This window comes from Perognathus longimembris, chromosome 28 (assembly GCF_023159225.1).
Source record: "Perognathus longimembris pacificus isolate PPM17 chromosome 28, ASM2315922v1, whole genome shotgun sequence".
Classification (NCBI taxonomy): Eukaryota; Metazoa; Chordata; class Mammalia; order Rodentia; family Heteromyidae; genus Perognathus; species Perognathus longimembris.
This window is the reverse complement of record NC_063188.1, coordinates 61,856,921-61,919,532: the sequence shown is the minus strand read 5'-3', so window position 1 is coordinate 61,919,532 and position 62,612 is coordinate 61,856,921. Positions and strand designations below refer to the sequence as shown.

At 41.5% G+C, this 62,612-nt stretch overlaps 1 protein-coding gene and 1 pseudogene across 1 annotated transcript; both read left to right on the top strand.

Moving 5' to 3' along the window:
* Positions 1–12,328: 12,328 nt before the first annotated feature.
* Dgat2l6 (diacylglycerol O-acyltransferase 2 like 6) lies at positions 12,329–50,483 on the top strand. Its single transcript, XM_048335375.1, has 7 exons — positions 12,329–12,410; positions 44,173–44,280; positions 44,588–44,658; positions 45,020–45,224; positions 46,938–47,112; positions 49,380–49,591; positions 50,008–50,483. The coding sequence occupies exons 1-7, from the start codon at positions 12,329–12,331 to the stop codon at positions 50,160–50,162; spliced, it is 1,008 nt and encodes a 335-aa protein (XP_048191332.1). The 3' UTR covers positions 50,163–50,483.
* Positions 50,484–59,522: 9,039 nt separating this feature from the next.
* Positions 59,523–59,617, top strand: LOC125344365 (annotated as a pseudogene).
* The last annotated feature ends 2,995 nt before the right edge of the window (positions 59,618–62,612 follow it).

Genomic DNA, 62,612 nt, shown 5'->3' with positions numbered 1-62,612 from the left:
GCTTGTTGAGCTGCTTAGCAACTGCCTACAACCATGCTGGGAACTGGGTGTGGAGGAGGGGACAGTACTGAGGACACTGAAAGTATTGACTTTCTGGGCTAAAGACTGTCTCAGCTCTTGGATTGAAGTCCTATAAAAGCAGCCATGTGTTGAAACAAATGATCTGCATAGAAAACATCCCTTTGTTCTGTAGCTTTGGTACACTTCGGTTTCCTTTTGAGAGGAAGGTGACTCAGCCCTCTTAATCCAGCTTCTGCAGTCTGAAGAGAGGGGTTTGCAAAGAAGCTCAGTTCCCTCTTGTTTACAGGGTGGGAAGTGGAGGGCTGTCAGGTGATGAGGGGGAGGCTGTCTCGTGGGTGGTCACAGCAAGAAGACTACCAATAATATATTTGTATAATGCTTAATAAAGGACCTATCTCACCCGCACACAAGCACTTGAAGCTGGGAGAGCAGATTAAACGCCCCACAGAGTTGGAAATGAACAATATTTTCAGCTCTCTTTCACTGTTACCAGGCAGCCTCTAGCCATGGCCTGTTTCCTGCTCTTGAAACCCCACCCTGAATTCATGTCCAAAATAGCCTAGGCTGGAATTTTCTTCTTGGTCCTGGTAAATTTAAGATAGGGCCTTCCATATACAGGCACTGAGGCTCACACCTATTAACCCAGCACTTAAGGAGGCTGAGGCAGGAGGATTACAAATCTAGGCTAGTCTTGGCTGCATAATGAGACCATCTCTGTCTGGTTTCACTTATGAATTTCAAATGGTTGTCAAGGGGTTTACAATTTAACATTCTCCCTCATTTTCTGAACTGCAAAAGTTTTAAGAGGCTTACAATTTAACATGTCCATTCAAGGGTCCAGTGCATCTTGATCAGTTACCCCTTCCATCATCTATCACATCTGTTCTTTCCCTTAAGACGTATTTAAGGCCCTATCTTTGTTTTTGTTTGTTTGTTTTTGCCAGTCCTGGGGCTTGAACTCAGGGCCAGAGCACTGTACCTGGCAGCCTTTTGCTCAAGGTTAGCTCTCTACTGCTTGAGCTACAGCGCCACTTCCAGCTTTTTCTGTTTATATGGTACTGAGGAATGGAACCCAGGGCTTCATGCATGCTAGGCAAGCACTCTACTGCTAAGCCACATTCCCAGCCCTCTTTGTTAATTTTTAATGGACTATTTAAAAAATATATTTTAATCTTTTTTTTTGATGCTGCTCCTGGGACTTGAACTTGGGGCCTGGGTACTAACCCTGGCCCCTTTTTTGCGCAGGGCTAGTAGCACTTATACCACTTGAGCCACAGCTTCACTTATGTTGGTTTAGGGTGGGGTTTTTTGTGTGTTTGGGTTTTGTTTTTTGATGGTAGCTAATTGGAGATAAGTCTCACAGACTTTCCTGCCCAGGCCGGCTTTGAATCTTAATCCTCAGATCTTAGCCTTTTGAGTAGAATTAAAGGCATAAGCCACCCACACCCAGCTATTTTTCTTATTATTTTTATGTATCTGTACAAAGGACTTACCATTCAACAAATCAGTTTATAAGTATAATGCATCTTGATCAATGTCACACTTTCATCATTCTCCCCCATCCCTCCCATTTCTTAGTTTTATAGGCTATGCATTGAATAGTATGACTGTATTCTCTCCCCTTTCTCTCTTCATTTCTGTACCTCCTCTCTTTGGGCTTCTCCACACACCTTTTAAATACCAGTTCCCATGGCTCAAGGGCTAGCCTTGAGCCAAAAAAAAAAGATACAGCATTTGGGCTGGGAATATGGCCTACTGGTAGGGTGCTCACCTCGCAAATACCAGTTTCCTGGCATTCATTTTGTTGGACTGTGAGTTTGTTTTTCTCAGGAATTAAACCGTTTAAATTTTCCCTTGCAAATTACCACACCTTGGTTAATATACTTGCATACAATCCCATTGTTTACTTGTACTTTTATAAATTAGTTATATTTTTGCATCCTTTGTTTCTCTGGAGGCTCAATCTTAAAAAAAAATGGGTCTTCCATAAGGGTGAACTTCATTTACATATCCTGAGACCCTAGAGACAGAGCAGATAGCAGGTTTTAAACAAAGTGAAGCTTCATAACCTTGGACAATAAAACCTCCCAGAAGTGCCAAGTGCCAGAGGTTCATGCCTGTAATCCTAGCTACTCAGGAGGGTTCAGTGTTCATAGCCAGCCCAAAACAGAGACGTCCCTGAGACTTTTTTTGTGTGTGTGTGTTTTTGTTTTTTTTGTTGTTTTTTTTTTTTGCCAGTCCTGGGCCTTGGACTCAGGGCCTGAGCACTGTCCCTGGCTTCTTCCCGCTCAAGGCTAGCACTCTGCCACTTGAGCCACAGCGCCGCTTCTGGCCGTTTTCTGTATATGTGGTGCTGGGGAATCGAACCTAGGGCCTCGTGTATCCGAGGCAGGCACTCTTGCCACTAGGCTATATCCCCAGCCCGAGACTTTTTTTTTTAAGACTAGAAGATTGCTTGGTTAATTGATTTATTGTCCATCCTGGAGCTTAAATTCAGGGCCTGAGCACTGTCCCTGGCTTCGTTTTGCCTGCCGGGCCAGCCGGCAGGGAAACGGGAATCCTGACTGAGGGGCGGCGGGGATAAGGAAAAGGAAAAATAAGGCAAGAGAAAAAAGACAAGAGACAAAGATGGGGTACGGGAGGTCTGCAGCCGTAAGGTTGAACCTCAAGACTACAGCAACAGTTTATTCTTAACTTCCAGCTTATATGCAGTTTTGGAACCAGAGAATAGCATAGGGTTGTTAAAATTTAAGAACACACAGGGGCTTTGAAGTTCGCAAACATTTGATTATAGTAAACACAGGAAAAGGTAGATTAACATAGGAATCTACTCCAGCGGACATAGCAAGGTGCAGACAATGGCAAAGCAATTCCAGATAGTGGCCGTGAGCAAAGGTCCTTGCATCTGGTACATCCTAGCGATAACAGCACAGCCAGAAGTAAGAATGAATCTAGCTGCAAGTTTGGCTCCCGACATCTTGGTGACATCGGCACAGCCAGAGGTCAGGATGAGCTTAGCTGCTAGCTCAGCTCCCGACAGTTTTGCTCAAGGCTAACACTACCACTTGAGCCACAGTACCACTTCTGGCTTTATATATGTGGTGCTGAGGAATCGAACCCAGGGCTTCATGCATGCTAGGCAAGCACTCTACCGCTAAGCTTCCCAGTCCGCTGAGACTCTTATCTCTCCCTAACACCAACAAAAAGCCGAAGTGGAGCTGTGGCTCAACTTGAGTGCCAGCCTTGAGCAAAAAAGCTAATGGACAGCATCCAGGCCCTGAGTTCAAGTCCCAGTACTGGCAGATACGCACACACACAACAACCTTCTAGAAGGGCCATTCTCTAGGTGACAGAGAAGAGATGTCTCGGAGCTTTGAGGATGGAATGAATAATGGCAGTGATGATAATAAACACAGGCATAGGAAGCATAAGTGCTTTCCATTGGGATCAGGTTGTTAACAGTGTTCTGTCTTCTAGAAAGGAAAGGAAATGGACAAATACTGGGCTTCTAGTGTTCAAGAGACACTTGCCCAACTACTCAAACAATGCGCCTCAAAATTCCAGTAGTGTTAAGACCTTGTTACTAAGGAGAAAGCAGGCCCGAAGAAGCTGAGTGACTTCCCCATGTTTACACTGGTTGCATGCTCTGCTTTGGTCATTCTCCATGTGTTTTCTGTTGCTTGTGCTTTAGTTATGTTTCTTAAAGCTGCTTCCAAGTAGAAGCAGTTTAATTTTATTTTTTTAAATCTTAATGAAAGCTCTCACACACCATTGGAGTTCCACAAATTCCTTCTGATGCTGACTCACTGAAGAAAAGGTTATGCCAGCTCCCCCGCCCCTGCCCCCTCTGCTGTGGGATATAGCTGAAGCCAGAGGGATGCAGTGAGCAAGCCCCACCTCCTCCATTCTTCCCAGCTCGGAGTGCTGGAGGCTTTCTGCTAAGAGACCAAAAAAGAACCACCTTCTCTTCTCCTACCAGACCCAGGCGCTCCAGGGTCCTAGGACCAGCTGGGTTAGGTGAACTCTAGAAGCCAGGATCCTCGAGGCTTTCAACATATACTGCCTCACCTTTTGCAAGATCCTCTCAGTGCTGCTTGTTATGTTTGGGTATACATTTGCACGCATTTCAGAGATGAAGTAATTGACTTAATTGCAGTCCCGGAGCTAAGAAGTAGAGCATGCTATCACAAATGTATCACTTTAACCATAGCATTTAACCTTTGTGGCTGTCACATGGAGGCCAACTAGACTGGAAAAAGGTGTAATATGCATACCTGTAATCCTAGAATGTTGCTATTGTAGCCCAAATTGGCCTCAAATGAGCAATCCTTCTGTCCCAGCCTCTAGACTTCTGGGATTCCAGTCATGACCACTACACAAGGTGGCCTGAGGCATTATTTCTTTTAGTGCCATTACACACTGATTTGTCCTTTCCATTTATGTTCCTTTCAACATTCTTTGGAAAAAGCCAGAGCTGAGAACTGAAAGAGCAGTTTTGCACTCACAAATTTAGAGATCTGGGCTGGGCACCTGTCGCTCACAACTGTAATCCTAACTAAGGAAGCTGAGATCTGAGGATTGTGGTTCAAAGTCCATGAGACTCATCTCCAGTTAAGCACCAGAAAACCTGAAGTGGTGCTATAGCTCAAAGTGATAAAGCACTAGCCTTGAGCTGAAGAGCTTGGGGACACTGCACCAGGCCCTGAGTTCAAGCTCCACAACTCACAAAAAAGAAAAAAATTAGAGGTCTGTGTTAAAGTCTTAATTCTCTGAGACCTGCCACTTCCAGGCTGTGTGAGTCCTGAGCCAAATATTCACTTCTATCATTTAAAATAACTTGAGCTGAGCACTGATGGCTCATGCCTGTAATCCTAGCCACTCAGGAAGCTGAGATCTGAGGATCACGGTTTAAAACCAGCTCAAGCAGGAAAGTCTGTGAGTCGCTTATCTTTGGTTAACCACCAAAAAGCCAGAAGTGGAGCCGTGGCTCAAGTGGTAGAGTACTAGCCTTGAGCATAAAAGCTCAAGGACAGTGCCCAGATCCTCAATTCAAGCCCAGAACTATCACACACACACACAAAAAAAAAACTTGAAAAGGAAGAATGCTTTTGAAACTAAATCCAACTATTAGTATCATTCAAACTTCAGTAATTCCTTTGGGCTTTTCATGGGCCTCAAGTTGGCTCCTGAACACAATAGACACATTGCCACTTATCCCTGTTGGGACACCCTAAAACAATACCAATAGTGTTATCTAACCCCTGCACACCATCTACCTCCAGATTTGTTTCAACCCACTCAGCCAAGGTGCAACTAAACCAACATTCATTCATTCATATTCCACAAGGAGACGTAAGGTATGATCGCAGGTTATCACTATCTTAAGCTCTCCCAACATGCTAACAATAACTATCCTACTTACCTCACAAGCCAGAGTGAACAGCCCAGAATCAAATATGTGAAAGCAGCTATAGAACTGAACAAGCAGCTGAACAACTATAAAGCAGCATGGGTGGACAATGAGTAAGTCGTGGATTGTTGGTAAGCTAGGGGGACAGAGAAAGTGATTTTTAGTTTTTAATTCATTATTTCACAACTTATGCATGGATGTACTTATTTGCCAGTCCTGGTGCTTGAACTCAAGGCCTGGGCACTTTCCCTGAGCTGCTTTTGTTCAAGACTGAAAGCTCTACCACTTGAGCCACAGAGTCACATCCAACTTTTCTGTTTATGTGGTGCTAAGGAATCAAATCTAGGGCTTCATGCATGCTAGGCACTCTACCACTAAGCCACATTCCCAGTCCCCACAACTTTATTTTTTTTCTTTCTGTTTAAGTGCCAGGTGCTGGTAGCTCATACCTGTCAACCTAAACCATGTGAGAAGCTCAAGAAAGGTCAAGAGTCCATCTCAACAGAGGGAAGCTGAACATGGTACATGTCTGTAATCCCAGCCATGATGGCAAAGCTCAAATATGCAAGATTGTGATTCAGATTAATGTCCAGGCAAGAAGAGAGGGCTGGGGTCATGGTTCAGCAGTAGAGCACCTGCCTAGCAAGGATGAGGCCCTGATTTCAAACCACAGTATTGCCTAAAAGGCTTTCTATTGGAAAGAATTTCAAATACATACAAAGTAGTATGTGAGAAAAATATAACAAGCCCTCATCTATTTTTCAGACAGCTTCAACATTACTAATCTTATTTCTTCCATATCTCCAACCTTCTAAACCCATAGAGTAGGAGACAGAGGGAAAAATAAACACTAGCTTGATATTTTGTGATGGGAAGGAGTTACTTATTTTTGTATTAAGATGAATTGGTGATTTTTTTGAGGCAAAGTTTCACTCTGTTTCCCAGGATAGCCTTAAACTCTAATCTCAAGGAATGTTCCTGACTCGGCCTGTGGAGTGCTGGGTTGTGACTGTATTTTGAAAGGGGAGTTTTGAGTTTTTAGATACTTTTTGAAACTTGTAGAGATGAAAGGAGATGACACCTGAAGTCACAAGTGATTATAATCTCTACCACTCCAATACTTTCTTAGTCTGACTTCTAGACATCACAGGCAGACAAAATGTTTGTGGCATGATTTTTTCCATGTGCTGAAATGACCATCAAAGGAGAGAATTATGCACTGTAGAAACTGACAACTGAGTTTTACATATGCTTAGACCACCTTTGACAAACATGCCTATTAAAGGCCTACATTGTTACTTGTCCCAACTGATAACCAATCCTTCCAAGAGAGAATTGAGCAATAGCTTAGGCCAACTTGATCTAATACCTTAGGCCAACTTGTGGTGACTGCAATAATCCTAGTAGCTACTGTGTGCTGAGCACCTAGTGTTTACTAAGAGCTTTATAGACAACATTTCTCATCCTCACAACTACCCAAGTTGGACATTAGCCTGAATTTATAGATGTATAAAACTGAGATGGAAAGAAGAAACTTAAATGGCATTTTTATATCCCAGACTCGAAGTCTAGGAATTCCAAATTAGGCCAGGCCAGTGTCCCCCATATGCCAAACAAAGAGAAATGGTGAAAGGCAAAGAAAAGAGATTGATTACATGGCAGCCATGGGAAAATTGCACTTCAGTATATCTTCAGCCTTCAGTAGCACGGACATTGCCTTCAGATTAAGCACAGAAAATTAAGGGCAGAAGGTGAGAAAACTATCCATAGTTAACAGTCCCAAGTTACAGGCATGCCTGGTTGACCAATAGCTCAGTCTTTGTCTCCGGTTGAATTCTGGAGATAATATTATTACTTTATTACCAGAACAGAACAGAACAAGGTGGTCAGTCTCCTGAGTTGTTTGGCTGTTTGCTTTAAGATGATAAGCAAACATTGCTTGTTTGAGGGGCAGTTTCCCTTTCACACAAAATGCTTACCCAGTGAATCTCCTGTTTATAAAAGGACTACAGCAGAGAATAGCTTGGATCAAAGGGCCAAGATAAGAAAGTTGAGAGACTTTTAGTTAATTCATAGCACTCAACAAAAGCATCTTTTTAGAGCATTTATTCAAGGTGTTTATTTTATTATAATTTTTTATCTTTTTTGAATTTTATTTTTATTGAAAAGGTGATGGGGGGTTATACTTACATAAGTAAGGTAATGAGTACGTTTGTTTTAATCAGTGTTACCCATCCCTCCTTATCTCCCACTTAACCCTTCTTAATCTCCTCCCTCCAAGTTATAAGGTTCTTATCCCATATACTGTCAAGTGAATATCATTGTTGCATTGGCTCATCTTTGTCCTGCTGTTTCTGTGATCCCCTTTCCCTTCCATATATCGAATAATCTTACATACAAAACACAAGGTACAGAAAACTAAGAGAAACAGCAAAACTACATCATACAGGACATAATAAGACCTCCTGTTTCCATATATTGGAGTTCATGTGGTACAGCACTAGCCTTCTGCAGAAGAGCTCAGGAACAGTAGTGCCCATGCCCCAAGTTCAAGCCCCAGCACTGGCACAAAAAACTACCCTTTGTGAGCCTTCCCCATCCCTCAAACTACTGCCATCACTGCTAAGCCCACTTCCTCAAAGAAGTCTTCTAAGCTTCTGAGCCCTCTCACTGAGCTCCTGTGCTTTTCCTAAGGCAATCAAAGCCCTACTCTGTCTTCCAGGCCTCCAATGAAACTAGATAAAGAGCTAGGCCACGTGTACACATGCTTGGGGCTTGAGGCCAAGGACTGGGAGCTAGGGACACAAAGCAGCTTGTGCTCCTCAGCTGCCCTAGGCCATGGCTTCAATTCATTGAGCTATGGCCAGCTTTACATAATCTCTCTTCCTCATTCTTTGTGTATATCTTCTCCCTGGGGGAGTCCCAGCCAAGTCACTGACCTTCTCTCACTAGCACTGACCTTTCCCTGCACTCTCAGGCCTCTTATCAATCACCAGCTACATCACTTCTCCTGACTGGCTTAAAAGAAACTTCTCAATTCCAGGGCCCTCTCCTCCCTCCAACAGGGATTTCTGAGGTCCTCACCACCTACTTAGAGGTAATTCTGAGAAGCCCGCCATTGTTTCTGGCTCTCCTTCTTAACAAAGTAAGCATTCAAACGTTTGCTGAATGAATTACTGACTGAAAGAGTCCCTATGTGAATCACCCTTTTTCATCTGGCAGATTCACAATTACCCAACAACTTGCTTTTCATATTCAAACTACTTCCCAGCAACAGCCAAGATTCCCTTCCCCTTAGAGCACTAGTCATTTCTTTCCCTCTTATTTCACCCAAGAGACCCCCTGCTTCACCAAGCACATTCAGCGGGCAACTCTGCTTTATTTCTGCTCTTACAGTTTAGTGTACAATAATACTACAGTCACCCTTGATTTGATTTCAGTAATTTTTCAGCGATGGGATTAGGTTGCTCTATAATCACTTCCGTACTTAACTAGCCCCACATTTTGAACATTTGGATTGCCTCCAGATTTTTACTGCTTGTTTCTTCGTGTAACCAAGAAAGTAAAAATGTCCTTATTTGTTTGTGCACAGATAAAACTGCCTCAGAGGAGGAAGAATGTGAGGATCTTATGTAACAGGCACTTAGAACCTGCTTTTGCTGAAAAACACTGAATCCTCACTTGGACCTACAGATGGCCAAAGGGGAACTACAAGCAGGAGAGAAGCCTAGCATCTCAGCCTCCATTTTGTCTTTGCTCCCAACCCTTCTCTCCTGCAGTCACCTTGAGTCACCTTGGAATCCAGAAAGGACAGGAGTAGGGTAAATATTCTGTGACAGGACATGCAGCTACCTCCTTTAGGCTCAGGCCACAATGACTCTTTCTCGGATTAATCCTGAAATAATGAGCATCCAGACCACCTCTGACCATACCTCCACATATGTGACTAGAACTGCTTAACAATTATACATACTTCCCACCCCTAAACCTAATTCTTTCTCTACTTAAATCCTAAAGCTCGTGTCCCATGGTGGGCTGGAGGCTCTGCTGGGGCTATTGATAAATCTTTCTCTGTCTTTCACCACTGTATCCTTATCTGATGAGTTAGGCTGAATGGCTAAACATAACATGTGGGCACCCTGGAGTTGGTCCTCTGGCCTAGAGCTGTAGCTCTAGTCACAGGCAAGAAATGAGAAGGAGCCTTTTCACTGAATAATCTTTTGAATTCAGACATGTGCAGGCCAGTGACTGACTCATATACCCATCCTGAAGGCTAGTCCCCACAAAGCACATACTGGAAGCAGGTTATTGTAATCTAACTCTTATGAAAGTATGTAAAATGTACCTTGGGATCCAGAGGAGAGAGCAAAGTCTCAGGGAATTACATTTTCACTGAACCTTGCGAGATAAGAGCCAGGCTGATAGGAGAAAAGACCCAATAGGCTACTAAGGCTAAATGTATGTTGTCTACTGTGAAATTCAAGAGAAATAAGACCTCTTTTTCCCTTTGCAAGTACTAGAGTTTGAACTCAGGACTTCATGCTTAGTAGGCAGCCACTTCTGATTGAGAAACACCTCCAACCCTTTAGCCCTTTTTGTTATAGTCATTTTTAAGTTGTTTTTATTATTTATTTATTTATTTTTTGGCCAGTCCTGGGCCTTGGACTCAGGGCCTGAGCACTGTCTCTGGCTTCTTTTTGCTCAAGGCTAGCACTCTGCCACTTGAGCCACAGCGCCACTTCTGGCCATTTTCTGTATATGTGGTGCTGGGGAATTGAACCCAGGGCTTCATGTATGGGAGGCAAGCACTCTTGCCACTAGGCCATATTCCCAGCCCCTGTTATAGTTATTTTTGAGATAGTGTCTTGCTTTTTTCTCCCAACTGGCCTGGATCATGATCTTCCTATTTACCATTTCTGCCATAACTGAGATTGACAAATGTGTACTGGTGGAAAATGACTTAAACTGAAAGCATTCACCTTCCTCCCTGACAGCCATATCTTACAAATTGTCCTTGCTACCAACCCTGCTGAATCATCTTTCCTTCCCTCCCCCATGAACAAATGCACCCAGTGGTTTTGGAAGAGAGCCCAAGAGTGAGGCCACATCTGATGATAATGTCCATGGCAGACACAGATTCTGTTGAAACGTTGAAACCCTCTACTCAAAGATTTCTCTCTCTTCATCTCTCCCTACTTCTATCTGCTCCACCTGACTTCAGTTTTCTGCCTAATATTTAAAGGGACCCTAGTTGTAAGGGGAGCATGCACCATTTCTCCTATAGCCAAGGCTATAGTTCTGGTTGCCTTTCTAAGGCTTTCCTCCCAAATAAACCATGTTGAGCTGTTGAGTTTGCCTTTCTGCTCTTTTTCTTTTCTTACATGCACCACCACACTCACTTTTTTTTCAGTTGAGATGGTGTCTTACATGCTTTTTTTAAACCTGGGTTGGCCTCAATCCACTATCTTTCTAACCTTAGCCTCCCACATAGTTGAGAACAGTACTAGTATGTACTGTTGTGCCCAATTGATGGTTGAGATAGAGTCTCAGGAACTTTTTTGTGTGTTTTGGGCAGTAGTAGGGATTGAACTCAGAGCCTAACAATACCTAGACAGATATTCTACCACTTGAGCTATGCCTCTACCTTCTTTTTTGTTGCTGATTTTCAAGATATGGTCTCATTTTATACCCAGGCAGGCCTGGGCTACAGTCCTACTTGTGCTTCCCCATGTGGCTGTGGATGACAGGTACGTATCACTTCAATGAGCCACTGTGCTCCACAGGTAGCTCAGATAGATATTCACTTAGATATTGGTTGTGGTGTCTCATGTACCTCTTTTTTCTGGGTCTAGTCTCAAACCACAATCCCCTCTATCTCCATTTCCCAAGTAGCTAGAATTCCAGGCTAGAAACACCACACCTGACTTAAGTCTCCAAAACATTTTTGTGAATGCCCCTTGAATTTTGATCACCCTGATCTTCACCTCCTTAATAGCTAGGATTACTTGTGTGAGCCACTACTGCCTGGTTAAGATGGTTCTATTTTTTGTTTTTGTTTTTCAAGGAAGAGTCTTGCAATGTAAATAAGGCCATCCTTAAGCAAAAACATTAAATGAGAGCAAGAGGCCATGAACTTAAGTCCTAGTACTGGCATAGAAACAACTAAATAAATAAGTGGTCTGAGTGTCAGAGATGGGACAATTTCCCAGGGGATTTGTCAACAAAGCAGTCTGGTGAGTTGGGACTGGAAGCCAGATCTACTCTGTGGAGTGTTTATCCCACTGAGGCTTGTACTGTGTCTGGGCACTGATGTAAAGTAGAGGCACAAAGAGAGTTCTGTTGTTGCCAAAACCAAGGTTTATAGACTATATATAATGGATAGGAGCAGGTAGGAAGAGCCAGAACAGCCACTAGGGCAGAAGAAGTAAGTATGGCTCTCAGATAGTAAACTAGAAGAAGTAAGTATGGCTCTCAGATAGTAGACTAGATTTCAAAGGTCCTAGTTAGACCAAAAGTCTTCTCTTCTCCCAGACTAATTTTTCCAAGACCACCCCACAACTAGAGCCCCCTTCCTCCACTCTCCAGGGCATTTCTGCCTCATTGAAAGTGGTCCAGATAGAGAAAGGATACATACATACTGGAGAAATAAGAAAGTCTAATCTGCAACCGTGTGTGTGTGTGTGTGTGTGTGTGTGTGTGTGTGTGTGTGTGTGTGTGTAGGAAGATGGGGCGGAGCAGGGAAAATTGGAGGAAAGGTTTGTTCAAGCCTGACAAAAGCTCAGCAGCTAAATAGCCTGGATGATAAGAGATTACAGCTTGGAATCTGTAATCAACTCAGCTTAAGTGGTTTAGTGCTTCTGATTGGGCTTCTTGCCACGGCAGGGTAGCACAAGGACCATGACCTTTTCCCGATTGGACCTTCAGGAGGGCCTCAGAACCTTCTCAGTTCTGCAACTGCTTCCATTTTCTGTGAGTTTAGGTAAGTAAACCCCCAAAGAAAGGCTGGAGGGCACATGTGGATGGACCAAGAACACCCATCGTATTATCTATTGGGTTCTGGGACTTTTCCATGTATAGAATAGGGCCAGATTCCCAAAAGCCAGCTGTGAGGCTGTGGCTGATCTGGTTTCAAGATTTCTCCACCTTCTCAGGGGGCTAGGGACCTCTTGCTAAGAGTCAGCTAAAAAGTCACATTGAGGTATAGGACAGAGTTGGTATTGGCTTGCAAAACTGATGTTACCTGGATAGTCAAATGTGATATTCTAAGATAAAGTGGTAAGAAACTTCTGGACTATCTGAGGGCTGCCGAAGTGAGAGATTAGAAATTTGAGCAAGGGTCAATTGGTGTTTGGGTGGAGCACACCAGCCATCAGTGGGTGATTGGGCTAACAGTGCTGGGATATACCCAGTCTGAACAGAGCTTTGAGGGTGTTCAATTGATGGTGCAAGCTTGGAAACTGCCCAAAAATCAATAGCATCACCCTGAGCTCCATCCAATCCACAAAGGTGATGGGACCCTTTAGGACAGTGGTTTTTAACCAAGGGGATGGAAACTAAGAATTTGGGCTTAACTTGGGGCATTTGAATTTGGATATAAGAAAATGTCTCTTTACATCTCACATACCTCTAGTTGAAATGTATCTTCAATGAACTGTCCCTTCCATGATGAATGCAAGCAATAAACCCCAAACATATTTTTGCCAACAGCCGACTTCACAGAATTTTGCATTTTTTTCATATTACAGTTGTTACAGGCATCTGAGAATTTTATTTGTGCCTGTGACTACTTCAAGATTCCAGTAGTTATTGGAACTGCTGTTAAATTTGGTTAGTTAACACATAAATCAAACATGCATACATTTCTATATCACATTGAAGACAATATTGTAATAACTGCATTTTAATATATCTGCTTCCTTTATGTGTCTGTATATTTTATTTGTGCATTTAAAAACATTATTCAGAAAAGGGATCCATAGCTTTTAACAGATTTCCATATGGGTGGCTGATCTCCAGAAAACACAGAGTTCTTATAACCTTCTTAAAATCCAATCATATGCTGAGTTCATTAATGGCTTGCTTTTAGCTCTATGATGGAAAGGAACTTACTTGGGAAGGAAACGTTTGTTTCTACTCTCATAGTTTCTTTTTGTTTTCCTTTGCATTTTTGCCTGACTTTTCTAAAAAAAAAAAAAAACAAAACTCCCTTGAAAAATCATATCCCTTGGCTAGGAAAAGGAGAAGAGAGAGAGAGAGACAGAGACAGAGACAGAGACAGAGAGACAGACAGAGACAGAGACAGATAGAGACAGAGACAGAGGAGACACAGAAAAAGAGACTGTGTTAGTAGATCTTTTCAGGAGTAGAGCCTCTAATCCAAAAATGCCTTAAACACAAATGCTCAAATTATTTCTGGCTCCTTTGGGCAGCATTCTCCTTTAAAATGTGATCTTGGGTGGGGAATATTGCCTAGCATGCATGAAGCCCTGGGTTTGATTCCTCAGTACCACATAAACAGAAAAGCTGGAAGTGGCACTGTAGCTCAAATGGTAGAGTGCTAGCCTTGAGCAAAAGAAGGTCAGAGACAGTGCCCCATCCCTAAGTTCAAGACCCAGGACTGGCAAAAATAATAAATACATAAAAAATTGATCTTATTTTTCTCCCAGAAAAAATCACTTCCTCAAGATTGTCCCCTTTCTAGTCCTTTTCTCTTCTCGAAAGACACTTTCTGTCACATCAGGCAACTATTTATTTACATAAACCAGGAAGGTAAGGGGAAGTCAACTTCACACACACACACACACACACACACACACACACACACACACACACACACACACACACACACTGCTATCTGGTTTACAGCAGCCCTGGCAGTGTTGAAGGATTGCAGTAAGAATGTTAGGAACACATGATGGCACCATTGTGTCACCATTGAGAACACATAATGTTAAATGTGAATGTTTTGCCTGCAAAAAAATATACAGAGCATAAAATTGATCATTTTAACCATTTTAAGTATACACTTCAGTGGTGTTAAGTACATTCACAGTGTTTTACAATCATAGCTACTATCTATCTCCAGAATTTTCCATCTTAACAAGCTCCAATTGTGCAGGGAATGAGCACTAACTTCCTGGCTCTCTCTCCTAGCCTGGGCAACTACCATCCTACTTCCTGTTTCTGTGAGCTTACCTACTCTTGGTACTACATTTCAGTACAATCATTAGACACTCATTTTTTTGTGATCAGCTTATTTCATGTAGCATACAGTCATCAAAGTTCTTTCATGTGGTAGCAGATGTCCTGTCTTTATTAAGGCTAAATATTACTTTAAATGAATGCAAGAAGATGGACTACCTCATCTAACAGAGTGTGATGCCCACAGAGGTGCCTACATTAAAATCTGTCCTTCAAGTCAGTGCAGGTGGCTCATGCCTGTAATCCTAGCTACATAGGAAGCTGAGATCTGAGAACTGAAATTCAAACCAGTCTGGGCAGAAAAAAAATTCCAAGATGCTTGTCTTGAGTTAACCAGCAAGACGCCAAAAGTGGAGGTGTAGCTCAAGTGGTGAATGACCAGTCTTGAGCCAGAAAGGCCAAGCAAAAACACAAGGCCCTGAGTTCAAGTCCCAGTGCTAGCACATGTACATGCACACGTGTGCACGTGCATGCACGCACACACACACACATCTATTCTCCAACAGGTTGACAACAAATGCTAATTGTAGGACCTTGAATTATCTTTGCTGAGATGACAAAAATGAGTTAGGTATAAGTTCTTTTACTCAAAGACATAAACCAGTCACACATTCCACCATTGTATATATGCCTGTGAACACACACATAATTCACTGTAATGTGACAGAGACTGTGGTGAGTTTGAGAAAGAGCCACAACCAAGTGGCACTAGTATGTAAGAGAAAGAAAACGTTAGAATAGGTAGAGGGGATCAGAGGAAGATAGGAAAGGCAGTGGTGTGACAGGGTAAATAGAAAGCAAGTTCTGGGGGACATCAGACTTGGATAACAATTAGTTTTTATTTTTATTTTTTGCCACTCCTGGGGCTTGAACTCAGGGCCTGGGCATTCTCCCTGAGCTTCTTTTGCTCAAAGTTAGCCCTCTACCACTTGAGCCACAGCGCCACTTCTGGCTTTTTCTGTTTATGTGGCACTGAGGAATTGAACCCAGGGCTTCATGCATGCTAGCCAAGCACTCTACCACTAAGCCACATTCCCAGCCCAACAAATAGGTTTTTTTAAATTTTTATTAATTAAATTTTGTTGACAAGGTGTTGTGCAAAAGGGGTACATTACATAATAGGGCAGTGAGTACATATCTTGTGATGTCTTACACTCTTGTTTTTCTTTCCCTTCCCTAGATCAGGTAGGCATATATACAATACCCAGTGTACCAAAATCATATACAGTAGCCACGTGGTGTACGCCAAAGGAAATTCACCTAGAACTTTAAATATAATGTCAACCATAGAGTTTGCTTGTCCTTGTCTTATATGATCATATATACATAGCTGTTGAGCTATTGTGATCCACTGATAGGTCTATTCTAGACCTTTATATGTTTAGTAGTTGTTTGGTTTTAGATACATAATGTAAGGTGACCCAAACCTGTGGAAATACCATTTGAAAAGAAGTTTTTTGTTTCGCAGATCTGGTCTCTACTGTCCCCCCCCCCCACCCCCAAAAACAGTCGTATATCAAGGAGACGGTGCCTCTTTGTTTTCTGTGTTCTAGGCTTGTCTCCCTCAAGATTATTTGTTCGAGTTCTGACCATTTCCCTGCGAATAACAATATTTCACCATTCCTAATCACTATGTAGTATTCCATTGTGTATAGGTACCATATTTTTTGGATCCATTCATCTGTGGAGGGGTATCTGAGTTGTTTCCATATTTTGGCTATTGTGAATTGTGCAGCCATAAACATGAATGTGCAGATGTCTTTTTGTTATCCTAAGACCTGTTGTTCAGGATAGATGCCTAGGGGTGGTATGGGTGGGTCATAGGGTATGTCTATGCTGAGCTTTTTGAGGAACCTCCATACTGTTCTCCAAAGTGGCTGTACTAATTTGCACTCCCACCAACAGTGGAGAAGGGTTCCTCTTTCCCCGCATCCCCTTCAGCATTTGTTGTTGCCTGAGTTCAGAGTACAGGCCATTCTAACTGAAGTGAGGTGGTATCTCAGGGTTGTTTGTTGTTGTTGTTGTTTTTGCCAGTCCTGGGCTTGGACTCAGGGCCTGAGCACTGTCCCTGGCTTCTTTTTGCTCAAGGCTAGCACTCTGCCGCTTGAGCCACAGCACCACTTCTGGCCATTTTCTATATATGTGGTGCTGGGGAACCCAGGGTTTCATGTATAGGAGGCAAGCACTGTTGCCACTAAGCCATATTCCCAGCCCTCAGGGTTGTTTTTATTTGCATTTCCTTTACTGCTAGGGATGTTGAACATTTCCTCATATGTTTCTTTTCCATTTTTATCTCTTCTCCTGTGAAGTCTCTCTTTAGTCCTTTGCCCATTTAATAATTGGTTTACTGGGTTTGTAGGGGGTTAGTTTCTTGAGTTCTCTGTAGATGACAGATATTAGGCCTTTGTCTGTTGCTGTGCTGGTAAAGATCGTTTCCCATATGGTTGGCTGTCTTTCTAGTTTGGTGGCTATGACTTTAGCTGTGCAGAAACTTTTTATTTTGTAGTAGTCCCATTTGTCGAGTCTCTCCCCTATCTGTTGTGCCCCTGTTCCTTCCTGTGCCTATAAGTTCTATCGTCTTTCCTACTCTGTCCTTCAGTAGTTTCAAGGATTCAGGTCTGATGTTGAGGTCCTTGGTCCATTTTGAGTTGATCTTGGTGCATGGTGATAGGCTTGGGTCTACTTTGAGTTTTCTGCACATGGCTGCCCAGTTTTCCCAGCACCAGTAGTTGAAGAGGCTATGTTTTTTCCATTGTATGTCTTTAGCTCCTTTGTCGAGTATCAGCTGACTGTCAGAATGCGGCTTTATTTCTGGGTCTTCTATTCTATTCCATTGGTCTTCAGGTCTGTTTTTATACCAATACCAGGCTGTTTTTGTTATGCTCAGCCCAACAAATAGTTTTGTGAGTTTGTGCAAGTGCTGAAATTCCTACAAGCCTTAGTATCCCCATCCTTTCTGTCTGGTCCACAGAAAATGCTGTGTTCAGGAAGTCTCCTTTCTTTCCTCCATCCTTCTTTCCTTCCCTCCCTTCTTCCTTCTCTTTCTTACCTTTTCTCCTTCATTCATTCCTTCTGTTTTACTGAAAGCCTTCTCATTAATTTGCATCCTCCTAGAATTATGTTCAGAATTGTAGCCAATCACTGAGCATTACTGACATGATAGAGGGAGGGAATAAGGAAAAGAGGGACTAAAAACAGGCAGAGGAATGGGCACCATTGGCTCACACCTGTAATCCTAGCTATTCAGGAGGCTGATATCTGAGAATGGTGGTTCAAAGCCAGCCCAGGCAGAAATGTCCATGAGACTCTTATCTCTGATAAACTACCCCTCAAAGGCCAGAAGTGGCACTGTGGCTCAAGTAGTAGAGCACTAGACTTAAGCAAAAGAAGGTAAGGGACAGTGCCCAGGCCCTGAGTTTAAGCCTCAGGACTGGCATGCACTCACGTACACCCCCCGCCCCCACCTCCACACAGGCAGAGGGCCAAAGGAGGAAATGAGAAGAGAATAATATATGAGGAGATGGGTCGGGGAGATGTGCAATACACATGTTGGTGCTCCCTGGAATTAGACAGTTGTTTTGACAGCCTCTATGAGGGTCAGCTTTCTTTCACAGCATTGAAAGTGTCTCTTCTGTGCTTGTATCACCATCTCCACAAATGACTGACACTTCCTTCTTTCCTGATCGTTGGACCTCTAGAATCCACCTTCTCCAATCTATTCCATAGATTGCTTGTTCCCAGAAGAGCCTATCAAAAACATATTTGTGTTATATTCAGTTACTGCTTTAACAAGTCAGTGGTTTTCTATCACCTGTTCAATGTCATGCAAATATACTAACCTAGTCCCTTCCCTGATCTCTGGCTCCGACCACTTTATCAGCTCATGTCCAGTCTCTTCCCCTGTGGGAAGCTTGTATTCTAGGTGATATCTTCAGAGAACAAACAGGAAATTTGTTTTCCCTCTTTTGTACCTCTTTCCAACTATTTCTTCCACTGGAAAGATGCCAAGAGAGCTCTTCCTAGACTGTCCATGGATAGCTTCTACTTTGAGATATCTATCTAGCCATATCTTCTCTACAATGTTTTCTAGATAACCCAAGACTGTAACACTGCTGAAATCTTAGAGTACAGTTTTAAAACACTGAATGACAACCTTTATGTCTTTTGTCTCTTTTGCTCAATAAACTCCACAAGAGCAGGAACCCATTTCTTATCATTGTGATAAATGAATGGTCTTTCTATATTTCTCTTCCTTTGTAGGAACATTTAAATCCATCTCTTATTCTTTCTTATCTACCTTAGACATGCTGTGTGTGTGTATGTGTGTGTGTGAGAGAGAGAGAGAGAAAGAGAGAGAGAGAGAGAGAGAGAGAACATGCCATGTATTCCTGACTTCCTTCTGTTTCCTGATACTTGAAAAAATAGAACACATTAAGTGTCTGACCAATTCTGCCCCTTCTTGCTTCAAGACCATGTGCATCAAAATCTGCAAAATTTGCATATGCAAAATTTGCTATGTGACCTAGAGAAAGTCATTCACCTTTCACCATAGTAGAAACAGATCACAGTGCCTACATCCCAAGAGCACTCTGGTCAATGAAGTAAGAAAGTCCTCAATTGATGTTACTTCTCTTCCTTCCTATTAAAGAAACGGACATTACCTAGAGCCTAAATACCCCATATGTCTTAGTTTATTTGTTGCTATAAGAGAATACGACAGGGTGGGAATGTGGCTTAGTGGTGGAGTGCTTGCCAGCATGCATGAAGCCCTGGATTCGATTCCTCAGTATCATATAAACAGAAAAAGAAGTGGTGTGTGGCTCAAGTAGTAGAGTGCTAGCCTTGAGCAAAAGTAGCTCAGAGACAGTGCCCAGGCCCTGACTTCAAGGCCCAGGAATGCAAAAGAAAAAAGAGAAAAACAGAGACTGGATAATTTATAAATACTAGATGTTTATTTTGCACAATATTCTGGAGGCTAGAAAGCCCAATATCAAAATACCAGCACCTGGTGAGGACTGTTTCATTGTGTCATCACATGGCAGAAAACAGAAAGGTGCAAGAATGCATGCAAGAGGGATCCAGACTCATGTCTATTCAGAATCCACTCCTGGGATAATAGTCTTAACCTTTTACCTCTATAAAGATCCCAACACTCAATGGTTTTACTCTGGAGATTTTCAAATACAGACTCCATCAACCTTTATCCTATGTTCAAATTCAGTTGTATCTTCAGGAAGAATAATAATAACTAGGTCCAAAAAGGGTAAGCAGATAAAGATTTTGATGCATTCTCAGCATTCCCCAAGCCATATTGCCTATTTATTCCGTCTCCATCATACACATTGCATTAGACTGAAAATTCAACCTATATGGCATCTTTCCAATTGATTTGAGAAACAGTGTCCTATTTCAGATTCCCATTACCTCTCCTCTGAATCACTGAACCTCTTTACCCATCTTTATGGCTACAGTTACTCCTGTTCCCACAGAAGCCCCAAATTTCCTTCCTAAGACACTGAAAGGAGTTTTCTGTTTACTGATTTCTGTGTAACTCCTCTTTTTTGTTAATCATTATCTTTGGTGTGAAGGCTGATCTCCTCAAATTCCTTCCAAGCTCTACTGCTTATGCAATGGCTTCCTCACTGTGTAGTTTTCCCATTGTGATGTTATGCAAAGACTTTGGCCTCTACCATCCTCAGAACTTTGGTCAAGTCCCTCTTGTTCCTCTACCAATCTATTGATCAAAATCCTACTCCTCTGCTGAAATTCTGATTAGTTTTACCTTCCACACAAAACCTAGAGCTTCTGGAAGGCAGGAACTTGGTTTTTCACATGTATCAATACAAGGTAAGGCACAAAAAAGGCTTAAAATAGCTCTTCACACATAGTAAATGCTATTTTCTTTTTCTAAAGCTTGGACTGAAGATATAGGATCTCTGTTAGCCTCAATTTGTTTATTTGTGAAGTAGAGATTAATGGAAATATCTACCTGTCAAGATTGAGACAGCATTAAATGAGATATGCACATTAAGCACCTTATCAAGGCTGGTGCTTGAACTGCTTTTACTCTTTCATAGTTACTCCCTTCATTCTCTTCCCTCTCTGCCCCACCTCTCTTCTCATGGCCTTCAGCACAGAGATTTCATATGGAGGAGGCTCAGGTCATGTTTGTTGAATTATTCAGCTACCTTTTGCCAGGCACCAGTGGATCGCACCTGTAATCCTCCCTACTCAGAAGGCTGAGATCTGAGCCTAGCCCTGATTTCCACCCCAGACAGGAAAGTATGTGAGACCCTTATCTCCAATTAATCATAACAAAAAGGCCAAAGCAACCAAAGAATGGTGTCTTACTCCATAGAGCACCATCCCTGAGTGGAAAATCTAAGGGACAGTGACCAGGCCCTGAGATCAAGCCACAGTACCAGAACAAATAGATAGACAGGCAGACAGACAGATAGAGCTTTACTCCTCCAAGTTCTTACATTTATCATTTAGTTCCAATAAGTAATCACAAAGCCACAGATGTTCCTTTTCTGGTTGTTTTTACAAGCCACCCATGTTCTTGGATGTCTGAAATCCTTGAGCCTGAATGTCTACGGCCATACCACCCTGAACACGCCTGATCTCATCTGAAATCCTTGAGCCAACTGACCAGATGTTCCAGGCATTGTCTACTCTCAGATTTAAGTCAATGTTCCCCAAATAGAATGTTTCTGCTCATAAGAATGAAATCTTCAGCTTATATGGAAAATTGATTCCTATAACATTAGCCATACAAATATCTATAATCACACAAGGCCTGCCCCTGCTGGAAAAGGGACACTTATAGTTGCTCTTTCTATTAACTTCCACTGGTAATGTGAGGAATAGTGAAATCTCCATGAACCTCTCTTTCTACATTTCAGTATATCAACTATTTATCATGAGCCATCTCCCTGTGCATAGCACTATTGCTAATAGCTATTTTAAAGAAGCATATTATCTAACAGGGAAAGGACAAGACATTGGTTGTTCTACTAAATGCACAGGCAAATAGATTAATACAGGGACAAATAGAAGCACAGGTATTGTGTTATAAGTATGCAGAGGACTGGCAGGGAAATAGCAAAGATACCATCAAGGAAGTGTCATTTGTACTAAGCCTTAAAGGTTAGGGAACTTTTTATAGGTAGAAAGTTGAGGAAAAGGTAACTAAGAGAGTATGAGTAAAGACATAGAGATGTGAAATTGCATGGTAAATTGAGGGAATGGGAAGTAGATTTAAGGGAGTTGGGCTCCTGTTTCCCATATTTCAGACATTTATATCTCACCTTCTGTATCTCTCTGCAGCTGTGTAAACCACCTCTAAAATTACTACTTAACATACAGTTCTTTAAATGAACACTTTCTGTAGTGTAAATTAATGTGTGTGCTTGAACTCAGGGGCTGAGTGCTGTCCCTGAGCACTTTTTTTTTTAAGGCTATCACTCTACCATTTGAGTCTCAGCTCTAATTACAACTTTTTAGTGGTTAATTGGAAGTAAGAATCTCATAGTCATTCCTGCCCAAGCTGGCTTTAAACCATGATCCTCAATCTCATCCTCCTAAGCTAGGATTACAGGCATGAGCCACCGGCATGAGCCACCAGCACTCAGCTTTAAATTAATGTATTTTAATAGAAGTATTTATAATATTATTATCTTGAATTCACTCTTATTCACTACACTTTCCATCCATACATCACCTCAAATCCTTTAAAGTCTCTACAGTGGTTTGGGTGCCACTTGAGAAACACTGGGACACAGCATAGGGGGCTGTGACTGGGGACACAGAGATGAGTCTAGGAAGATGCTTGGGAGAACCTCAAATGTTGGACTAATGGGCTCAAGCATTATTCTGTCAAAAATGGGAAAATATGGATGGCTTCAGAGAAAGAAAACAACATAATATGGTTGTGCTTTTCCAAAATGTCAGGCATCTTAGTCCAGTGTTCTACTACTTAAGCCTATAACATAGCCTCTATTAGTACCATTTTTAACTTAAACCAGTAACAATTTAATGCTGTACTGAATTAAGTTCAATTTTTTTCTAAAGTTCAGTGATAGAGAGGAACATTAGAGAAAACAAAAGGATCAATTCACGAACAAGATGTAACTCTTCTAAATATGCATGCATCAAACAACCGGCCTTCACAATAAATGAAGAAAAATAATAGAATTGCAAAGAAAAATAGGCTACAGACTATAGTTCACCCTAGATGTAATAGATAGCCTATAATTATTCAACAAATTTAATTTAGTCTTAATTTTAGAAGGTTTTAGAGCATTCGGATGGCTTCAACACAAAATTCTACCCAATATTTTCTTTAATAATAATTATTTAGTTATTGTCAAAGTGATATACAGAGGGATTACATTTTCATACATTAGGCCTTGGGTACATTTCTTGTACTATTTGTTACCTCCTCCCTCATTCTCCTCTCCCCTTCCCCCTTCCCCTTTTCCCTTTCGAGTTTTTCAGTTGGTTTACACCAAATGGTTTTGCAAGTATTGTTTTTGGAGTCGTTTGTCTTTTTATCCTTTGTCTCTTGATTTTGTTATTCCCTTTCACTTTCCAAGTTCTAATACCAGTATATACAGTTTCCAGTGTACTCAGATGAGCTACAGTGATAGTGTGGGGACAACCACAGGAAGGGAATGCAAGAGGATCATCAAGAAAATAAGCTACGGTTTCACATGGCATGTTGAAAGTAATGACAACAATGATATAACAGTCGTTTCCTTAACATGAAGTTCATTTCACTTAGTATCATCTATGTTTTCATAAGGGCCTAGCTATTGGGCTCTTGTGATCCTCTTCTGTGACTAGCCTAAACCTGTGCTAATTATTCCCTATGAGGAAAACCATAGAGTTTCTTTGGGTCTGGTTTGCTTCACTTAGTATAATTTTTTCCAAGTCCTTCCATTTCCTTACAAATGGAGCAATGTCATTCTATCTGATAGAGGCATAAAATTCCATTGTGTATATGTACCACGTTTTCCTGATCCATTCGTCTACTGAGGGGCATCTGGGTTGGTTCCATTTTCTAGCTATGACAAATTGTGCTGCGATGAACGTTGTTGTGCTGGTGGCTTTAGTGTGTTCTTGTTTGTAGTCTTTTGGGTAGATACCCAAAAGTGGGGCTGCTGGGTCATAGGGGAGCTCTATGTTTCGCCTTCTGAGGAATCTCCATACCGCTTTCCAGAGTGGCTGAACAAGTTTACATTCCCACCAACAATGCAGTAGGGTTCCCTTTTGGCCACATCCTCTCCAACATTTGTTATTGTTAGTTTTCTTGGTAATGGACATTCTTATTGGGGTGAGATGGAATCTCAATGTTGTTTTGATTTGCATTTCTTTTATGGCCAGTGATGTAGAGCACTTTTTCATATGTCTCTTTGCCATTCTCATTTCCTCATCAGGGAAATCTCTTTTTAAGTCTTTAGCCCACTTGTTGAGGGGGCTGTTGGTTCTTTGAGGTTTTTGTTTTGGAGGAATTTAATTCTAATATTTTAGTTCTGCATATATTTTAGATATCAGGCCTTTGTCCATTTCTACCCAATATTTTAAAGAAGAAATGCCATCAATTCTATATAACCTAGTATAAAAAACTAAAGGTGTAAAAACACTTCCTAACTCATTTATAAGACCTGGTAATAAAACTCAGAGTGGAAAGGTGGGGGAGAGACAGAGAGAGATAAAAGTACAGGTGGATACCTGCATGGATATAAATCTAAAATCCTCAACTAAATATTAACAAATCGAATCCAGCAGTATATTACAGGAACTAATGCATTACAACCAACTGGCTTTATCCACAGATAGAGACATCTGTAAATATTTGAAAATAAACATAAACTACCATAGTAGCCATTTAAGGGAGAAAAGAACATGACTAAATCTATTAATGCAGAAACATCATTTGACAAACATCAGCATTCAGTCATTATAAAACTTCATGGTAGCCAAGCACTGGTGGCTCATGCCTGTAATCCTAGCTACTCAGGAGGCTGAGATCTGAGGATTATAGTTCAAAGCCAGGTGGAACAGGAAAGTCTGTGAGACTCTCATCTACAATAAACCACCAGAAAAACCAGTTGTGGCACTGTAGCTCAAAGTGGTAGAGCACTAGCCTTGAGCAAAAGAGCTCAGGAACAGTGCTCAGGTCCTGAGTCCCATTACCAACAAAAAAGAAAACAACAACAAAAAATAAAAGACCATCTACAAAAAGATAATAACAAAAACAATCTACAGCTAACATCACACTTGATGGTGAAAGACTGCTTCTCAAGACTCATAACAAAACACTCTTACCATTTCTACTCAGCAACACACTGAAACTCCTATCAAGGTAAGAGGAAAGCAAAATACAAGAAATAAAGGTACACATTTTTCTCCAAGGTGAGGACTTGAACTTGGTATTTGGCACTTTCCTCATTGGCTGATGCTCTATCACCCGAGCCATGCCTCCAACTCCAAGGCAAACAAATTGTCAAGTGAGTAAACTGTTATTTGCAGATAGCATGTTTATGTATGCAGAAAAATCCCAAAAAAAACTACAAAAAATCTTCTAAAAACTAAAAATGGAGATTAGCTAGTCCCATGATATAAGATCAATCTTAAAAAGTAATTCCATCTGGGGCTGGGAGTATAGCGTAGTGGCAAGAGTGCCCTTCTTCTGGCTTTTTCTGTTTATGTGGTGCTGAAGATCGAATCCAGGGCTTCCTGCATGCTAGGCAAGCACTCTGCCACTAAGCCACATCCCCAGCCCCTGTTAGACTGTTATCTCCAATTAAGCACAAAAATGCCAGAGTGGAGCTGTGGCTCAAGTGGTAGAATGTTAGCCTTGACCAGAAAAAAGCTCAGGGACAGTGTCCAGGCCCTGAGTTCAAGCCCCAGAATTGGCATGCACTAAATAAATAGATGATTGATAGATAGATAAATGGACACATAAACAAACAAGCAAGTAAATAAATAAATATGAACTCTGGGCCTGGGCGCTGTTTCTGAGCTCTTCAGCTCAAGGTTAGCACTCTACCACTAAGCCACAGCACCACTTCTGGCTTTTTGTTTATGTGGTCCTGAGGAATCGAACCCAGGGCTTCATGCATGCCAACCAAGCACTCTACCACTAAGCCACATTCCCATCCCCTATACCTTGTTTTTTTTTTCACTCAAAGCTGTTGCTCTACCACTTGAGCCACAGCGCCATGTCTACCTTTTTTGCTGGTTCACTGGAGATGAGTCTCAGGAACTTTTCTATTCAGGCTGCCTTCAAACCTCGAGCCTTAAATCTCAGCCCCCCGAGTAGCTAGGATTGTAGCCATGAGCCACTAGGGCCCAGACAGCTAGACTTATTTATATGAGCATAAAAAAAATAGCTAAAAATCAGTTAAACCCAGAAGGTAAATGATTTTTACGTCAAAAGCCAGAATATAATGAAATAAACTGAAAATGCCATAAATAGAAAGCTCTCCAGTATTAATGAGTTGGGAAACTTAATGTTAAAATATCCATGCCTTTCAGTATGATCTATAAATTTAATGCTTATCAAAATTTCAATGACATTTTCCCCGGTGTTATAAAAAATCCAAAAATGAAAATAACATTACAAAAGACCTAAATAGTCAAAGCAACCTTGAGGAAGAAGAACGCTGAAGATCGTATTTCCTCATTCCAAGATGTATTATGAAGCTTAGCAACAACAACAGTATTATACTGGCCTAAAAACAGATATCTGGACCAACAGAATAGAATACAGTTACCAGAAATAAGCCTACATACACATGGCCAACTAATCTTTCACAAGGGCACTAAAGATACATAATGGAGAAAGGATAGTCTGTTCAATTAGTGATATTGAACCAAACATACACATGCAACATAATAAAATCAGACTCTTACCATGTACAAAATTTAACACAACATGAATTTAAAGCTTAAATATAAGACCCCAAACCATGAAACTCCTGAAAATACAAGGGGAAAGTCCCTTGACATTGACCTTGGCAATGATTTTATTGTATATGCTTAAAGCACAGAAAAAAAGGCAAAAATGAACCGGTAAGAATACATTGATCTGAAAAGCTTCTGCTCAGAAAGGAAGCATACAAAACGAGAAGGCAAACTAAAGAATGGAAGAAAATATTTTCAAACATGTGTCTGATAAGAGACTAATCCTAAAATATATAAAACACTCATGCAACTCAAGAAAAGTCCCTAATTTTTACAAATGGGCAAAGGATCTAAATAGATACTTTCCCCAAAATGAAACACAGTCAACAGGTATATGAGACGATACTCAATGTTACTAATCCTCGGGGAAATGTGAATCAAAAACCATAGTGAGCTATCATCTCGTTTGTTAGGATGGTTGTGAAAATGACATGCAATAATGAGTATTAGCTTAGACTGTAGAGAAAACGGAACCTTAATACACTATTGATGGAAATGTAAAATGGTACAGTCATTATGGAAAGCAGTATGGAGGTTTCAATGGTAATGAAATCAGTGTCTTAAAAAGCCATTTATACCCTTGTGCTTATAGCAACATTATTCACAATGAAGCAAGATATGTAACCAAGATAGGTGTCCACTGATAGATGAATGTGATACTCACATGGGAATATTGTTCAGGGGTTTTTTCTTTTTCTTTTTTTTTTTTTTTTTTTTTGGCCAGTCCTGGGGCTTGGACTCAGGGCCTGAGCACTGTCCCTGGCTTCTTTTTGCTCAAGGCTAGCACTCTGCCACTTGAGCCACAGTGCCACTTCTGGCCATTTTCTGTATATGTGGTGCTGGGGAATTGAACCCAGGGCCTCATGTATACGAGGCAAGCACTCTTGCCACTAGGCCATATCCCCAGCCCCAGGAGTTTTAATAGAAATCTTGTCAATTGCAACAACATGGGCAAACTTGGTGGATATTATGCTAGTAAAATAAGCTAGATATAGTAAGACAAATACTGTGTGATCTCACTTATATATGGAACCTATAAGAGTCAAGTTTGCTGAGTGTGGTGACTCATGCTTGTATTCTCAGCTACTTGGGAAACTGAAGCAGGGAGATCACTTGAACCTAGGAGTTCCAGGTCAGCCTGGGCAACACAGGAACACTTTTCCCTTAAAAATACATTATCCAGGGCTGGGAATGTGGCTTAGTGGTAGATAGAGTGTTGCCTAACGTGCATGAAGCCTTCAGTTCAATTACTCAGTACCACATAAGCAGAAAAAGCCAAAAATGTCACTGTGGCTCAAGCGGTAGAGTGCTAGCCTTAAGCAAAAGAAGCTCAAGGACAGTGCCCAGGCCAGAGTTCAAGCCCCAGGACTGGCAAAAAAATACATTATCCAAGGAAAACTCTGTATGGTAATGATGGATTGATTAATTTGGTTGTGGTAATCATTATACATTACATATATTACATCAATATGCATACCTGGAATATATGCAATTTTTGTCAAAAGTACTACCATAAATCTGGGGGGAAATCAGCTTAAAATGGATAGTAGATTTAAATATAAGACAGAAAACTAAAACTTTTCGTAGAAAACACAAGTGAAGCACTTAATGACCTGAGATTAGGCAATGAATACGATTTGAAACCATTAACTACAATCGTTAAAAAGAAAATTTCATTGTATTATAATTCATTGAAATTAAGGGCAAAAGCCAGAGAGAACATGTTTGAAATTCACACTAAGGAATTGCATCCAACATGTGGGAAAAACTTCCAAAAGTCAATAGCAAGAAAACAACAACCCAGTTGAAAAATGGGAGAAAGATCTGAGTAGACACCTCATTAAAGAAGATACACAGAAGGCAGATAAGCACATGAAGAGCTATTGGGCATCATCAGCTATTAGGGAAATGTGAATTAGGATGATAATGAGATACCAATGCACATCTAATGAAATGTCTTTTCCATCCTCAGTACAAATTAAATTAGGAGCCTATACATGTGAACTTCCGCTTTGATAATCCCCTCCAAGTTTTGTCTCACTTGACAATAGCAAGAAAACCGTCTCTTGGTGTAAAGGTCATAGTACTTAAGAAAGTATCAAATATACATACTTATGAGTGCTCAGTGTCCATCCTTACTTCCTCAGATGCCCTTGCTTTATGTCATGGATCATTTATCCATGATCTTTAGCTTTCCTTCTCTTCTCCCTCTTTAAATCCACTTTTGTCACTGAGCATTGCACTAATATCATTTGTACCAACTGAATCTGCAAGGCTTGTCCTTCAAGGACACTTAGGGTCTCCTTCAGACCTTAGGGTCATCCAATAAGTTCTACAAGGGAAATGAGGTTTATCTAGGTAAGGGCTTCTAGATGGTCTTAGAACTGGTGGATAAATGAGGTGGATAAAACAAAAGACACACAATCCATCTACGCTTTTTTTTTTTTTTGCCAGTCGTGGGCCTTGGACTCAGGGCCTGAGCACTGTCCCTGGCTTCTTCCCGCTCAAGGCTAGCACTCTGCCACTTGAGCCACAGCGCCGCTTCTGGCCGTTTTCTGTATATGTGGTGCTGGGGAATCGAACCTAGGGCCTCGTGTATCCGAGGCAGGCACTCTTGCCACTAGGCTGTATCCCCAGCCCCACCATCTACGCTTTTTAAAATATCACATTAAATAACACTATTCATGCTGAAAAAAGACTAATCACTTGTTTCTCTATTATTGAAAAAAGAAAACACATTTATCTTTCAGCTAAACAGTAACTGGGTGCCAGGCACAGTTATCAATACTGAGGAGTTAAAATTGATTTGAAGCAAGATATAAAAGAAATTATATACTTGAATTACCTCTAATTAGTAATGACTCTCATTTAACTTTATTTGAGTGCTCTTCTGATACGTAACTGACAAATGTGCTCCTCTCTTTTAGGAAGGTCAGAGGCAGCAGAGCTTTTATCTATGGCAACCTTCCCATAAAATTCCACTCATCACTCTTTCCTAATTAGCATGCTTATAGCAACAATCTCAGCCAGCTCTAGAGGAGAATTAAGCCCTATTACAGGATTTCTTCCACTCCATGCCATAATTGTGTGTGTGTGTGTGTGTGTGTGTGTGTGTGTGTGTGTGTGTGCATGTGCTGTTACTGGGGCTTGACCACAGGGCCTAGGCACTGACCCTGTCACTCAAGGCTAGCACTCTACCAATTGAGCCACAGCTTACTTCCAACTTTTTGGTGCTTAATTGGAGACAAGAGTTTTACCTTTCTTTGATTTGTCGCATTTCTGGGTCTTTGTTAAGGAAGTTCCGTCCTGTGCCAAGGAGCCCAAGTGTTTCTCCTACTCCTTCCTTTAGTATTTTCAGGGTATCTGTTTTAATTTTGAGGTCTTTGATCCATTTGGAATTGATTTTGGTGCAGGGTGATATATAAGGATCTAGTTTTAGTTTGTTGCATGTGTTGAACCAGTTTTGCCAGCACCATTTGTTAAAGAGGCTATCTTTCTTCCAGACTATTTTTTTAGCTCCTTTATCAAAGATTAAGTAGGCATAGTTCTGTGGGTTCATTTCTGGGTCTTCAATTCTGTTCCATTTGTCTTCAGGCCTGTTCCAGTGCCAGTACCAAGCTGTTTTTATTACTATAGCTTTATAATACAGCTTGAAGTTTGGTATTGTAATTCCTCCAGCACTGTTCTTTCTGTTTAGGATTTTTTTTGCTATTCTGGGTCTTTTATTGTTCCATCTGAATTTCTGGATTGCTTCCTCTATTTCATTAGAAAATGGTGTTGGGATATTAATGGGTATTGCATTGAATTTGTAGATAGCCTTTGGCAATATTGCCATTTTGATTATATTAATCCTCCCAATCCAGGAGCATGGGAGGTTTTTCCATTTCCTTAGTTCTGCCTTAATTTTGTAAAGTTCTCATCATAGAGGTCTTTCATTTCTTTGGTTAAGGTTATTCCTAGGTATTTTATGTTTTGGGGGGCTGTTGCAAAAGGAGTTGCTTTCCTGATTTCAGCTTTGGTGTTCTGGTCATTAGCATATAGAAATGCCATTGATTTTTGAGGGTTTACTTTATATCCTGCAACTTTGCCAAAGTTTTGGATCAGCTCTAGTAGCTTGGGAGTAGAGTCTATGGGGTTCTTTAGGTATAGGATCATGTCATCTGCGAAGAGAGAAAGTTTAACTTCATCTTTTCCTATTTGGATCTCCTTTATATTTTCTTCTTGCCTAATTGCTCTGGCTAGGAATTCTAGTACTATGTTGAAGAGAAGGGGAGAGAGTGGACATCCCTGTCTTGCTCCTGATTTTAAATGGAATGGCTTTAGTTTTTCACCGTTTAGAATTATGCTTGCTGTTGGTTTGTCATAGACTGCCTTTATTATATTCAGGAGTGTTCCCTGGAATCCCCGTTTTTCCAGGGCTTTTAGCATAAATTGGTGCTGGATATTATCAAATGCCTTTTCCGCATCCAGAGATATAACAATGTGGTTCTTTACCTTGCTCCAGTTGATGTGGTGGATTACATTAATTGACTTGCATATATTGAACCAACTTTGCACCCATGGGATGAATCCAGTTTGATCATGGTGTATGATTTTTTGATGACCTGTTGAAGTCGATTGGCCAGAATTTTGTTGAGAATTTTTGCATCAGTGTTCATCAGGGAAATCAGTCTATAGTTCTCTTTCCGTGATGAGTCCTTGCCTGGTGGGATGAGGATTATACTGGTTTCATAGAATGTATCTGGTAGTGAACTTTCTCTTTCAATTTCATTGAAGAGTTTGAGAAATATTGGTGTGAGTTCTGTTTTGAAGGCCTTGTAGAATTCTGCTGTGAATCTGTCTGGACCTGAGCTTTTCTCGGATGGGAGATCACTTATTGCCATTTCTATTTCAATGTTGGTCTGTTCAGAAGGTTTAAATCTTCATGGTTGAGTTTGGGGATCCAGAAATGTGACAAATCAGAGGGAAGATGGTGCCGCCACAGTAGGGAGGTACCCCAACTCGCTCCAATGGAATGGCAAGCTAGGAACTCCAGTACCCAACACCCCATCAAGAACCCAGCAAACTCAGCAGCTAGAAGCAATAGAGAAACGCAGGAAACAACAACAACAACAAAAAAAAGAAGAGCCTATAACCTGCACGGAGCTGGAAAATCTCTGGGGTACCCGCCCCCCCCCACCTGCCGACCCTGGCCCGAACAGGGCCAGGCTGGGAAAGGGGACCTGGCGCCGGCAAACCAACTGCCAAAATGTCACTCCAGGAGCGCAGAGTCCAGACAGCAGGAGCTCCACGGACCCCAGGGGGAGCACGGACTGACCGAGACAGAGGTATGGGACCCCATGGCCGGGATCAGACATGAGCGGCGGGGGAACCAGGCGGTGCAGAAGGGGAGAGCCAGGGCCGACACCACCAAACGACCGATCGCTGCACCCCAACACCACAGCCCCGAAGGGCCAACAACAGCATGGGACACACACACAATCCAGGACCAGTAAGTTCCCCATTACCCCCTCCCCCAATGGGAAACCAGCTATCAGAGACCCAAACCCTACAAAGAAGCTAGAGCTCCCTCCCTCCCCCTCCCTACCCCAAGGGAACAAAGGAGCAACGCCAAGGCATCCCCCCCCCAAAGCCCCAACAGAGGAGCCAGAACCTGGCAGCACCGGCCCCACCCCCTCCCCAGCAGGGGCCCAGGGACTGGTAGGCATTGGAAGCCCCACCCGAGGCACCTGGCCCTCGCGGATTTTTGAACAATAGTCACAGGCTCGCTGGTGTGCAATACCAGCCAAGCAGGGACACCTGGGCCCGAACACACGCCCCCCCCAACGGAGGCACAGTGTCTGTGGGTACCAACCCGCGCCTGGACACTTGATCCTACTGGGGCCCACGCATACTGCCCCCCACAGCAAACTCGTGAGAGGGCACAAGCATTCTCCAACAACTCGGAGCAACACGTTCCCAAAGGAAGCACTAGAGTGCACATGCATGTGCCCCCTGGAGGGCCAGCATGGGCCAGCTTGCTAGCCCCCCAGCAGGAGGATCACCTGCCCAAACCTCCGCGGGAACACACAAGCAGGCAAGCTGCAACACCCGCTCTGATAGGCGCCCTTCCCAGGTGGGCAGGGCGCCCCAGCTGCAGCACCTGCTCTCATAGGGACACACTACACAAGAGGGCAAAGCCCACCAGCGACAGCGACAGCGCCTGCTCACGGGGGCAAGCCACCTCTCAGTGGCAAATCTCAATCTGAGAGGTGAGCTCCTCTGACCAGGGTACCAAGTGGAAAAAATAACCAAAGAAGAGAAAAGCCTCCATGCCATGCTGAATCAGTGACCAGCAAACCCCCACCAGGGGCACGCTAGGGTCAGCACAACACAGCAGCAAGTCACTATCCTGCAGAGAAAGACACAGAACCTACCCACCCCCAAGTGCAGGGAGGGGGACCGCCCCGGCAACAACTGAGACGGTCACGCTCACCCATTGGGCAGTAAGGTTCAGCAGCCAAACTCAAACCCAGAGCCAGGACACAAGTCTCCCACTGACAAACCAGCAGGAAGCAGCACAAAGCCAACCCAAGGAAGCCACCTACAGATCTCCAGATGCACAAATCACAAAGAAATATTACAAATTACATCAAAGGGCAAGCCAACTCACCAGCTCCAAAAAGCAGTACGACCGAAGAGGAGATGGAAAATAAAAAAACAACTCAGGATATGATAGCAGAAATAATGGAAAGCCTCAGGAACAGATTCAGAGAACAATTCCAGGAGTTTAGAATGGAAGTCTCGAAGGACCTTCAGGAAATCAAGAAAGAAATGGAAGCAAAAATGGATACAGTGCAAACCTCTGTTAAAAAATACCTTAACATCCTGAGAAGTGAAATGCATGAAAAAATAGATTTAAAATACAACTCTTTAAAGGAAGAAATTTCCACCATCGGAGCTGATCTGGCAACGATAAATAGGTCCCTGACATGCATAAACTCCACACTTGAATCCACAGCACAAAGAAATGACCATATTGAATCCCAAATCTCTCTCTTGGACGACGATGCAGCCGATAAGGACCAGAAAATTACCACACTCCAAGAAACGATAAAGCTCCAGGGCAGACTGATCCAGGAGCTAATGGACAAAGACAAGAGATATAATCTGCACATAAATGGAATAAAAGAAGGAGCCGAATACCAGAGCAGAGGGCTTCAACATATTTTCAATAAAATTATTGCAGAAAACTTCCCCAATCTCACAAGGGACCTCACCCAGGTAACCGAAGCCTATAGGTTGCCTGGCAGACCAGACCCTAGAAAATCCTCATCCAGGCACATAAGAATCAAGACTAAAGATCTCAAGAATAAAGAGCAAATTTTGAATTCAGCCAAAGCGAAGAAAGAGATTTATTACAACGGGAAAAGGATCCAGATAACAGCAGACCTCTCCACACAAACCTACCACGCAAGAAGAGAGTGGAAGAACACAATCCAAGTCCTACAGGCCAACAATTGCCAACCCAGAATAAGATATCCAGCGAAGCTACAATTCATATTCGAGGGAAAAACCATACCTTTCCATAGCAAAGAGGATCTAAAGGAGTATGTGAATAAAAAACCAGCCTTACAGCGAATTCTAAGAGGGGAACCCCACCCAACAAAAATCGTACAGGGACACACAGGCAGAAACAGAAAGAAACTATAATAGCCAGAGCCCAACAGAAAGAGCAGCTCATTAAAGACAGGGGGAAAAAAAGAGAGAGGAAAAACAGCCTAACAGGAAAATGGAAGGGGAAAAAACCCTTATCCTTGATCTCTTTGAATATAAACGGTATAAACTCTCCGATAAAGAGGAGCAGACTGGCAGAGTGGATCCGCAAACAAAAAGTTGACATCTGTTGTCTACAAGAGACCCACCTTACAGCAAGGGATAAAAACAGGCTCCGAATGAAAGGATGGAGCAAGATCTTCCAAGCAAATGCACCTACCAAAACGGCCAGAGTAGCCATTCTGATCTCAGACAAGCTGGACTTCTCATTAAAATCAACTCAATAAGACAAAGAAGGACACTATATTTTAATACAAGGAAAAATCCAGAATCAAGACATCACAGTTATAAATGTATACCCAACTAACAAAAGAGGCCCTACATATGTTAAGCAAATTCTCACAGAACTACAGAACAAGATAGACCTAAACACAATCATAGTGGGTGATTTTAATACCCCACTCTCTCCAAAAGACAGATCCAGAGGGGCTGGGGATATAGCCTAGTGGCAAGAGTGCCTGCCTCGGATACACGAGGCCCTAGGTTCGATTCCCCAGCACCACATATACAGAAAACGGCCAGAAGCGGCGCTGTGGCTCAAGTGGCAGAATGCTAGCCTTGAGCGGGAAGAAGCCAGGGACAGTGCTCAGGCCCTGAGTCCAAGGCCCAGGACTGGCCAAAAAAAAAAAAAACAAAAAACAAAAGACAGATCCAACACCCAGAGGATTAGCAAGGGAGCTGAGGACCTAAGTAACACCATGTCCCAAATGGATCTGACAGATCTATACAGAGTCTTTCACCCTACAGAGACCCAATACACCTTCTTCTCAGCACCCCATGGATCATACTCCAAAATAGACCATGTCATAGCCCACACAAAGAACCTCAGCAAATACAAAAGTATTAACGTCATCCCATGTATTATATCTGACCACAGTGGAATAAAGGTAACCCTCAATAACAACGGTTAGCACAGAGGCTATACACACTCTTGGAGGCTAAACTCCACACTGTTATCTAACACTTGGGCCACAGACCAAATTAAGGATGAAATTAACGAATTCATAAGCCACAATAACAATGAAAATACATCACAAAGAAACCTATGGGACACAGCTAAGGCAGTACTGAGGGGCAAGGTCATTGCCCTCAGCACTCACATTAAAAGAATGGAAGCAGAGCAGGTGAATAACCTTACAATGAAACTAAAACAACTGGAGAAACAAGAAATGAGCGAATCTAAAATGACTAGGAGGAGAGAAATCTCAAAGATCAAAGAAGAGATAAATCTGATTGAAAATAGAAAGACTATTCAACAAATAAATAAGACTAAAAGCTGGTTCTTTGAGAAAATAAATAAAATTGACAGACCCCTCGCAAGACTTACAAAAAAAAAGAAGAGACTCACATACGTAAAATAAGGGACTTCACCAGAAAAATTACAGCAAATACACACAATATTCAAACAACCTCAAGGAACTATTTCCAGAACCTCTACTCACTAAACAACAATAATTTTACAGAAATGGATCAATTCTTAGAGAAGTATAAACTTCCCAGACTGAACCAAGAAGAAATAAATGAATTAAATAAACCAATCACTTACAGTGAGATACAGGGGGTAATCCAGAGCCTCCCAACAAAGAAAAGCCCAGACCCAGATGGATTCACCAACGAATTCTATAAAACCTTTAGTGAAGAGCTAATACCAATACTCCTCAAACTCTTCCGCGAAATAGAAACTGACGGAGAAATCCCAAACTCATTCTATGAAGCTAATATCATACTCATTCCCAAACCAGGCGAAGACCCAACAAAAAAAGAGAACTACAGACCAATATCACTCATGAACACAGATGCAAAGCTCCTCAATAAAATATTAGCTAAAAGGATCCAGAAACTGATCAAGAAAATTATATATCATGACCAAGTAGGCTTCATCCCACAGTCACAAGGATGGTTCAACATCTGTAAATCAATCAGTGTAATTCATCACATCAACAGAGCTAAAATCAAGAATCACACTGTTATCTCAGTCGATGCCCAAAAAGCATTTGACAAAATACAACATCCATACTTATTAAAAGCTCTGGAGAGAACAGGAATAGAGGGAACATTCCTCAAAATAATAAAAGCCATATACAACAGACCAACTGCTAATATCGTATTAAATGGGAAGAAACTAAAATCATTCCCCCTAAACTCAGGAACAAGACAAGGATGCCGGGGCTGGGGATATGGCCTAGTGGCAAGAGCGCTTGCCTTGTATACATGAGGCCCTGGGTTCGATTCCCCAGCACCACATATACAGAAAACGGCCAGAAGTGGCGCTGTGGCTCAAGTGGCAGAGTGCTAGCCTTGAGCAAAAAGAAGCCAGGGACAGTGCTCAGGCCCTGAGTCCAAGCCCCAGGACTGGCCAAAAAAAAAAGACAAGGATGCCCACTCTCCCCACTTCTTTTCAACATAGAGCTGGAATCCCTAGCCATAACAATAAGGCAAGAGGAAGACATCAAAGGGATCCACATCAGCAAGGAAGAAATCAAGCTATCCCTATTCGCAGATGACATGATCTTATATCTGAAGGACCCAAAAAACTCAGTCCCCAAACTCCTACACCTAATAAACCACTTTGGCAAAGTAGCAGGATACAAAATCAATCCACAAAAGTCAGCGGCTTTTCTGTACACCAGCTATGTACAAGCAGAAAAGGATATTATGGAAATAATTCCTTTTACAGTAGCCAAAAAAAGAATAAAATACCTAGGGATCAACCTAACCAAGGACATGACGGACCTATTTAATGAGAACTATAAAAATTTAATAAGGGGGGCTGGGAATATGGCCTAGTGGCAAGAGTGCTTGCCTCGAATACACGAGGCCCTGGGTTCGATTCCTCAGCACCACATATACAGAAAATGGCCAGAAGTGGCGCTGTGGCTCAAGTGGCAGAGTGCTAGCCTTGAGCAAAAAAAGAAGCCAGGGACAGTGCTCAGGCCCTGAGTTCACGGCCTAGGACTGGCCAAAAAAAAAAAAAAATCTAATAAGGGAAATCAAAGAAGACACAGGAGATGGAAAGACCTCCCATGCTCATAGGTAGGCAGAATCAATATAGTGAAAATGGCCATATTGCCCAAAATGTTATACAAATTCATAGCAATCCCCATTAAAATCCCAGCTACATTCTTCACTGAAATAGAGCAAGCAACCCATAAATTCATATGGAACAGCAAAAGACCTAGAATAGCCAAAGCAATTCTAGGCAAAAAAAAAAAAAAAAGCAGTGCAAGAGGTATCACAATATCAGACTTCAAGCTCTACTATAGGGCCATCATAACAAAAACAGCCTGGTATTGGCATAAAAACAGACCTGAAGACCAATGGATTAGAATTGAAGATCCAGAAATAAAACGCACTTTTACAGTCAGCTGATATTCGACAAAGGAGCTAAAGACATACAATAGAATAAACAGAGCCTCTTCAACTACTGGTGCTGGGAAAACTGGGCAGCCATATGCAGAAAACTCAAAGTAGACCCAAGCCTATCACCATGCACCAAGATCAACTCAAACTGGATCAAGGACCTCAACATCAGATCTGAATCCTTGAAACTACTGAAGGACAGAGTAGGAAAGACGATAGAACTTATAGGCACAGGAAGGAACTTCCTGAATAGAGTCCCAGGGGCACAACAGATAGGGGAGAGACTCGACAAATGGGACTACTACAAGTTAAAAAGTTTCTGCACAGCTAAGAACATAGCCACCAAACTACAAAGACAGCCAACGATATGGGAAAGGATCTTTACCAGCACAGCAACAGACAAAGGCCTAATATCTGTCATCTACAGAGAACTCAAAAAACTAAGCCCCTCCAAGCCCAGTAAACCAATTAGGAAATGGGCAAAGGAGCTAAAGAGAGACTTCACAAGAGAAGAGATAAAAATGGCAAAGAAACATATGAGTAAATGTTCAACATCCCTGGCAGTAAAGGAAATGCAAATAAAAACAACCCTGAGATACCACCTCACTCCAGTTAGAATGGCCTGTACTCTGAACTCAGGCAACAACAAATGCTGGAGGGGGTGCGGGGAAAGAGGTTGGTGGGAGTGCAAATTAGTACAACCACTTTGGAGAACAGTATGGAGGTTCCTCAAAAAGCTCAACTTAGACCTACCCTATGACCCAGCCATACCACTCCTAGGCATCTATCCTGAACAACAGGTCCCAAGATATCAAAAAGACATCTGCACTTCCATGTTTATCACTGCACAATTCACAATAGCCAAAATATGGAAACAATCCAGATGCCCCTCCACAGATGAATGGTTCCAAAAAATATGGTACCTGTACACAATGGAATACTACATGGCAATGGTGAAATATTAGTATTCGCAGGGAAATGGTCAAACTTGAGCAAATAATGTTGAGTGAGACAAGCCTAGAACACAGAAAACAAAGGGGCATGATCTCCCTGATATATGACTGTTAAGGTGGGGGAGGAGGAGACAGTAGAGACCAGGTCTGTGAAACCAAAAGCTTCTTGTCAAATGGTATTTCCCACAGGTTTAAGTAACTAAAACCAAACAACTACTCAACATATAAAGGTCAAAAATTGACCTCTCAGGGGATCACAATAGCTCAAAAGCTATGTATGTGCTTTCATATAAGACTACTGTCGACATATTGTTTATTGTCAACAATACATTTAAAGCCCTAGGCGAATTTCCTTTGGCGTAGGCCACATGGCTACTGTATATGTTCTTGGTACATTGTGTACTGTACATATGTCTATCTGACCTAGGGAAGGGAAAGAAAAACAGGGTGTAAGATATCACAAGAAATGTACACACTGCCCTACTATGTAACTGTACCCCTTTTGCACAACACCTTGTCAAAATTTTTTGTTTAATTAATAAATAAATTATAAAAAAAGAAATGCAACAAATCAAAGAAAGGATGGACAAATGGGACTGCATCAAACTGCAGAGCTTCTGCAGGGCAAAGGACATAGCTCGCAAGATAAACAGAAAGCCCACAGATTGGGAAAAGATCTTTACTGGCCATACAACGGACAAAGACCTTATATGTAAAATATATACAGAACTAAAAAAAATACATTCTTCCGAAACAAAACCGCAAAGAACCAATAGCCCCCTCAACAAGTGGGCTAAAGACTTAAAAAGAGACTTCTCTGATGAGGAAATGAGAATGGCCAAGAGACATATGAAAAAGTGCTCTACATCACTGGCCATAAAAGAAATGCAAATCAAAGCCACATTGAGATTCCATCTCACCCCAGTAAGAATGTCATATATCAAGAAAATTAACAATGACAAATGTTGGAGGGGATGTGGCCAAAAGGGAACCCTACTGCATTGTTGGTGGGAATGTAAAATGGTTCAGCCACTCTGGCAAGCGGTATGGAGATTCCTCAGAAGGCTAAGCATAGAGCTCCCCTATGACCCAGCAGCCCCACTTTTGGGTATCTACCCAAAAGACTACAAACAAGAACACACTAAAGCCACCAGCACAACAATGTTCATCACAGCACAATTTGTCATAGCTAGAAAATGGAACCAACCCAGAGCCCCTCAGTAGACGAATGGATCAGGAAAATGTGGTACATATACACAATGGAATTTTATGCCTCTATCAGAAAGAATGACATTGCCCCATTTGTAAGGAAATGGAAGGACTTGGAAAAAATCATACTAAGTGAAGTGAGCCAGACCCAAAGAAACATGGACTTTATGGTCTCCCTTATAAGGGAATAATTAACACATGTTTAGGCAAGTCAGCAAGAGGATCACAAGAGCCCAATAACTATACCCTTATGAACACATAAGATGATGCTAAGTGAAATGAACTCCATGCTATGGAAACAATTGTTATATCACTGTTGTAATTACTTTCAACATGTGATGTGAAACCGTAGCTTCTATTGTTGATGATCCTCTTGTATCCACTTTCTGTGGTTGTACCTGCACTATTACTGTATCTTATCTGAGTACATTGGAAAGCGTGTATACAGGTATGTTTGGTGTAAATCTACTGAACAACTCATGGGGGGAAAAGGAAAGGGGAAAGGGGGAGGGGAGAATGAGGGAGGAGGTAACACACAGTACAAGAAATGTATCCAGTGCCTTACGTATGAAACTGTAACCACTCTGTATATCAATTTGACAATAAAAATTTTTAAAAAGCCAGGGGGCGGCGTGAACCAATTCAGCAGTGATACTCACTGGACACTAGAAATGAATTATATAACTTGGTGGAGAAGGGAGTCAAGAGGAGAATAACTGGGATAAAATGAGGGAGAGGGTGACTCTGGTCAAAAATACTTATTACCTGGCTTATTTAACTGTAACCCCTCTATGCATATTACTTTTACAATAAAATTTAAATTAAAAAAAGAAAAAAATTCTACATTTAAATAAGACCATGATTTTTGTTTATGTTACATTAATATGAAACATGTATGTAGATTATTAACAATACAATTGTCCAATAAAGGGTAGAAGTTTAAAAAAAAAAAAAAGAGTTTTACCAACTTTCCTGCTCAGGCTGGCTTGTAACTTTGACCCACAGATCTCAGCCTCCAGAGTTACTAGGATTATAGAAATGAGTCATGGGCACCCAGCCATGCAATGATTTTTTTTTTTTTTTTTTTTTTTTTTTTTTTTTGCCAGTCCTGGGCCTTGGACTCAGGGCCTGAGCACTGTCCCTGGCTTCTTCCCGCTCAAGGCTAGCACTCTGCCACTTGAGCCACAGCGCCACTTCTGGCCGTTTTCTGTATATGTGGTGCTGGGGAATCGAACCTAGGGCCTCGTGTATCCGAGGCAGGCACTCTTGCCACTAGGCTATATCCCCAGCCCCCGCAATGATTTTTTTTTAAGTTTTTATTATCAAACTGATGTACAGAGAGGTTACAGTTTCATACGTTAGGCATTGGATAAATTTCTTGTACTGTTTGTTACCTTGTCCCTCATACCCCCCTCCCACCTCCCCCTTATCCTTTCCCCCGCTGAGGTGTTCAGTTCACTTACACCAAACAGTTTTGCAAGTATTGCTTTTGTAGTTGTTTCTCTTTTTGTACCCTGTGTCTCTCAATTTTGGTATTCCCTTTCAATTTCCTAGTTCTAATACCAGTATACACGGTTTCCAATATACTCAGATAAGATTACAAAGATAGTGTAGATACAATCACAGGAAGGTGATACAAGAACATCATCAATAGTAGAAGCTACAGATACCCATGGGACGTTGAAAGTAGTTACAACTGTGATATAACAATCATTTCCATAACATGGAGTTCATTTCACTTAGCATCATCTTATGTCATCATAAGGGTATAGTTATTGGGCTCTTGTGATCCTCTGCTGTGACTTGCCTAAACCTGTGCTAATTATTCCCAATAAGGGAGACCATAGAGTCCATGTTTCTTTGGGTCTGGCTCACTTCACTTAGTATAGTTTTTTCCAAGTCCTTCCATTTCCTTACAAATGGGGCAATGTCATTCTTTCTGATAGAGGCATAAAATTCCATTGTGTATATGTACCACATTTTCCTGATCCATTCGTCTACGGAGGGGCCATTCAATGACTTTTTAAGGCAATACCTGGTGGAAAGTAACTCTAAAGTTTCTTCTCCTTCTCTGAAAAAAAAATACTTATTTACCAGGATGTGGCTCTTTTTTTACCTACTTGTACAAATATAATTTAAATAGTTGTACAAAGGATTTACCATTCAACTACACAGTTTATGAATACAGTGCCTCTTGATCAGTGTCACCCTTTGAACATTCTCACTTACCTGTTTTCTCACTCTTCTTCTTTTTTTTTTTTTTTTTTGGCCAGTCCTAGGCCGTGAACTCAGGGCCTGAGCACTGTCCCTGGCTTCCTTTTTGCTCAAGGCTAGCACTCTGCCACTTGAGCCACAGCGCCACTTCTAGCCATTTTCTGTATATGTGGTGCTGAGGAATCGAACCCAGGGCCTCATGTATACGAGGCAAGCACTCTTGCCACTAGGCCATATTCCCAGCCCTCACTCTTCTTAATTTAAGGTTATGTATTGAATTTTTGCCATTTAACAAGAAATTTATGTATGTAATGCATCTTTTTTTTTTTCATTAAACTGTTTTAGTGCGTCTCAAAATTCTGTGACAGGTTTTTGGTCATGTTGTTTCCATCAAAAAGTACTGATTTTTAAAAACTAATAACTTAAAACTGCCACCCAAAAACATGGTCCACAAAACATTTTCCTTTCCTTCTGAAGGTTTTACGATGCATTGTTATCGTTAACCAGTCTTTTACTATTAAACTTAATCTGTATCATCCCTTCAAAATCTTCACACACACCCCCTTCAACCTGCACCTTCCCTTATTTTTCTCGGCTCTGTGAGATATACAATGCATTCTTGCCTGCATTCTACTAATTTCCCCCATTCATCCTTCTACCCCCCCCCCCCACCTTAGCACCTCCCAACTCCCTGCAAGTACTCATTTTCTGGTACTTATTTTGTTGGGCTTTGACTTAGTCTTTGTAAAGAATTATACTATTTGCACTCTCCATGTACTTAGTCTTTCTCATTCACAAACAGATTTAAAAATACAGTTCTGGCCTGAGGTCGTTGCTCAGTACTTGTCTAGTATGCACAAGACCCTAGGTGTCATCCTCAGCATGGGAAAAATAATAAATAAAAATAAAAATAGAGGGCTGAAAATATGGCCTAGTGGTAGGGTGCTTGCCTAGTATACATGATTCCTCAGCACCGCATATATAGAAAAAGCCAGAAGTGGTGCTGTGGCTCAAGTGGTAGAGTGCTAGCCTTGAGCATAAAGAAGCCAGGGACAGTGCTCAGTCCCAGAGTTCAAGCCCCAGGACTGGCAAAAAAAATAAAAATAAACAAATTAAATAAAAATGTTTTGTTAAAAAAATGAAAATGGAATTCATTTCTCAGGGCTGTACTATGCATTCTGTTTGCCTCTCAGACTGCAGAGTCCCTTTGCTAGGAGAGATACCTTTTCCCCTTCTGAACTTCTGTAACATTTTGAAAGGGACACAATAGAACCATAGCAAAGCAGTTTATAATCCATGCATCAAACAGCCTGCACACTGTAGGCAAGCCATCTCCCCCTTGGAATATATGAATTTAGCAGTTCAACAAAGGAGGGCTGAACTTTTAGAAACCATTTCTTGAGATTCCAGAATGGGGATAATCAGTCCAAAGTCCTGTTCTTTCACTAGCTAAGCTTTTCTGCCCTTTTACCCCACTTGAGGACCTGCGCTGAAAACGGCATGGTCCTTCTGTTTTCTCAGTTGAGATCTCAACCAACAAGAGCATCCAGAGCTACAGGAAAATATTGACTCCTGCCTTTATTCCTAGCTATTCAGGAATCTGAGATCTAAGGATTGGGGTTCAAAGCCAGCCCACGCAGAAAAGTCGGTGAGATTTTGATCTGTAATTAAGTATTGAAAAGCAAGAAGTGGAGCTGTGGCTCAAGTAGTAGAGATCCAGCCTTGAGTGAAAAAGCTAATAGCAGAAGTGGCCTCCAATTCAAGCCCTAGTACTACCAACACACACACACACACACACACACACACACACACACACACACACACACACACGACCCAGTTCAGAGGGCAACCCAGATCACAGCAAACCTAATGAAGGGGTAGAGGAGGAGAGAAGTATTCCACACCAGCTTTGCCTTGCCTCTTCATTGTAGAGGCACAGGAAAAAATGGGGGTTATGAGAGGTCTACCAAAAAGTTGAAAGGAATGGAATGACATGAATCCACTGTGTCTCCTCAGGAATTGTTTCCATTCTCATCTTGCCATGCTTGTTGTTCACTAAATACTGGTTCCTGACTGTGCTGACCTATGCCTGGTTCATCTATGATTGGAACACTCATGGTCAAGGTAAGAGGTGGGGGCACAATGGTGGTCCTATTTGGACCCAACATGTGACCACAGAGAAAAGGAGTTGAATGATGAGGAAAAGACCAGCCAAGGCTGCTTGAAAATACAAGCAGGTGTCCCTGACCCCTGGGTGGTTTCCAGTCTTCATGATTCTGATGACCACAAGCTTCCTGTGTCCTGGGGGTTGGACTCAGTACTTATATCTCTGAGATATAAGAAGGAGTCTGATCCTGTGGCCTTAGGACCACAGACAGAACTCTGACTAGCAATGGCCCATTAGCCCTTCTCTTCCCTTCTGTACTCACAGGTGGTAGGCATTCAGCTTGGTTACGACACTGGACCATTTGGAAGTATTTCCAAAGTTACTTCCCAATAAAGGTGAGAATCTTTCTTCTTGTTGCCCACCTTCCCTCAGGGTGCATACCTTTCCCTTGGTCCTTGTTTCCCAGACTGTCTTTCCCTATTAAGCGCCATGGTTTCAAAGGCTTTGATCACAATCAGTAAAGATCAAGGACCAGAGGCATAATGCAGAGCAGAAACCTTAGATGGGCAGGTGGGGAGACAAACAGATAGTGCCTTTCCCACAGGGGCAACCCCAGGTCAGCCTCTTGATCAGAAAACCCTTTGACAATGATGATAGCCCAATGAGTGTTGATTTGGGAACGGCTTCCTGGGCTTTCAGTCTATACATCCATTATTCCTTCTCGGTCAATGCTCTGACTCAATCTTCCTCTGACAGCTGGTGAAAACCCATGACCTTTCTCCCAAACACAACTACATCATTGGCAACCACCCTCATGGCATGCTCTCTCATGGCGCTTTCATCAACTTTTCCACTGAGGCCACTGGCTTCTCCCAGATTTTCCCATCCATCACACCCTTTTTAGCGACCTTGAAATGGATCTTCTGGATCCCCTTATTGCGAGAATATGTGATGTCATTGGGTGAGTATATACAGATTCTATTCTGTAATCTACCTCAGGACTCCAACCCATATCTGCCCTTTGCAGTCACTCCCTGCTAAAATAGGACATGGTAAAAAGTGACTTCCAAACATGCAGGGTTAGTTTCAAGAGTATGTGGTTCATTATCAGGCTCTGCCAGTGATCTAAGAGGCAGTCTGGTTGGGAAGAAGAGGAGTTGCCTAAGAGTTGCTACTTCTAAGGAGTTGCCAGGGTTCTTTCCATAGGTTAATCAGAGGGCCAAATTCAGGTTCAAGTAAAAATAGAAAGCAAATGTCAAAACCAAAGACTAAACATAAATGCAGGGCAAATCAGGCATGTCATGCCAGATTCTTTTCTGGGATATCAGTTGATTTATGTTAGCTGATGATTTCTTGAAGCATCTTTCATCTCAGGATGTCTTAAAGATAATTAAAAGTCCATTATACCAGCTAATCTATACAGTCTTTGTCTGTGACCATGTCCTGGAATCCTCTTTACCTTTGTTAAGATGACAAAGGAAAAAAGATAGGTATATATCAGAATCCTGAACAACTTCCCCATGCCAGGCGTCAAGCCACAGCACTGTGACAAATGTCCTTCTGTCTGGATGAATATTCATCCTTCTAGACAACAGAAGACGACTGATAACAAGTTTTAAAAGGTAAGATACATTTATCCCGTGGGACTAGTGGGGCCACTAGAATCCCAGAAGCTGCTTCTTCTCTCCTCTGAAGTTGCCATGGACGTGGTGCAGGAGTCTCTTTGGATGGCTGGATCTTGAAGGCAATTTATGCCATCTCAGTAGAGAATAGAAAGTGTGCAGAGGACAAAAATGGGATACTATGTGTGTGTGTGTGTGTGTGTGTGTGTGTGTGTGCATATGTGCGCGCACGAGCACTGGGGTGAGAACTCAGTACCTAGGCATTATCCTTTAGCTTTTTAGTCAAGGCCGGTGTTCTACTACTTGAATCACACCTGCACTTCCAGCTTTCTGGTTGTTAATTGGATAAGAGTCTCACTTTCCTGCTCAAGCTGGTTTTGAATCAGGATCCTTATACCTCAGCTTCTTGAGTAGCTAGGATCACAGGGGTGAGCCACAAACATCTGACAAAAGTGTTATTCTTTTTATATTGTCAAAGTGAAGTATGGAGGGGTTACAGTGTCATATGTAAGGGAGTGAGTACATTTCTTATATGTGAGTGCTGTTGAAAAACAAGGTGCCATACATATTCCATTGTTCATTGACATTGCAATCTAGCTTAGGCAGGTTCTCAGGTTTGCCTACTCTTCCCAAACCCCAGCAAATGGCTCACTTTAGGCAGGTCACTATTAGAGAGGAAGCATGTATTGATGGCGAATCCTGACACCCTATAGAGGAGAATACTCTGGACGGTCTCAAGTGCTATTAGTCCAGACAGAATGAAAGATGACTGCAGTACATGGACAGAGAGGGAAGAGTGAACTTAAAGTCTGAGTATCTGGAAGGTAGGAGGTTATGAGTGGAAGTAGGCAGAGGAAATCAGTCCATTCCTGCTATAGTAGCACAGATCCACAAACAGCTGACCCTAAAGACCACATTCAGACTAGAGCTAACCCCTGGTATAGAGCCAAAGATGTAAGGGTGGGAAATGTCTTCAACATGAAGAGCTTGGAATAGCTTCTTCCCCCATCCTCAGATGAAATTCATTCTACCACTTCATTCTTGTTTCACAGGTTTTTCTCCAGTAAGTGAGTCATCTCTGAGATACAAGCTGACCCACAATGGCTTAGGCAATGCTGTGGTCATTGTTGTAGGCGGAGCTTCTGAAGTCCCCTTTTGCCAACCAGGAGCTACTACTGTCTACCTCAAAAATCATAAAGGTTTTGTGAGGTTGGCATTGCAGACAGGGTATGTCTCGAGGTTCTGGGGATATCCCAGCAAAGCTTGTTAGAGGTCCCTCTCTTTACTCACTACTTTGCATGCTGTGTCTTGTGTGTGAGAACTTTTCTTCAAGTTGGTGAGAGAAGAGCAGAAAAGGGCCCATTATTCTGGTAGGATGAGGGTTTAGGAATAGTGGGCCTTTGCTCTATCCACCTTCACTAAAAGATCTTGAGAACCTCCCAAATATAAAGAAGGGAGTTGATAGGTGTTGGGAAGATTACAAGGATAAATGAGATCTGCCCCCAAAGAGAATACAATCTGGTTGAAAAAAATAGCATACATTCATTCAGCAGTTGTCAAACTGTATTTCATGCCTAAATGTTGACAATAATAGAGACAAATAAGAACTAGTGCTGGAAGCTCACAGTTCAATGTGGAACACAGATATATGCCCATACCATTACAAGATATATGCAGAACCTAATATATGCAGAACCTAATATATGCAGAACCTAATTGCTTTCCACCTCAACTCGCATTATTATTTTTTTTTTTTTTTTGCCAGTCCTGGGCCCTGAACTCAGGGCCTGAGCACTGTCCCTGGCTTCTTCCCGCTCAAGGCTAGCACTCTGCCACTTGAGCCACAGTGCCATCTCTGGCTGTTTTCTATATATGTGGTGCTGAGGTATCATGTATACCAGGTAAGCACTCTACCACTAGGCCATAGTCCCAGCCCTCAACTCCCACTCTTTGGTTCATACTTTCATCCTCTTTCCATCTAGTAAAGACTTTGAATTGCCCTTCCTGCTTCAGCTTCTGCCTCTGACACCTCCAAAATTTTATTATAATTACAGCCAGAATAATCCTGTTAAATGTGAATCGGGTCATGTCACTATTCACAATGCTCTAATGACTTGTTACAAGGACTTTGAATTAGCTGGTTCTCAGCCACTTCTCTGACCTCATCTCTCCCTGCTCTGTCCTTTGCTCACTCATCACAGCTACACTAGTCCTAATTGTTCCCAAAGAAGCCACACACGTCTGCCTTAGGGTCTTGGCTCTGCCTGGAATACAATTCCTCCAAGAAATTGCTTGGCCCTTTCCTTTCTTTTCCTTCTTCAAGTCCACTGCAGCTCTTTTCAGAAATTGCTTTTCTGACCACCACCCTATTTGATGTTTCCCTGTTGAACTTATCTTCTTACATGACATCTGGGCTTTATTTTCATTCATTTATCTGCTAGGTTGCTCATTATTGTCTATCTCCTAAAAATTAAGTTCCATGCGTTCCACAGAGATCTTTTTTAAAATCTGTGGTGTTCTCCTGGGGACTAAAACTGTGTTGGTTCATCAAAAGAAGTCAGTAGATCCTTGTTGCATGGATGAAGTGTGATAGGGAGATGTATATGAATTACTAGTGGGGAACCAGAGTAGAATTTTCACAGGAGATGGTATCTGCACTGTGAGTTGTAGTATTAGTAGTTATTGCCAATGAGAACAAGAGAGAACTCAGGCCTTCAATGAGTACCTGTGACATATCCCATGCCACCCTAGGGGGTTTCAAAGGTGACTATGACAGAGTTCTCCCTTTTGATCTGAGGAGTAAGAGTATGCCTATGATTTGGGGCCCGGGAAGGATGAAGGCAGGAGAGAGGAGAAAAGGAAGCACTGGCCCAAGGCCACCTCATCCGCAGCAGTGGCAGGGGGAAGAGGTTTGAAGGTGATCAAAGAAAATTACTTCAAGGGGCAAAATCAGCACTGAGTTTGGAAAGACAAAACGGAATTTGACATGTAAAGACAGGAGAGGTTCTTCTAGCCAAGGGATCTGATGTACAGACAGATGGGAGAGATCTTAGCATACTTAACATGGATAAACAGGTTATAAGAGAGGAAAAGGGCAGCTGGTGGAGTGGGGAGAGCTACAGCACAAAGGCCATGCCAAGTAGCAACAAGCATGGTAAGAAGCTCTGGAAGGGCATTCAAGAGAACAGTAGTGTGTCTACATAGAATTTTAGGAGGATCACTCCAGAAGCTGAGCACAAGAAAGTTACTTAGGTTTCCTGAGATTTGTTTCTTTCCATGGTAAGGCTGAGGTAGAGCAGCTCCTCTCATGGCATGCTGGGTCCTGGCAGAAATAGGATCTAGGGCTGCAGATGATTGGGTGCTTGCAATCTTGTTCTGAAATAGATTGGATAAGTTATGCACCTCAGAGACAGTTTTGCCAAAGGTGAGGGGATATGTTTGCCTTGGAAATGTTTTGTGTCCTGAGGGAGTTCATGTGTTGCTTCTCTTTGCAGGGCATTCCTTGTTCCTTCCTATTCCTTTGGGGAGAATGATGCTTACGCACTAAAGACCTTCTCTGAAGGCACTTGGATAAGATTTTTCCAAAAATACTACCAGAAAATAATCAAGTCATTCTCAGGTTTAAACATATGTCTCTTCTATGGCCGAGGACTCACTCGTGGATCCTGGGGCTTCCTGCCTTTCAATAGACCCATTACCACTGTTGGTGAGCTTTCCCACTTTCCCTAGACTCCTCAGGCTCTGGATTCCTCACCCCCAACTCAACCTCTATGCTCCAGTGGACCTGGCTCACAGCAAGAGAGCATAGGGAATTCCAGTAGGTAATGTTGAAAGCAGGGTGGAGAGTGTCTTTAAACAGGTAGCGGTTGTGACTATTCACAGATGGGGCAGGGTCAAACAGCTGTCACGGCAGCATCATTATCCACGCATATTCATTCACCTCTGTCTTGGGCTTGCTCTTCTTCCCTGGAGCATGAGTGAGATTAAATGACCAGAGAATCAAGGCCAGGATGGAACTGTACCAGGGAGAAAAATGAAGGCAGGAGAAAGGCTCCCAGTGAGGCATATGTAGTACAAATCAAGGTGGGAACTCTAATGTTTGTCTCTTCTCCTTCTCCACAGTTGGGGAACCCCTGCCAGTCCCCAAGACTAACAAGCCTAACAAGGAGACTGTGGACAAGTACCATGCACTCTACATCAATGCTCTGCGCAAACTCTTTGACCAATATAAAGTTGAATGTGGCCTTTCTGAAACCCAAGAGCTGACTGTCATATAACAAGAGCCATTTCTCTATTACTAAATCCACAAATCCACGAGGGATCTGATTGGAGACACAGGAAGTAAAAATTGGGGAGACAGATGTCTAGAATAGTAAAGGGAACCAGCCAAGCCAAAAACGACTTAATACACCAATGTTCTAGCAATGGTATCCTCTCATAAGTGTTTAACCCAGATTTGGGGGGCAGAAAGCAGAGAGACAGGGAAGAGTCAGGAAGGGGTGACTGGTACAGGAGGCAGCTCTATAACCCTGTTTAGACGTCTTGTGAATAACTCTAGCCAGCTATCTAATCGAAGTAATGAGAAAGTAACAAACCTTAGGGGCACCTACTATTTAGCTTTAGACTTTTTTTTTTGCCAGTTTTGGGGCCCGGGCACTGTCCATGAGCTTCTTTTTGCTCAAGGCTGGAGCTCTACCACTTGAGCCACAGAGCCACTTACGGCTTTTTCTCAGTAGTTTATTAGAGGTAAGAGTCTCACAGGCTTTCTTTCCTGGGCTGGCTTTGAACCATGATCTTCAGATTTCAGCCTCCTGAGAAGCTAGGATTACAAGCATGAGCCATCAGCACCAGGCTAGCTTTAGGCTTTCTTAGAAGCTTTGTTTACAGAAAGATTGTCTTGTTTCCTTGAAGACCCTTCCTTTAGAGTTTGAGATCTGCCACACAATAAGTTGGGAACCTGAATTGTGGCTTCCTAATCCAAGCAGTGTTCCCTCGATTATGACACATTTGAACTAGTAATAGAGTTATATTATTTCTTCTATGAAAATAAAACTCGATGAAACAGATTGGACTATTTCCTTATTATTCTGTGGCTTGCTATTGGGAATCCCTCAACCCTAAGATTTTCCTTTTGGGCCTGAGAACTAGTGTGTGGACAGACCTTCGTGCTTTCCCTTTATTTTATCCACCCGTTATACTGCTCCAGATAGAGCAGGTAACCAAAAGCAACCACAGGTGCATACAATGTAAAAGACTGAACAGAAACACGGAGACTGGCACAAATTCCCACCATGTAGCCCATTTCTCTTGATCTCACCTAACCACCCCAGGTCAGAAGAGAAGCAGCCACATGACTATGCACCAGCAATAAGTTAATTTGATGTCAAGTACCCACTGCATGTCAGGAACCACATCATCACATTTACATTTTTTGCTAACACCAGCCCTGTAACATTGCCAGCTTCACCACACTCATTTTCTAGTAGATGGAATTTCCTAAAGGTTGAGTAACTGGCACACAGCTGTACAACTACATATAACCAGCATTTAAGGCCAGGTCTTACCAATTTAGAACCAAAGTTCTTTCTATTATATTACTACATGTCCCCTTCCTTAGTTTGAAGATAACCTGGGCTTCATAGGGAGACACTATCTCAAAACAACAGGAATACTTTATATATCTGTATGAAAACAGAACAATCTAACCTGTTGAAATCTTCTTAAGAATGGAGAAAGTATTTAGGAAGAGCTATAGACGGGATGAGTTTGATCCAGGTACATTGTATACATACATGGAAATGTCATAATGAACCCTCTTTTTACAATAATTGTATACCAATAAAAACCTTTTAAACAGCTATGCATCAGTGGCTCATGCATGTAATCCTAGCCACTTAGAAAACCAGAAATGGGGCTGTGGATCCAAGTGGTAGAGTGCTACCCTTGAGCAATAGAGTTCAGAGACAGCACCCAGGCCCCGAGTTCAAGCCCCAGGATGGGCAAAAAAAAAAAAAGATGGGCAAAGATTTGAATGGATATTTCTCAAAAAAGGATACACAAAAGGAAAAGTGCCAAAAAAAATCAATCATTAGGGAAATGCAAATAAAACCCACTATGATATCATTTCACACCTACTAAGATAGCTATAATTTAAAAAGGTCAGACATGTCAGGTACTGGGCAGGATGTGGAAAACTGGAAACTTCATGCACTGCTGATAAAAAGGTAAGAATGGTGCAGTCACTGCCAAAAAGTTTGACAGTCCCTCAAAAAGTTAGCTTGGAGTTACCCTATGAGATCCAGCAATTCTGTTCTTAGTTTTTAATACCCAAATGGTGTAAAAGATATGGTTATTAAAAAAAAACTTGTACATGGCTGAGGATATAACTCAGTGATTCAGTACTTGCCTAGCATATTCAAATATTTAGTTTTATCATCAATAAACAAATCCAAAACAACCTGTAAATAGATGAGTATAGAAGAGCTGTTCATAAATAACAGTTCAAAGTGGAAACAACCCAAAGACCACTCAAAAGATGAGTAAATAAATAAAATGTGCTTCACACACATACTATATATATGTATGTATACACTATATGTATATATCTATATACATATACACATATATGCATATATACATATATGATATATATCATATACACGTGTATATACATATATGTGTACATATATGATACATATCATATATACAGATATATAAACATGTATATATATGTATGTGTATATATGCATATTGATCGACCATTAAGAAAAGAATGAAACACTGATACAACATAAACCTTAAAAACAGTGGATAAAAGAAAGTTGACACAGAGGCTTTAAATTGGTTGACTCCTTTATATATAATGTCCAAAATAGGCAAATAGAGAAAAAAAGGAATTGAAAGAGGGAAAGGGAGGGAAAAGTAAAGGGGAACAAATACTAATTAGTGTAGCTTTTTTGTTTAACATGATGAAGATGTTCTGGAATGTTCTAGTGATTATGGTTAGACAACCTCATGAACATGCTAAAAACCATGAAAACCCAGGGGTTCATTGTTGTTTGTTTCTTTTGTAATGGGTGCTGTCCCTGGCTTCTTTTTGCTCAAGGCTAGCACTTTACCACTTGTGCCACAGCGCCACTTCTGGCTTTTGGTTTGGGGTAGTTTCTTGGAGATAAGAGTCTCACAGACATTCATGCCCAGGCTAGCTTTCAACCGAAGTCCTCAGATCTCAGCCTCCTAAGTAGCTACGATTACAGGCATATGCTGCCGGCACCCAGCTAATCACACAGTTTTTGTTGTTTTGGGTATTTTTTGCCAGTCTTGGGGCTTGAATTCAGGACCTACGTACTGTCCCTGCACTTCTTTTAAACAAGGCTAGCACTCTACCCCTTGAGCCACAGTGCCACTTCTGGCTTTTTCTGTGCATGTGGTACTGAGGAATCGAACCCAGGGCTTCATGCATGCAAGGCAAGCACCCTACTACTAAGCTACATTCCTAGCCCTCACACAGTTTTAAAATGGATGGTTTACTTTTATTTTTTAGTTTTTATTATAATGGTGATGTACAACCTGGGCACTGGTGACTCATGCTTGTAATCCTAAATACTCAGGAGGCTGAGATCTGAGGATCACAGTTCAAAGCCAGCATAGGCAGGAAAGTCCATGAGACTCTTAGCTCCAGTTAACCACCAGAAAAGCAGAAATGACACTGTGACTCAAAGTGGTACAGCACTAGTCTTGAGTGAAAGAGCTCAGTGACAGCGCCCAGGTCCTGAGTTCAAACCCTATGACAAAAAAAGTGATGTACAGAGGGGTTACAGTTACATAAGTCAGGTGAAGAGTACATTTCTTTTTGGATACTGTCACTCCTTCCTTTGCTCTCTCCCAGTTTTTTCCTCTCATCCCCACTCACAAGTTGTATAGTTTATTTTCAATATAGTATGTAGTGAGTATCACTGTTGCATTTGTTCACCCTTGGTTCCTTCATTTCTGTGCACCCCTTACTCTGCCAAAGACAGATAAATGAACAAACAAGCCAAAAAGAAAAGAAAAACACCAACAAAGGATAAATCCTTTTGTTTCTATTCTCTGAACTTCATTTCAATAAGTATTATTTTGTATGATCAGATGCACATAGGTATTGTTTCTTTTTGTTACTTTCCTAAGAGTATCCTCCTTTGTTCTCACTGTGTGTGAATGCCTAGAGTCTTCTATAATTTATCATGTCTCAGTGTACTTTAGATCTACCTTCCTCATATGAGAGGAAAACATACACCATTTGTCTCTCTAAGCTTGGCTTACCTCACTTAACATGTTTTGTTCTAGGTCCATCTATTTCCCTGCAAACGACATTAGTTTATTCTTTCTAGTGGATATGTAAAATTCCATTGTGTAGAGGTACACATTTTTTGGACCCATTCATTTATTGTAGGGCATTTGGGCTGTTTCCATATCTTGGTTATCATGAACAATTTAGCAATGAACATGGATGTGCAAGTGTCTTTACAGTATCCTCACTTATAATGTTCTGGATAGATGCCTAGCATTTCTGACTTTTGTACTAATACTATTATCAATTTTATAAGGAGTGGCTGGATCATAGGGGAGATATATGTTTAGCCTTTTCCGGAATCTCCAGACTGCTGTACAGAATGTTTGTATTAGGGGCTGAGAATGTGGCTTAGTGGTAGAGTCCTTGCCTAGCATGCATGAAGCCCTGGGTTCTATTCCTCAGCACCACATAAACAGAAAAAGCCGGAAGTGACTCTGTGGCTCAAGTGGTAGAGTGCTAGCCTTGAGCAAAAGGAAGCCAGGGACAGTGCTCAGGCTCTGAGTTCAAGCCAAAAGACTGGCAAAAAAGAAAGTTTGTATTTGTCTACATTCCTACCAACAGTGCAGTAGAGTTCCTTTTCCCCCACTTCCTCACCAACATTTGTTGTTGTTTGAATCCATGATTTGGGCCATTCTAACTGAGGTGAGACGGAATATCAGAGTTGCTTTGATTTGCATTTCTTAGAGGGTGATTTTTAAAAACCTGTAAATGTACCATTTTCCCCTCCATATTTTTTTTCTTTCTTTCTCTTGTTTTATTTTTGAGACAAGATCTCACTCTGTAGCACAGGCTGGAGTCAAACTTGCTATTTTCTTGCCTTGGTCTTGAGATAAAATGGCAAATTTTATGATATGTGAATTCTGTGCTCATGAAAAAATAAGTATTTAATGCTCCCAGCCTTCTTGAACAAGTGTTGTTCCTCACCTCTGCCTTTTTCACTCTCACCTTTCTGCTTCCCTCTGTTATAGACGCTTGTATGATGACATTGGGCCCACACAGGGTATCCAGGATCATTAGTATCCCTAACCCAATCTGGCCTGCAAATACCTTTAGGGAAGACACTAATTAACAAGTTCTGAGAAATGGCCTTCTTTATGGATCTTAGCTCTGGTGCTATGTCTACAAATTATTCACCAAGCTCTGGGTCTCCATGATTTTCTGCTATGTTTTATTTTATGAGACAAGATCTCAAGGCCAAGCTACCTCGGTCTGAGATTACAGGTATTGCAGCAGAATGCTTAGTTTCTAGGGTTTATTTTTTCCTAAAATAATTCTGGTTTTATATTCAATGTCTATTCCCATTTTAATTAATGTTTCTATAAGCTATGAGACACTAATATACTTTTATTATGCTCAAGAGGGCCCTACAAAGCAAAAGGAAGCAAGCTCTCACCAAGAAAGCTCAGTTTTCAAGTGTTCCCATTGATGGCAGTACCTGACATTAAACAAAGACAGCACACATGCTAGAAAAGGAAACTATAGAATAATATCACTTATAAAGGATAATGTAAATGTCTTTGTGTGTAAGCATGCACGCATGCACACACACACACACACACACACACACACACACACACACACACACCAATATTAGAGCTTGAATCCTGGCTTTGAGTGGTGTCTGGTATAATGGTTTAAGTAAGAATAAATTGAATTCATAATTCACTTAAGACCACAAGGTCATATTTCAAGATTGCAAACACAGTTAAGTACTGGGAAATTTATTGCTACAATGCAACAATGGCTCAACAAAGAAAAACTACCATCATTTTTTTTGCATATGTGCTAGTCTTCAGGGCTTGAACTCTGGGCCTTAGCCCTCTCTTTGAGCTTTTTGGCTCAAGGCTAACACACTACCACTTGAGTCACAGCTCCACTTACAACTTTTTGCTGATTAATTGGGGATAGAATCTCAGAGATTTTCTTGCCTGGGATGGCTTTGAACTACAATTCTCAAATCTCAGCTTCCTGAGTAGCTAGGATGACAGGTGTGAGCCACCAGTAAGCAGCATACAATCATTTTAATGTATGCTAAAAATAACCAAGGCATACAATAAATCTTCTTTCCTGATTAAACCCTCTTTAAAACCCAGACCATAAAAGATCCTTCCATAACATCACAAATGGTTTCTAAGCTAGGAACCAGTGACTCACAGCTGTTATGGGGCTACTTGCAAGGGGATGATCATGCTTTAAGGTCAGCCTGGGTAGAAACGTTCCTAAGACTTCTCACCACATAGCTGGTTGAGGTAACACAGCCTATTACCCCAGTTATGATGGATTAAAAGTGTAAAATAGACATACCACCAGGCAGGAAGTGAGATACTATCCATACCTATAACCCTACCTACTCAGGATATTGCAAGTATCAATGAAAGCAGACTGGACCTTTTTTGATCCAATGCTGTCAGAAATTCACAGTGCTGAGGAATGTAAGTCAAAGCCTGACTATAAAACACAGGGTGGTAAAATTAGGAACTTTTAAAAGAAGCTCTGCCCAGAAGGGTTTGACTAAAATAGGAGAACAAGGAATCATGGTTAGAGTTGCCATAGAAATTACCCTGTTACAAATATTTATCATGTGCCATGACACATCTCATCAACAGTAGAAATTTTCCAGTCATTCTGTTTTGTTTTATTTAACAGTGATTCTATTTTAAAATGTACTTGGGCCGGGCTGGGGATATGGCCCAGTGGCAAGAGAGCTTGTCTCGTATACATGAGGCCCTGGGTTCGATTCCCCAGCACCACATATACAGAAAACGGCCACAAGTGGCGCTGTGGCTCAAGTGGCAGAGTGCTAGCCTTGAGCTAAAGGAAGCCAGGGACAGTGCTCAGGCCCTGAGTCCAAGGCCCAGGACTGGCCAAAAAAAAAAAAAAAAAAAAAAACATAAAATGTACTTGGGCTGGCCCTCTAGGCTCACTTTTGCAGAGACTGTAGCCATGGTGTCCTGTGGCTTGTATCAATCAGCTTCTGCCATCGACTACTGCCAGGGGCAAGGAGACAGTTCGGTGCAAGGACCTCAACATGGGACAATGCTTGTAACAAAACTAGTAAATAAGATGATGCCATGTAAAAAGTAGGTAAGTATGAATTACATAGTGCCCATATCTTTCATCCCAACAGTCGATATAAATTGTAAGGCTATCTATCAGTGGCTGTGGAGCATTTTTTACCTTGTCTTGCTGAAACTCAAACAGCTATTCATAAATAACAGCAGTTACATTATCCCTTCTCTTTATTTTATTTTTTAAAATTATCTTTAAGGATTTATACAAAGGCTTTATAATGCAACGTATCAATTGCATTGTGTCTTTCCTTAGATGGCTGGGAGCACATTGATTTTACCCACCTGCTGTTGATCTATTAGTTTATACCATTGGGTTTTGTGAGATTGAGACCCTGATTTCATTATGACTTTTTTTTTTGATCCAAGACCAGGACTTCATCTTGGTACCTGGCACTTTTGTTTTGTTTTTGCCAGTCCTGCGGCTTGAACTCAAGACCAGGGCACTGTCCTGGCTTCTTTTTGCTCAAGGCTAGCACTCTACCACTTGAGCCACAGCACCTCTTCCAGCTTTTCCTAAATATGTGGTACTGAGGAATCGAACCCAGGGTTCGATATATACGATATATACGAGGCAAGCACTCTACCACTAGGCCATATTACCAGCCCCAGTACCTGGCACTTTTGCTCATTGGGTAGCACACTATCAACGGAGCCATGCCTCCAATCTCTCATTGTGACTTCAATGCAGATAACTAAAATTCCAAATGAAAGTCCTTGAGCCTGTCACTGGTGGCTCACATTGGTGACTACTCAAGAGGCTGAGATCTGAGGATTGCTGTTCAAAGCGAGCCCAGGCAGGAAAGTCTTTGAGACTCTTACCTCCAATTAACCAAAAAGCCAGAAGTAGAAGTGGTAGAGCTCCAGACTTAAGGAAAAAAGCTAAAAGATAGGACCTAGGCCTTCAGTTCAAGCCTCAGAACTGGTATGTGCACACCAAAAACAAAACAAAACAACAACAACAACAACACAGATGGATGGAATATTACAAATGAATGATTCAGAAAACACAATAATATCTATAAATATTTTTGAAAATCAACAGCTTAGTGCCTGCTTGAATTTTTGTTGGTTTATTCCTTGTTGTTTAAAGCTAGAATCCAACGCCTTGGGCTTTTCCTGTGAGTTACATTGCAAATCTCAAACCTTCTTGATTTCTTTTTCCTTTCAGTATTAGGACTTGAATTCAGAGCCTCATGCTCTTGCTTAGCTTTTTACATTCAAGACTGGCATTCTACCACTTGAGCCACACCTCTACTTCCATCCTTGGTTTTAATAGAGAACTCCCACTGTGTGAATTTCTAGATTTCCTTTTTATCTTCTTTACATACTACTTTGTAGATTTTACATGATTTTTTTTATGAGTTGTGATAAGTTTTGATTTGTTGATTTAGTTAAAATTAGGTTATTCTGAGCTTTATTTAATAGGACTTCTTTGGTGGCTGTAAATGAGTTTTTCTTATAGTACCATCTAGTATAGAAATATCTTCTTACTATGACTTTCTTTATATCTTTTACAAAGGCAAGCTGTCACTTCCATTTTGATTCTGAAAAATAATTTATTCAAATGAACTTTTATTGCACTTGGAAGTTTCTTTTTTTTTTTTTTTTTTTTTTTTTGGCCAGTCCTAGGTGGTGAACTCAGGGCCTGAACACCGTCCCTGGCTTCTTTTTTGCTCAAGGCTAGCACTCTGCCACTTGAGCCACAGCGCCACTTCTGGCCATTTTCTGTATATGTGGTGCTGAGGAATTGAACCCAGGGCCTCATGTATACAAGGCAAGCACTCTTGCCACTAGGCCATATTCCCAGCCCATGCACTTGGAAGTTTCTAAGGGAATAAAGAATGCCTGTGTTTTCTTGACAATATGTCAGAAAAATACATATGATTTTCCAAATTTCAACAAGCAGTTGTCTTAAATTTGAGATAGAATGTACACATCATATGAGTCATCCATTAAAATTATATAGTATGCTTGCTTTCACATATTCATAATGGGTATGTATAGAGAGATAGGTTCTTGCTATGTAGCCTACACTGGTTTGAACTCAGAATTCTCCTGCTTCGGGTTTACCAAAGATTGGGATTACAGATATGGGTCAGCAGGCCTGGTATGGGTATATATTTTAAGATGGCTTGGAGGGAAAAACAACCCTCCAGAAGAAGCATCTATGTAGTATTTCTGTTTAATATTTGCTTATATGTATTTGATACATTTTAAAGAAATGTGTCTGGGGCTTGCTTTGGCAGCACATATACTAAAATTGGAACAACACAGACATTAGCATGGCCCCTGTGCAAGGATGACACACAAGTCCATGAAGCATTTTTATTGAAATGAACTCCAAGATATGGAAACGAGAGGTATTTTTGTTAATGTAGTATGTGAAGTTATTTATTTTTTCTCTCATTTTTTTCTTTGTTTATCCCCTGTTGTCACTGATTTTGATTTTGGTACCCTGTGTTTAATCTGATTTGGGAAAGGGAAGGAGAGTTACAAAATGGTGAGACAAAGGAGAAAGGGTGGACCAATGCAACAGCAATACACACAAGACATTATGTTGGAAATGAACTTTACAACTTGGGGTCAGGGGAGAGGGAAAGGGGGATAAAACAAAGGAGAGGAAAACAATGTTCGACAAGAAATGTACTCATTACCTTACATAACTGTAACCTCTCTGACATCACCCTTACAATAAAATAAAATTAAAGTAAAAATAATGTCTGTTTTTTATTTCCAAGATCAATTTTGATATTTTTACAATATAAGACAAGTTTTGGGAAACAAGTTACAACATATTATAATATTGCCCCAGTAGGATATGAGCTTATCTTATGGCAGCTTAATACCTGCAGTTGGTCCAGGAACCAATAGGATATAAGCTACTTGCAAACAAATATGGTTGTTTACTTTAAAAACTCAAGAGCATAAACTTTGAAATTGCTAGGACTGATAAGGGAGTTCAAGTGACTAATACAAGGTAAGAAACACCAAAAAAATTAGAAAAATTAGAAAATATAAAATGGAAAAGGTCCCCGAACACTTATTGAGGTATATAAGTTATTGTGTGAATATAGATAGAGATAGATAGATAGATAGATAGATAGATAGATAGATAGATAGATAGATTCAGACCATGTTCCTGGATGAAAACATTCCTGTTGTAAAAATATTATTTCCAATTTAACTGAAATGTTTTATGTGCTTTTATGTGTCTGGAACTTTCTCAAGTTTCTGAAACTTTCTGAAATTGATCTAAAGACTAAACTAAAAATGACTTGACAAGAGAAGGAGGCATCATAACTAAATACTAAAACACATTATAAATAATGCAAACATTAAAGTAGGATAGTGGAAGATTAGGGGCAGGGCTCACAGGGTAAAGCACCTGTCTAGTAAAGACAAGGACCCGAGTTTAACTCCCAGTATTGAAAAATAAATAAATAGAGTAGGGTAGTGACTAGTATGGGTATAAAATAAACACATAGGTCAATTGGTCAGAACAGAGTCCACAAACAGATGTGTGAATATGCACAAACACACACACACATACACACACACTGAATATAGCTTTTTTAAAGCCTCACAAACAAGGAAGGGATAGTTGTTCAATAAATGGTGCCCGAAGAGTAGAAAAACACTAGTAGTTGGCAATAAGCTACAATGACATCTTATACAGCATACCTAAATATATTCTAATTAGATTATCCAGTTTAATTTAAAATTACAATGTATCACTGGGCACTGGTGGCTCACACCTGTAATCCTAGCTACCTGGGAGGCTGAGATTGGAGAATTGGGATTTAAAGCCAGCCTAGGCAGGAAAGCCCATGAAACTTTTTTTCTACAATGAATCATCAAAAGCCTGAAGTGAAACTGTGACTCAAGTAGTAGAGTGCCAATCTAGAATAGAAGAAAAAAAAAACAAGCAAGAATGTGAGACTCTGAATTCAAGACACAGTACTGGCATACACACACACACACACACACACACACACACACACACACACACACACACACACACACACCATAAACCTCGTAGAAGAAAACATGGGAAAACTAAAAACAATGGGATCAGGATTTAGACTTCCTCTGGGTAGAGTTACCTCATGATCTCTTCCTTCAAGGGGAAATAGAGGATCCCCTTTGGGGCCTACAAAAGAGTTTTCCTTGGCCTTGGTGCTTTTGGGGCCAACGTAACACTATTACTCAAGTGTGCAGCAAAGTTAGTGGCCAAGATCCCTTAAAACATGTGGTCCAATACAGAATTCAGTGAGGTCTCCACCTAAGACTCCCTGAACAGGCTTCCTTCTCATGCCATGGGTCAAGCTCACTTTTATTCTGTGCTGCATGACAAGAAAGTATCTAGTGGGGCAATGGAAAGGGATTAGAGGAAAAGTAGATGGGAGGACAAGTTTCCTTATAGGGAGGAGCCTTCAGAATCACTGCCCACCCAAGGTCTGTGACTGTCTCAGGAAAGCCATTCTTCCCTCCAAAGTACAAACCACCCCATCACAGTGCCCAAGTATACTGTCTGTAAAAGAGTGAAGGCTTTTTAAGATATATTTTAACTTGTTCATTTATTGACTCATTCATGATTTTATTGATTCTTTTTGTGCCCATATTGGGGTTTAAACCCAGTGCTATGTATTCTTACTTGGCTTTTTTTGCTCAAGGTTGACACTATACACTTGAACCATACCTTCACTGCGCTAAAACCTTTTTTTTTTCTTTAAAAAGAAGTCGGATTCCCAAGACATAGTGAGGCTCTGATTTTTTTTCTCCATCAACCAGGTTTCCTGTGTTTACCCCAGTAACTAAAACAGAGCTTAAGGATGGCCTGGGACAGGAAATGGGTGAGTCAGAAAAACAGAGCTGGAGGAGGACTCCACCCCCTTTACAAACCCATCTGTCTGAACAAGAGCCAGGCAACAGCCCCAAAGCATCTGTGCAAACAAACCCTCCCTGAACACAAGCAGAGTTTGGGAGGTGGCCTCATGGTTATCTGCCAGATCTTTCAGACCATATGAGATATATGGGTCAGTGCAGCATGTGGTGTTCCTTGAGGATTCACAGGTGGGTAATCCTGACACATCACTCTGAGCTTCCAAGATATCCCTGACCCAAAATGGAGCCCCTCCTGTGTGACAGTCCCTGGTGTAGATGCTGAATAAAAAACAAGGGATTGCTCTTCTAGAGCTCTCGGGTGAGCTGGAAGAGGCAGACAAGAGGCAAGCAAACCAATAATTCAATAGTAATGACTGCCAGGAAGAAAAAAATTAATCCAGTTAAGGGATTGTCTACAAGTGGGGGGAATCTGATTTTAC

Coding starts and splice junctions, on each gene's coding strand:
- Dgat2l6 (XM_048335375.1), top strand. CDS start 12,329: ATGACCTTTTCCCGATTGGACCTTCAGGAGGGCCTCAGAACCTTCTCA. Junction 44,281..44,587: donor TTGGAACACTCATGGTCAAG/GTAAGAGGTGGG, acceptor CTGTACTCACAG/GTGGTAGGCATTCAGCTTGG. Junction 49,592..50,007: donor TAGACCCATTACCACTGTTG/GTGAGCTTTCCC, acceptor CCTTCTCCACAG/TTGGGGAACCCCTGCCAGTC.